This window comes from Microcaecilia unicolor, chromosome 2 (assembly GCF_901765095.1).
Source record: "Microcaecilia unicolor chromosome 2, aMicUni1.1, whole genome shotgun sequence".
Classification (NCBI taxonomy): domain Eukaryota; kingdom Metazoa; phylum Chordata; class Amphibia; order Gymnophiona; family Siphonopidae; genus Microcaecilia; species Microcaecilia unicolor.
In genome coordinates this window covers 254,228,172-254,290,695 of record NC_044032.1, presented here as the reverse complement: position 1 = coordinate 254,290,695, position 62,524 = coordinate 254,228,172, and the positions used below count along the sequence as shown (strand labels likewise).

General features: G+C 43.5%; 1 protein-coding gene across 2 annotated transcripts; it reads left to right on the top strand.

Annotated features, from left to right (window-relative positions):
- The first annotated feature begins 7,667 nt into the window (after nt 1–7,667).
- LOC115462393 (metabotropic glutamate receptor 6-like) lies at nt 7,668–53,559 on the top strand. 2 transcript variants are annotated; one of them, XM_030192401.1, is made up of 9 exons: nt 7,668–7,967; nt 15,668–15,884; nt 20,430–20,565; nt 22,863–23,017; nt 35,107–35,247; nt 41,872–42,072; nt 46,511–46,654; nt 48,771–49,702; nt 53,235–53,559. In XM_030192401.1, the coding sequence occupies exons 1-9, from the start codon at nt 7,683–7,685 to the stop codon at nt 53,481–53,483; spliced, it is 2,460 nt and encodes an 819-aa protein (XP_030048261.1). In that variant the 5' UTR covers nt 7,668–7,682; the 3' UTR covers nt 53,484–53,559. The 2 variants fall into 2 exon arrangements, with proteins under 2 accessions (XP_030048261.1, XP_030048262.1); XM_030192402.1 differs by lacking the exon at nt 7,668–7,967 and adding an exon at nt 8,838–8,900 and having other exon boundaries at nt 46,511–46,650; nt 48,767–49,702.
- Nucleotides 53,560–62,524: the final 8,965 nt, after the last annotated feature.

Here is a 62,524-nt window from a genome sequence, read left to right as displayed (position 1 = left end):
GGGGGGGGGGGGGGGTTGCCAGGTTCTTGAAGCCTGGATTGGCCGCTGTCAGAGACAGGATGCTGGGCTTGATGGACCTTTGGTCTTTTCCCAGTATGGAGGTGCTTATGTGCTTATACAAGAGTTGTATCCAGCTCTGTACCAGTGGTTTGTCTTCCTTTACCCAAGGTTTAACAGTGTTTCTTTTAATTTACTCATTACTGAGGTCAGATTAACCAACCTTTAGTTCCATACTTCTGTTTTTTTTAGTGAGGAACCACATCTACCCATCTCTAGTCCTGATTATAACAAAGCATTGCAAGCCAAAAAGCACAAACAAACCTCCACTAAATTTAGTCACGCAGACAGGTGCTCGGCGTATTCTATAAACCACGTGGGAAAGTAGGCTTATTCTATAAAGTACTCCTAAATTAAGGCGTACTTTATAGGATGCATTTAGACAAATTTTATTTCACTGCCAAATTTGTAGGCATGATATATAGAATCTAGTCCTTAGCGAGTAAATACAAGGGAGTGTTCACAAGGGAGCAGCATGGTTGGATCATGGGTGGGACCAACATTTATGCATATACCTTACAGAATATTGTAATTTATGCACTAAAGTTCCGCATTTAGACGCACAAATAAATCCAATCCTTGATCTATTCTTGATTGCTTAATCTACTCTGTCACTTATGAACTTTAATGCAATACCACTTTGTATTTCTCATTCCGGAATTGGCGATCGCCATTACGGAACAATGTAAGCCATGTTGAGCCTGCAAATAGGTGGGAAAATGTGGGATACAAATAAATAAATAAATATTGACATGACATAAATGGGTGGGCCTAAAAGCATAAGGAGTATGGGTGGACCAATGATCTTCCATTGCAAAAATGAAGAAGCACCAGAGAATAAAATTAGTTATTTATTGATGTACTACTACTACTTGACATTTCTGAAGCGCTACTAGGGTTACGCAGCGCTGTACAATTTAACATAGAAGGACAGTCCCTGCTCAAAGGAGCTTACAATCTAAAGGACAAATGTACAGTCAGTCAAATAGGGGCAGTCTAGATTTCCTGAAAGGTATAAAGGTTAGGTGCCGAAAGCAACATTGAAGAGGTGGGCTTTGAGCAAGGATTTGAAGATGGGTAGGGAGGGGGCTTGGCGTAAGGGCTCAGGAAGTTTATTCCAAGCATAGGGTGAGGCGAGGCAGAATGAGCGGAGCCTGGAGTTGGCGGTGGTGGAGAAGGGTACTGAGAGGAGGGATTTGTCCTGTGAGCAGAGGTTACGGGCGGGAACGTAAGGGGAAATGAGGGTAGAGAGGTAATGAGGGGCTGCAGATTGAGTGCATTTGTAGGTAAGAAGGAGAAGCTTGAACTGTATGCGGTATCTGATTGGAAGCCAGTGAAGTGACCTGAGAAGAGGGGTGATATGAGATTGTAAGCTCACTGAGCAGGGACTGTCTCTCTATGTTAAATTGTACAGCTTTAGAAATGTTAAATAGTAGTAGTAGTATATCGGTTCAGGCAGAATATAAGACATGCAGCAGAGTTCTGAACAGATTGAAGGGGGGATAGATGGCTAAGTGGGAGGCCAGTAAGGAGTAGGTTGCAGTAATCAAGGCGAGAGGTAATGAGAGCGTGGACGAGAGTAAACAAAAGGGTCACTGACAACAACAATCCAAACACTAATCCACTGAGGCGAACAAGTGAACACAGATATAATCAAATAGACTTGACATGGACCCATGTTTTTCAGCAAAGAACACCTGCATCATAGAGATTTCTCCTACTCCATTTCCCCTTCTTTTTTATGCTTAAGTGTAGACACCTAGACGCCAACTTAAAGGCATCTTGGCACCCAGATGTGTTATATAATTGACGCTCAGTGCACTGTATCAAAGCACCTTACTTCTGGTGCCTAGTTATAGAATTGTCTCCCCCCCACCCCCTTTGTATACTACGGAAAGGACCTACTTTATTGCTTTTTGATGATCCAGTGTTTTTTGTTTTCTATGGAAGAAACTTGAAATATGTATATAGGTAAATATTTAGCTATTTCTGAATGAGAATTGCTCTGCTCTTTCAGCATGGAAACTCCTTCCACCAACTCCCCCCCCCGCCCCCCCCCCCCCCCCCCCCCGCCCCCCCCCCCCCCACACACACAGACAGAGTTCTGTCACTGTATTGCCTTGAAACTCCTCCTGCTATTCCAGTACCGAAAACTACCAAACTGCACCATAGAGTTGATACCGAAAGCCATAGGAGAAGGGAAGAAGGATCTACATATGGTTACTGTAGAGGTGAGGAGTCAGGTGGATATGAGAGACATGTGAACACCTCAAAAGGCAGGGCTTTTTTTGAGGGGGTACTTGGGGGTACTGAGTACCGGCACCTTTTTCATTGTCTGCTAAAATTGACCCATGGTCCCCAAGTTTTAATGAAAGAGCTCAGGCTCTACACAACAATTCTGCCTTGTTATAGATTCTGTGACTGGTTGCAGGGGGCCTGACTAGTGTGGGGTGGGTCCCTCAGTGATCACCCCACCCCTGAAGGGCGGCCTAGCATTTGAGTACCGGCACCATTTTTGCTAAAAAAAAAAAAAAAACGCACTGTCAAAAGGACACAGAATGCATGAGACGCTCATGTTTTCTTCAGTGGAAAAGAATTTCTAGATTCTAGAAGAAAGGGTCATGGGATGAGGTTGAAAGAGGGCAGACTGGAGAGTAATGTAAGGATTTGTTAGTCACAGAAAGGCTCATGGGGGCATGGAACAGCTCCCAGGAGAAGTGGTGGCAACATAAAATCAGTTCACTCTACTAAAAATATATATGAAAGGAGATGGAGTTCAAACCAATAATAAATCAAAATGTCAATACCTCACACCAAAATAGAAACGTGTAAGAAGAAACAATTCCATAAACACATGGAGGAAAAGCCTCAGCAAACCCAGACCAGTTTAATATATTGGTTTTTCAAGGGCACTATATTTCAATCATCGGCATAAAAAACCTCCTGTATTTTTTATTATCAGATACTATGTAGAAGCTCTTTTCAAAAATCTTTTAAAGAGAAAGCACAAATACTTAGCTTCAGCCCTTTTACCAAACACCACCGCATCTGTCCGATGGTGGCCAGCATTTCGATAACTGCTTCAGGACTTGTGATGTGCAGTAAACAGGAGCCAAATTATCAAAATATCAGAGGGCTCAGCCTACGCCACCTCTCTCACATATCAGGTTGCAGATTTCAGGAAAGGCTGAGATGAGCACAGAGGATGCCTTGTTTTGGAGGGAAAATTAGAGTTCAGGTAGGCTTTGCAATATTGCACTAGAAGTTGTTTGTTAAATGGTCACAATTCCATGACCTGAGAAGAGGGGTGATATGAGATTGTAAGCTCTCTTGAGCAGGGACTGTCCTTCCCCATGTTTTAACTTGTACAGCGCTGCGTAACCCTAGTAGCGCTATAGAAATGCTAAGTAGTAGTAGTAGGATAACGTACACTGATATGATGTTGTATCTATAAGAAAATTGCTTACTGATTCACTGTAAACTGTTTGTAAATTAGTCCTAATTCCATGAATAACGTATATGGATATGCTGGAGTAACTCTAAGGAAATTGACTGATGTAATGTAAACTGTGGTGAACCCTTTCTGGGAATATAGCGGTATGTAAACAATAAATTGATATTGATATTCATAAAGTAACAAAGACAAGATGAGCCTTGAGGTTTGTGAGTATATCTGTAATCATAGACCTATTTCTATATTAAATCTCATTTTTCTTGCATATAAAAAGTAATACACTGGAACAGCATGGAACAAGCAGTAGCCTGTCACCTTCATTGACTCCTGTAGATGTTTAATTAATATTTATATTTAACTCAAAAATATTTTTGTGTGTCTGGAAGCCAAGTATTAAAACTATTTTTTAAGAATACAAATACATTGTTTTTTTCAAAGTCAAATCTTCCTACATCCTTATAACAGAAAAGAGCCAAGAGTTGGGAGTTTGTTTTAACTCTTTCATCTCCATCCACCACTTCCCTTCCTATAGCTGTCTCTCTCTGTCTCACAGGGGTGGTGAGAGAGAGGAATGGAAGGGCAGGAGGAGCAGTGCCAGGGGCAGGAGTGCACAGACAACTCTGAAATGTATTATCTCTTTTGTACTTATCGCTCCATCCATCTCTGTCTCTCTGTATCTTATTCACTCTTTATCCTCTGCATGTCTGTCTCTTTTTGTCATTTTCTCTTTGTTTCTCACATGCTCTATGTGTCTTTCTCTGCCTCTTTTTTTTTTTCACTAAATCTCTTTTTTTTTCACTAAATCCCTCTTTTCCCCTACAAATCAGAGTGCATTAGTGGCAGGGAGATCTCAGCAGCTTTGAAGCCACTTTCATTTTAACCTGATTCCCCTGTGAGAAGCTCTCAGAGAACCATGCAGCAGGGGAATAGAAGCCAGTGGAACCCAGCAGACCTCACTATACCACCAGCAGACCATCACAGTGCCCCTCCCTGCCTATCTCACCTTCATCCCAGCAGCTGAAAATTTAAAGGCAGATTGGGCTGGCTAATAATACGCAGTCCATGCTCCTAAATTGAGATGGAGGGAACGAGGAGATAGGGGTAAGGTATGCCAGCGTTGGAGACCCTTGCCAAGGGACCGTCTGCTACACAGATCCAAACCTCCGCTATAGCCAAGGGCAACAGAGATGCTGTGGAAACAAAGTGTAAGTTCTCATTTTATTACAGTTTGATTTTTTTATTTTAATTTACGTAATTAGATTTAGTTCTCACCTTTTTCAGTTGTAACTCAAAGTGAGTTACATTCAGAGGAACTATTTCCCTCTCCCTGGAGGGCTTACAATAAGTTTGTACTTGAGGCAATGGAGGGTTAGGTGACTTGCCCAAGATCACGAGGAACAGCAGTGACAGAATTTGAACCAGACTTCCCTAGTTGTCAGCTTAATGCTTTAACCACTAGATTACACCTCTGTTCTGGGACCAATTTTTTTTTACGTGAACATATGTAAACTACAACTTTCTGGTTTTAAAAAAAAATCTGATCAATGGATTTGAATCCTAGATCCTACTCCTTCTTCTTGGGCTGAATGTATCTATAGGGAAGATGGCAGAGTCCCAACTGCTGCTTAGCAGTGACACCTATTGCCAACTCAAGAATGCACAGAAATAACAGCAGCCCGTCTTTCAGCCAAAGGACTGTTACTGCTATAATGGAGCTAGACAGAAAGAGGGGAAAAATCTCAGATGGCTTTGAATGTACACTCATGATGTTGTAGCCCTGTTTGGGTGGCTATGAGAATAGGCTCATGATATAACAACCCTGTTTGGGTAGCTGAGTGTGCACTCATGATGTTACACTGAAAACTGAAAGGAGAAGGACCAAGCTGCCAGGATCTCATATAGCTGGAAGAGATTAATATGCTTGGGATGTGGGGCTGGCACCATAGCTTAAATAAGTACATAAGTACATAAGTAATGCCATACTGAGAAAAGAGCAACTGTCCATCGAGCCCAGCATCCTGTTCCCGACAGCAGCCAATCCAGGTCAAGGGCACCTGGCAAGCTACCTAAACGTACAAACATTTTATACAAGTTATTCCCAAAATTGTGGATTTTTCCCAAGCCCATTTAGTAGCGGTTTATGGACATGTCCTTTAGGAAACCGTCTAACTCCTTTTTAAACTCTGCCAAGCTAACCGCCTTCACTACGTTCTCTGGCAACGAATTCCAGAGTTTAATTACGTGTTGGGTGAAGAAACATTTTCTCCGATTTGTTTTAAATTTACTACACTGTAGTTTCATCGCATGCCCCCTAGTCCTAGTATTTTTGGAAAGCGTGAACAGACGCTTCACATCCACCTGTTCCACTCCACTCCACTCATTATTTTATATAGCACTTGACTTACAGAGTTTAGGGATTTGAGGATTTGGATCCCCGGTTCATTGGGGCTAGTCAGGTCTTGGTGCACTGCTGAGGTGGTGTGTTCAGGTCCAGTGAAGGAGAAAAGACTACTGTCAATTAAAATGTGTTTCTGAAGGTGCATCTTGCACCCCCCAAGTCTTTGCACAAACAAAGGTCCTTTTCATCGCAAAGTCTGTCTTCTGGGGGGGGGGGGGGGAGGTGGAGGGAGTGGAAGAGACTGCTAAGAAAAGAAAAACAGTTGAGATGGGTTTTTTTTTTGTGTGTGAACAACAGAGGACACAAGAAGCAGGATTACTGCCTGGCTAAATGCCCCCCCCCCCCAATGAGATCAAGGAGGTAGTTTTCCCTCTGATATAATGGGTGAGAATGCAGCTGCAAACAAACTTACATTCACTCTGGCTGTGATGATAGTAGCATCATATTACCCTCTTCCCTCCCTTCCTCCTGAGGCTGGTTCCTATTGTATGTACCTCTTCCAGTGACCCTACCAAGAAGAGTCGCCATCCAACAGTTTTCAAGCTAACACTTTGAGGATGTTTGCCTGTCCCATTCACCAGCCACAATACTACCAAAGCCAGTGAGCAGCTTAGCTGTTTTGGTTGAGGGTTAGGCCTGGTGTGTGATGGAAAATCCATTGCCTTGGTTAGGGTGTCTGATTTGCCAGCTGACAAAGACACTGAAGTTTGGTGGCCACCAAACAACATCTTGGTAATAACCATACAAACAGAGAAAAATGAAGGCAGATAAAGAACATATGGCCTATCCAGTCTGCCCATCCATGCCATCTCTTCCTCCTCTAGAGATCCTATGTACCTGTCCCAAGCTGTCTTGAATTTAGCTATAGTTTTTGTCTACACCAGGAGGCCGTTCCACAAATTCACCACTTTTTTGAAGAAGTATTTTCTCAGGTTATTCCTGAATTGACCCCTTTTACCTTTGTCTTATGCCCCCTCATTCCAGAGCTTCCTTTCAATTGAAAGACACTCATCTCCTGTGTATTTATGCCAAGGAGATATTTAAATATCTCTATCATATCTCCCCTCTTTCACCTTTTTTCCAAAGTATACATATTGAGATCTTTAAGTCTGTCCCCATATGCTTTATGACAAAGACCACTGACCATTTTAGTCACTGCCCTCTAGACCGACTCCAACCCTTCTATATCTTTTTGAAGGTGCAGTCTCCAGAATTGTATACAATATTCTAAATATTTTGCAATGTCTGGAGCCTTTCTAATTCAGTCTTTGGAATCCCAGATATGACTGGCACTTTAAATTGTAATCTGCTTTGAACTCAAATTGAGGATACAACAGAATATAAGATGCCACCAAGATAACATAAAAAAGAGGCAGCTGTACAGGCCTTCTGAAGCACTGGATGCAGTTTGCATGAAAGTCAAAGTGTGTGTGTGTGTCATAAAGGTCTATAAAATGCTATTGGAAACACATTATGGAAAAGTTACTCATTCCCTCCATTGATCTCTTGCAGGCCCCTGAGAAGAAGAGGAGGATGGTAGAACGTCCAGAAGTCATGCTTTGGCCCTCATGCACCTTGCAGTGGCTTTTCTTACTGAGGTTAGCCTGGCTTATAGGGGCTTCCCTCGGGCTGGCAAGGAGTCAGCAGACTACGCAGCCCCACTCTATCAAGATTGATGGTGATATCACCCTGGGCGGGCTCTTTCCTGTCCATGCCAAAGGCCCAGCAGGGGTCCCCTGTGGTGAGATAAAAAAGGAGAAGGGCATCCACCGCATGGAGGCCATGCTCTATGCTCTGGACCAGATCAACAGTGACCCTACTTTGCTGCCCAACATCACTCTGGGGGCCCGCATCCTTGACACCTGCTCACGGGATACCTATGCCCTGGAACAGTCCCTCACCTTTGTCCAGGCGCTTATCCAGAAGGGCATTTCAGATGTGCGCTGCTCCAATGGTGAGCCACCCATCCTCAGTAGGCCTGAACATGTGGTGGGTGTCATTGGTGCCTCTGCCAGTTCCGTGTCCATCATGGTTGCTAACGTCTTGCGACTCTTTGCAGTGAGTATGCATACACTTGAAATGGTTTCAGGATATTCCCATAGACAAGCCCAGGTCTAATAATTAGCAAGCCTGAGGCACTATATCACAAAATGTTTTGTATTGTCTTCCTCAGCCTCCTGTCCTGCATCAGTCAGACAGTCATTTTCCCTAGGACTCATTTCTTCCTGGCATTGTATATAGACATATTTAGCATCAACTCTACCACCTCACCTCAGGTTTAAACATAGTAATTTAGTACATTTTGACAGACAAGAACCATTTGACCCACCCAATGCGACTATCTGCCTTCTGTCTATACTACACAAGCCTGGCTACTTATACAATTATAGCTGTAGCCATCACCCTTCTTTGCTCTTAATCCACTACATTAGGAATACTTCCTAGTTGTCAGTTGTGCAGCCCATGCTAAGATTTGATTTGATTTAATTTATGGACTTGATTTGTCTGCCCTTTGCTGTGTATGGGAACATATTGTTATGTGTAAGAAGAGGTTGATTCAACCAAATCCTTTGCTGCACTTGAAAGTCATAAACTAGACAATTCCCAGAATGCACCGTTGTGCTAGACTGTTAAAGATATTGGTGAAGGAAGAGGCTAGTGGCATTCTGTCCTATGGGGATGACAGGATGCCTGCCCTTTTCTGCAGTTCCTGACATGCAGAAACCTTTTGTCTGCTGGTTTCAGCTGTTGGAGATTTCCATTAGATTAGTGTATAATCCATTAACAGCTGTGGATGCCTTCTATCATATGGGCTTCCAGAAAAAAACTGAAGGCAATAGACAGAGAAGCAGATAGTAAGAGAGAGGTAGAGATATATAAAGAGTAGAGAAATGAGAGAGTGAGAGTTGTAGAGGAAGAGAGGAGCACAATAGCAGAACAGAATTGGAAAAGGAGAGTTTCAGGAAAGAGAAAGCAAGAGACAGCACCCAGGTAAACACTGCAAATGAGATGCAGGGGAAAAAACAGCAAAAGAGGGAACATGAGGAAAGCAAAGGAAAGAGAGTGGGAATATAAGACAGTGCAGTAGATGCCAAGTTCATAGAAGGCCCTGTGATCGCTTTCCATCATTTTCTCCCTTGCTGTCTCTTTCCCACTCTCTTTCCTTTGCTTTCCTCATGTTCCGAGTGGGAAAGAGACAGCAAGGGAGAAAATGATGGAAAGAGACACAGGGCCTTCTATGAACTTGGCATCTACTGCACTGTCTTATATACCAATTAGCCGTTTTCAAATCCAGGCTAAAAACCCTACCTCTTTAACGCTGCTTTTGACTCCTAACCACTACTCACTTGCCCTGTACCCTTTTATCCCCACCTCTTTATTCCCTTACCTTAATTGTTCTGTCTGTCTGCCTGTCTTATCTAGATTGTAAGCTCTTTGAGCAGGGACTGTCTTTTTGTGTATGGTGTACAGCGCTGCGTATGCCTTGTAGCGCTATAGAAGTGATAAGTAGTAGTAGTAATTAGAGCCCTGCAATCTTTGAAAGACCACCAGATAGTGATCCTCCACGTTCTAAACCAACAAAACAAGTGGAATAAATCCAGAAAGACCAGACTGAAACCACAGATGGTAAGAGCACCAGAAAGTTTTATTGGGACCCTACACGGTCCATGTTTTGGCCGAAAAGGCCTTCTTCAGGGGTCTTCAAATTGACATATACGGATGTTCCTCCAAAAATTCTCACGAAATGAGACGATCTGGACTGAATAAAAGTGAAAATGAAAACGCTGGTGCTATCCGAACGGAACATAGACATTATGTCCCAATAAAACTTTCTGGTGCTCTTACCATCTGTGGTTTCAGTCTGGTCTTTCTGGATTTCTTCCGCTTGTTTTGTTGGTTTTGTGTTTTTTTTTGCGGGAGATTTTGACTCTCTTTGTTGCTCTCTCCCCCACTTTCTAAGACTTGTTGAGAAAGCATTCGTGAGAGTTCCATTAGTTATGTCATGTACCAAGTCTATGGAATTGATTACTAATACAATTATGGGCAGAAGATCCTATACAAAAGTTTACAATGTTATTTAAAGACTCATTATTTTATCCAAGCCTTTGGCTTACAGGTGTCGGGAAATGTAGAGTTCTTTTGGATCCTATCTGTAAAGAAGTTGTCTAAGAATGTAAACTTTTTTTATTCTTTATTGTCATTGGAATGAGTGAGTAGAACTTTTCTATCTTTAATGCAGCTCCTTTCAGATTTTATGGCTTGGATTGGATTTATTGATTTTTATATACTGCTTTATATCATGGTGTCAAAGCAGTTTACAATTCACAGTTCTCATGAAGTTTACAATTGCAAATACAATTTTACAGATAAACAGTACCAATGAAATAAAATCTACAACAAATCAAATAAAATATTGATGAAACATCCAAGTTTTTAAAAGCTTCGTCAGACAAGGAGTTTCAGAGCAGAGGACTGGCATATGAAAATGCACACTTTCTGGTAGATAAAAGTTTAATAACACCAAGACCCGGAAGTTATAAAAAGATTTTTTTTTGTGAAGTTCCCGTTGAGAGGTGTATTTTGACAATTTGCTACAGAGGTAGACTGGACATCCCAAATGGAATGATTTATAGACCAGACACAGCAGCTTAAAGCTAATGCATGTTGAAATAGGCAGCAAATATAGAGGTCCTTTTACTGAGCCGCGGTAGGCTCTAGGTGCATGCAGCGCACGTCAAAATGAGATTACCACCAGGCCAGCGCGCCCTCCTGGTGGTAATTTCAGATTTTGTGTGTGCCCATTACTCATGGATGAATTATTTATTTATTTCCTCCTACGTGTGCTGGTTCCAGCGGTAATTGGCACTTGGCGCGCAACAACCGGTCACCGCGTGTGTAGAGCATGAGCCTTTACCGCTAGATCAATGGATGGCATTAAGGGCTCAGGCCAGTTTTGGGCGTGCGCTGTTTCATTTTTACCACAGGCCCTTTTCCCATCCCATTTTTATTAAAAAGCCATTTTTTCTAGATGCGGTAAAAACTGTCCCGGCGCACACCCAATACACGTGCCTACACTACCGCAGGCCACTTTTTAGCATGGCTTAGTAAAGGGCCCCATAATCGATAAAGCACTGGAGTAATATGGTCAGATGTCTTAGACCTTGTTTTAAGTATGCAGTTGTATTTTGCACAAGTTATTCCAGAAGCATGAGGTAAACCTCTTCTGCTTTTGCAGGATGTGACAACATTAGGGTTCCATTGTGATGATGCATTAAAATTTAACTTGCATAGGCCATACTATGAAGGCTTAAGTTGACACAGCATTTGAGGATGAAAAAAAACAGGACTTCATAGTATGGCCTATGCAAGTTAAATTTTAATGCATCATCACAATGGAACCCTAATGTTGTCATATCCTGCAAAAGCAGAAGAGGTTTACCTCATGCTTCTGGAATAACCTGTAAATCATTACATTTACATGACAGCCACAATGCTGATGGTTTTTCTGCATTTAAAATTAGATCATACTCACACATCCAGTCTGTTAGAATCTGAAGCTTTTTTTTTTATTAAGCCCAGAATTAACTTCTTCTTGATTATTTTTCATAATGGATTTTGTCAGCAAAAAATGTAAACCACTGTGACCTGTATAGCTTATCAGTATAGCAAGTTTTTTAAAATAAACATAAACTTATGGGAAAGCCTGGAAAGAGTCAGCCACTTTCCACTTGAAAAATTAATTGCTAAAGATGACAGTTATTGAAAAAAAAAATGGTACACATACATACATGTATCAGATGTTAAGAAGGGTTCTGTCCTTGATACCCCCCCCCCCCCCCCCCATTTCTGACAAGTAAATGCTAGAGTTGTTGGTGGTCAGCACACCCACAGCAAAGGGAGCAAGGGACAAGCCTGCCTGCCAGGGCAGGGTGATTTCTTTAAGTGACTGACACAGTGGGAGCAGAATCTACCATGGGATTAAGCAGATTACAGGGAGAGAGAGAGAGAGAGAGAGAGAGAGAGAGCTTGGGGGAATTGCTGGTGCTGAACTGATGGGCATTAGTTATAGAAAAGATCTGCATGATATGGAACTGAGTTCAACTTCAGACACCCCACCAAATGAAAGAGAAATTACAGGTGTAGTGAGAGTGTGATCTATACATATGTGCACACATACAGCTCTTTTGTTTGTTTGCTTTTTAAAAAGCATCTATAATATCTTACAAAGACAAATCTTTGAACAAGAAACAAACAAGCTCAAGAAACATAAACATTCAATACATGGAAAAAGGAAAAATAATTAGGATTATAGTCCATCTGGAAGGAGATAAGACGATCCAAAAAGGTCATAGGAAACTGGCCAGCATGAAGAAAAAAAAAAGGCAAATTACCCTTTAACAATTTCTACAAAAATAAATATGGACTTAAATCCTTAAAATATTAATTATACATCTAGATTTAACAAAGACGAAAAAGGCTTTTTGGACCTAGGTTAAAAAGTTATATCTTTACCTTCTAGGAAAAATCTTAACTGAGATGCTTCATAGAAGACATATTCCCCCAGATTCTATATAGCGTAACCAAAATTGAATGCGCAAATCTGGTTGTACTCTGGATTTGAACACACTATTTAATTACTTAACAAGCCAATCAGCACCAATAATTGCCACTTAAGCAATTATTGACACTAATTGGCTTTAATTACAATTTATTTTTATTTATTTATTTAAAAAAATATATCTTTATTGAGTCATAGGGAGAATACAGTAACCAGCAAAATTGGTTTGGGTTCATAATTCCTCTATATAAACAAGTGAAAAAACAGTGTTGATTACAAAACATGACTAGCACGAACACTGCCAAACAAGTAGATCACCCTTGACTCATTTTTTCCATATGAACAATAAACAGTGATGTTCCCCTCCCCCCCTTACCCTTACACACACAACTTGCTAAGCTTATTCTGCAAAGTGGTAAGTGTAGATTCTAATGCATGCTGCCAAAAGGGGTGTGTGGCCATGGGCATGGAATGGGTGTGTCATGGGCATTCTGAAAAACTACATGAAGGGTTATAGACCATACCTGCTCCGTGCCTAACTTAGGCGCTGGTATTTACACCAAATTTTACTTGGCGTAAATGGATGCGACTAGAGTTAGGCGCAAGGCATATTCTATAAACTCACTAGGCATATTCTGTAGATCACGCCTAAATCTAGGCACGGTTTATAGAATATGCCTAGGCGGAAATTTGTTCGGTGCCAATTTTAAAGGCACCATATATAAAATCTAGTCCATGATTTAAAATTACTTCAGAGACTCCGTTCCTTTTATCTTGCTGCACCATATGCCTGGAATAGACTTCCTGAACTAGTACATCAAGCTCCATCTCTGGCCGTCTTCAAATCTAAGCTAAAAGCCCACCTTTTTGATGATGCTTTTAACTCCTAACCCTTATTCACTTGTTCAGAACCCTTATTTTATCATCCACACTTTAATAGTCCCTTATCTCTTGTTTGTCCTGTTTGTCAGTCCTAATTAGATTGTAAGCTCTGTCGAGCAGGGACTGTCTCTTCATGTTCAAGTGTACAGCGCTGCGTATGTCTAGTAGCGCTATAGAAATGATAAGTAGTAGTAGTAGTAGGGATGGTGGATTAATCAACTACATTCTGTTGAGCCTGATGGATTGAATACCAATATACAATGGTCTGTTTTTTATTAAATAAAACATTTTTATAATCATCAAGAACATGGTTTTAAAGCCACGAGAAATTATTTGTGAATGATTTCTGATTGGTTAATCATAGATACCCTCCCTGATTGGTCAGGCTTGTTGCCATGGACCTTTATATACTGCTTTGCTCACAGTGAGTTTTTTATTAGCTGCCATTTTGAAAGGCTTCCGTCATTGCAGGAATATATGAGCTTGCTACACACGGTAGGTCCGCTATGAATTGTTGATTGAACAATGTGTAGCTTAGTTTGCCCACACTTACACTGTGATTCTTTTGTTCAGCAGCATTTCAGACACATTTGTTTAAAGTTTAGTGAAGTTGTGCAGCAGCAGTGCATATCCCCTGAAGAAGCTGTTGGTGAAACAGAGATCCCCATTGGGAAAGAGTTGAAAGATAAGTGCTGCAAGATTCATGATATAAGACTGATACAAGATTGAATTTTGGTGATGGTGCAATAAGCTCAGTGTTGCAAGTGTGTCGGGCACAAGTTTTTAGTAATAATATACAGAAGAAAAATAATATGAAAATGGGTTTATTGGGAATTTTTTGACCCATGAATTCAAAGGGGCTGTTTTAAACTGACATTTATAAACCTGAGAGCTACTTAAGTCTTTGCTATTGCCATATGGGGTCTTTTCTCCACATAATACCAGAGCAGCTTGAGACAGGATGCTGGCCCGGCCATGATTGGGGCGTCCACGTTTTCCTCCTGTGGATCAGGCAGCTCCTGGGCATCATCCTTCACCTGCTCACCGGATAGTGTGACTCATTATCTGCTCCCTTTTCAGCTCTGCTCCCCGTGCCTCAACCTTTGCCTTCTGGTCGCTCCTCTTCAGTCCTGCTGGCCACCTGACCCTAGGGGCTCAACCCTCAGGGAACAGTGGTCGCTGCGGGTGAAGATCCTCGATCTTGTAGACCACCTTTTCAAACCCAGGGAAATGAAACAGGGGCTCACACACTCCAACGACCTGGGGTCATGACAGAACTGTACGGGACAGGAGCAGAGGAAGACTGATTCTGTCCCATACCACTAGACTACCAGGAGACTACTGGGGTGGGGTGGGGGGGGGGGGGGGGCTGTTGACACAAAACTATTCAAACAGTGCAGGTCCCAGTGTAAAACCTTGAGGTATTCCACTATTGACTTTTGTCTGTTTGGAAAACTAATCATTTAGTCTGAATCTGTTTCTTACCTTTTAGTCTCCTTTCCCATGACCATTTAATTTCCTGAGGAATCTCTCATGAGGAATTTTGTCAAACGGCCTTTGAAAATCCACATATATTATACATGAACTGGCTCATCTGTATCCACATGTTTATTTACACAGGGGTGTCCAATCTCGGCCCTTGCCAGGTTGAGTTTTTAGGATTTCCCCAATGAATATGTATGAGATCTATTTGCATACAATGGAGGCAAGTGCATGCAAATAGATCTCATGCATATTCTTTGGGGAAATCCTGAAACCCCGACGGGATTGTGGCCTTTGAGGACCGAGGTTGGACAACTCTGATTTACACCTTCAAAATTCTAATAAATTGGTAAAGCAACACTTCCCTTTGTGAAATCCATAATGATTTGTTCTCATTAAGCTATATCTATCTACACAGTCAGTAATTTCATTTTATAGAATTGCTTCTAACATTTTGCTTGGCGCCATCAGTTTCATTGTTTTAATGTTTACTGGATATCTCTTGGAGCCCCTTTTTTAACACTGACATAACACTGACCACTCTCCACTCCTCAGGTGCTATGGTTATTGTCTTCTGAGAATGGAGCAATTAACAGGACTGAGATTGGGGGTGGGTGGGAATAAACCACTTTTTGGCAATCTGGGGTAAACTCAAGACTTGGATCAACCCTGTTGAGGGAATCTGGTGTCAGCTGGCAACTCTAGTGCATATCTGTGTGAGGGGAGGATCTCTGTTCTGAAACAACAGGGGTTGCTTCAGAGTAGGACTGAAGAACATTGACTGAGATATATGTGGACAAGTTGTGCACCGATCTCCCCACTTGTGTTTCCACAGATCCCTCAGATCAGTTATGCCTCCACTGCCCCAGAGCTGAGCGACAACAACCGCTATGACTTTTTCTCGCGAGTGGTGCCACCAGATTCGTACCAGGCTCAGGCCATGGTGGACATTGTGAAAGCACTGGGATGGAACTATGTGTCCACACTAGCCTCCGAGGGCAACTATGGCGAGAGCGGTGTGGAAGCTTTTGTCCAGATTTCTCGTGAAGCTGGTGAGAGACCACTTCTGATTTTATTCTGTGTGACACCATTAGTGTCCCTGTATGTGAATGACACAAAGGGATATCACTGAAGTCTAGGAAAGCGAATGACATAAGAAAGGGATTTTATGATGTGTAGTTTGTAACTGGCTATTTCTCTTTATTTCTGACTCACCTTGGAGGGGTTCTTCTTTGATAAGGAGAGAACTCCAAAATGAATGAGGAGGCAGTGATGTTAACATGCATGGTTTGGTTTGCAACAATAATGAAAGCAAAACTGAATGGGTAATTTGCTTTATTTATTGCTTTACAAAACTTATCTGCAGAGATTCACGCTTGCTTTCTGCACGGGTCAAAAAGACAGGCATTACTCTGAACTCCATTTTTTCTCTCAGGGCTGCTTTAACTGCTTAGGGAGCCCTGGAAAACTTCTGAGGGTGACCCCCTATTATTTTTTCCAGATTAACCTCACCACTATGTAAGGAACAGAGGAACTTTGTACTATTATAGTATTTAATTTAAGTAAACGCTTTACATACCTGAATGACTACAAAGATGAATGTCAACACCATTTGTTGATAAGGGAAATAATGTTGTGCACGTGCTTGGTCTGTGAGCATATACATGGGTGAAGTCTCGGTGAAGCACACAAGTAAGGCATAGATTCCTGACAATATTGCCATGAACATTTATATCCATCCTAGGGCAGCTGTACATGTCTGTGCCTGCACTATAGGCATGCATTATGCTACTTAACGATAGTTGTTAGTAAAGAAAAGTAGCACCTAGGTAAGTGCCTTCTTACCATCTTGTTATGGGTGCTCCATTATAAAATTACTTTCATGCTGTTCAGAATGCAAATCTAAGAAAAACATATTTCAGTCACTGAATGGAAGGTAAAACTCTGTTTTGTTCTATTTTGTTGACTGGACATTTTGTATCATTAGCCTGGTCTCTCTTTTTCCACATTTTGCATCAGCCTTCTCCCCCCATCCGATTCTCGGCTCTCTTCCCTCCCCATCCAAAGCCTCTTTTTCCACCTACTGTCTCACTCATAACCCCAGTTCCTGCTTCCCTACCTCCTTCCCCAAATTCCCAGTCAGTCCCCTAGTTCCCACTCAAAACTACCTCCAAAACTAATTACCAAGTCCCTGCTGTCTTTCAAGGCATTTATCTACTTTACTCCCCCAATCCTTGCATTCCTGCTCTCCCATTGAAACTTAAGCCCTGTCCTTGCTCACCCTCACCGAACCCTAAGTCCTTCTTTCCTTTTCCTAGGCCCCTCTTTCTCCCCCAATTTCCTGCTCTGCCCTCCCCACCTTGGCCTTCATGCTCTTATTCTTGCTTTCCCCTCTCCTTTCCCTTTCCCCCTGAATCCCATGTTTCCACTTTCCATGTCAATCCCACACTCCCATTCTCCTTCCTGGCTCCTCCATCACAAACCTCTGCTTTCTCCTCCTCAATGCATCTTTCTCCACCCCCACCCATCACATCTCCCTCTACTTGTTTCCCTCCTTGCCTGAGCCTCCATCAAGTCTTTATATAGAGATACTACCACTCCAACCCTCGTCCCCCCCCCAAAAAAAAAGCAGATGAGCAGAGGGTATGGGAGGTAATAGAATGATCTTAGAAATTCAGGTGATACCACAGTCACAGCAACAGAAATTAATGAGCTTAATTTGGTATCCAGAAAGAGTGCTGTGGTCAAGTCCCAGTGCACACCTCTATCTGGGCCTTCCTTACAATCTCAGGACATGTCCTCTGCCATTATGCACTATCTGACTATTCCCCTGTGTAGCACTACCACCTCCATTGCAGCTTACCTAGATTACTACTCAAATGCCAGAGGTGAGGTGGGGTTTCACTGCCGCATCAATAAACCTCCGTACCCAAGTCACACGTTGTGGCACACAGGTCTCAGTCCACTAGGAAAGTTGTAGTAGGCCTCACATCTTAACTTAATGTCTTCTTACGGCAAAGAAGAGGTCATTGGGAATTGTGCATGAGCTAGTAGAACCCTTTCTAAGGTAGACAGTCAGTTCCATGGAGCTTTAAAATGTCACTAGCATTAAAATTGCCACAGTAACACCTTGCTCATTTGGGCAGGAGGCTGAACAGGACTATTGAGTTGCAGAGCTCATTTTAAATGTCCCCCAGGCCAGTGAGCTCTATAGCACCCTGCTTGTTATTTAGATTATGGGTTGCAGCTTGCAGTAACCCTGACTGATTTCCTGTTTCTTTCCTCCTGCATACAGACAGGTAAGGCGACCACCATGTTGCGTGGTCTCACTTCCACCACATGAGTATTCAGCATGTTCATGCATGTGCATGTCTGTGACCTGTCACTTCAGTCCTGTGACTTGGTGACATATGTGTTGTGCATTTCTGGAGTCTATGGTTGCACTGCCACCACTGTTGTAAGAACATTGCAGCCGTAGTGCAAGAGAGAGAAAGAACACCCAAGCAAACCAACAAAGAGAAAAAGAAAAAAATGGGAGATGACCAATCAAATTCCAACGCAAGGGCAACTTGTTTATTAAAAGCAGAACATTTAAGCACAAATGTACAGTAAACCTGTTAGATTCAATGGACTTGACACAGTCCTCCATTTCGGTGCAAGAAGCGCCTGTCTCAGGAGTCACAAACAATTTGGTCTGGTCCATAACACAATGATATTTATTGATTGGGATCCTTGCATAAGCTGATATCCTTGTGTTACCAACCAGACCGAATTGTCAGTAAAAGCACTGTTTTGTTGAATGGTGTGGAAACCATTTGGGCAATAATCAAAGCCCTGATTTCCACAGCTAAAATGCTATTTTACTGACAGTTATGGTTTTCATTATCACCATTCCTACAAATAAATTAGATCCTTCAATCAATCAGGGCAACCACAATAGTACAATGATTGAATATGCATAATTATACTACAATAAATCATTGAATTACATGATATAAAAGCAATATATCTTTATTAATACATGTTTAGGAAACATATACATTAAAAATTAGCAGAAGAACCCCAAAGCACCTAGCGTGGCTACCAAGAATAGCTAAAATACAAAACATTCTTTGCATACTACTTTGTTTTATACACTACTCCCTGTGTGCATATGCGAAACCAAGTCCATGATGTTAAACATACAGTCCTTGAACAACTCCCAAACTGTTCTCACCACAATAGCTTGTTGCCATCAGAATCAAAGTCAAACTCCCTGAAGACCAGTGCCTTTCACTGTTGTCGAGCAATATCTCGTTGGAATGTAAAATCCTCAAAAACCACAGTGACATAACCACATTCTTCACTTCACGTGGATATGGCAATAGTGCAGTTGACGCCATGTACATATCTGGAAACCTTAATTCTAGGCACTTGTTGTTCACCAATAGTGCTGAATTAGTCTCAACACGGCATCGTGTTTTGCCAAATGGAGCATATTCCGGAGACTAAAACTGACCTGGCAGGAACATGCGTTTCTCCCTCTTGCAAAGAAAAAACAATAGGAACTCCCAAAAGAACAACCCACATATATAACCCCTCTATATAACAAAAGTAAAACAAAATTGAAACCATAATCAAATGGACAATGCCAGTACAGACATTCTTCCAGTGAGGACCTCCCTAACTGGAAACCCCCCAGCGGGGGCTGAAGCTAACAGCGGAAATGACAGAATATATACACACCCCTCTAGAATAGATCATACCAGTACCCAATCAATTTCCTTATTGAGAGCCCATGGTTAAATCGTGTTCCAAACAAATATCTTCCTTTGTTTCTTACTGGTCAATATTGTTGATATATTTCCCCCCCACCTCTTTTCATGTTAATCTGTTGCAAAACTACAAAATGTAAATCTTCCACATTCCCGCCAATGATTAATAAGGGGAACATCATCCCAAATAAGTCTAAGGTTGCTAAGGTGATGTGCAATCCTGTGCTTTACTGGCTTCTTAGTCTGGCCCAGATACCACTAATTGCATGGACATTTGATACTGTAAATAACCTGTTTGGAGGAATAATCAGTCTGCTGTAATAACTTAAATTGCCTAATGGTATTGGGGATAATTACTGAATCAGTTGTGATAGTACATTTGTTGAATTGCACTATTGCCATATTAAGTGGAAACTATCCACGCAAAGTGGAAAACGTGGTTACGTTGCTGTGGTTTTGAGGATTCTACATTCACAGGATATTGCTTGGCAACAGTGAACGGCATTGGTCTTCAGTGAGTTTGACTTTGATTCTGATAGTAATGAGCTATTGTGGTGAGAACAGTTTGGGAGTTGTTCAAGGACTATATGTTTAACATCACGGACACGGCAGCAGTGTATAAACTTTATTTATATTTTCTCTACAGTTGGTAGCCATGCTAGGTACTTTAGGGTTCTGCTAGTTTTTAATGTATTTTTTTCCTAAATGTGTATTAATAAAGATGTATTGTTTTGTCATGGAATTTAATGATTTTTTTTCTAGTATAGTTATACAAATAAATTAGGAGATTATTATTATTATTGTTTCTCTTTTTGGTGATTACTCTATCTGTTTGCCCTTTAGGAGGTGTCTGTATCGCACAGTCCCTCAAAATCCCACGAGATCCCAGGCCTGGGGAGTTTGACAAGGTGATCAAGCACCTGCTAGAGACGTCTAGTGCACGTGCAATCATTATCTTTGCCAACGAAGATGACATCAAGTGAGTACAGGAGACTTGAGATACTGTATATTCAAAATGGCTCCATGCAGTGTGAATTAAGCCATGAGTCTGCAATTATCTGCTTGATTGATGACTGGCTGTAGAGCTTCATCTTTGGATAAGCAGTCAGTCACCAGCGAGGGCAGGTTGAACCTGTAGTCTTGGGGCTCAATATTCAAAATGATTTAAACAGTCAGGAGACGCTTCTGGCTGTTTAAATTGCCTGTCCAGCGCTAACCAGGCATTCTCCAAGGACAAATAGGTGACTGGACAGTGGATTATGTACCTGGGATATAAATAAGGAGAACTAAGTGGAGTGACCGTTGTACGGCACTTATAATGGACCATCTGGGACTAATCATATCCTGGGATAATTTTAAATAATTGAGTTTAGATGATTTGTTGTTTAAGATTTGTATGAAGAGATATGTGAGATTTGATGTGTTTGAGCGAGGATATGATATTCAATAAATATTAAAAGAATAATATAATGTGATATGTTTAGAGTACATATAATTAGTTGGTTTAATGTGTAGTTTATAGAATGGGTGTATAAGTCTGTTATATGCACAACTGCTAAGTAGTGTGAATTAGTGCTTGTAGATGCCAATTATTGGTATTTACCACCAATTATGTTCCAAGTTAGTGCCAATTAGTTAATTATGTTACGTGTATAAGTGTCCCTATGCTAGAAGTTTGGGCGCCATCTGTACAATTTGGGGGAAGGAGAATTTCTATACACTGAGCTCTAATATTTGGGGCACCCATTACACATGCAAACATTTAGACTATTGAACAGAATAGAATACAAAAGAGGCAATAAACAAGATATGAATATAAACATTTACCTCCCCCCAGTATTTAAAACCATTTAACCTCCGGGAACAGCTCCTGGTTAGTTAAATGGCACATGACTGGCTATCCACGAATATTCAGTGGGAGATAGACGGTTATCTCCCGTTGAATATTCCTGGTCAATGCTTATTGGATAACAGGCTATGTTGTGTAATATAACCAGCAATTCACTAATATTCAGCACATCGCCGGCTAAGTTTAGCAGCCAAATTAGGCCGCCGAATAGCAGGCCTGTCTTTGGCTGGTTTCGACTTAATCGGCCAGCGCTGAATATTGACTTGGCCGGTTAAGTTGAAACTGGCCAAAAATAAACCAGATATTCAGTGACGGTCACCGAAAACGGCCCGGCATTGCATATCCGGGTTCGGCACCGACATAAGTACAGAAGTAATGCCACACTGGGAAAAGACCAAGGGTCCATCGAGCCCAGCATCCTGTCCACGACAGCAGCCAATCCAGGCCAAGGGCACCTGGCAAGCTTCCCAAACATACAAACATTCTATACATGTTATTCCTGGAATTGTGGATTTTTCCCAAGTCCATTTAGTAGTGGTTTATGCACTTGTCCTTTAGGAAACCGTCTAACCCCTTTTTAAACTCTGCCAAGCTAACCGCCTTCACCACGTTCTCCGGCAACGAATTCCAGCTAACTCCCATGGTCTGGATATCAGCCCCTTAGAATATCTGCATGTCATATGTCTGCCTAGGTGTGCCACTTAAGCACTATTCTGTAGCTATGCAACTTTCTTACATAGTGTGTATTTGCAAGGAGGGTGTACACATAGGTGGGGCATAGGCAGGGTTCCCCATTTACATGAGTAACTTACAGAAAAATGTGAATTAACACAGTGGCAGCCTTACCATTAGGCCAACTGAGGCGGGGGCCTCAGGCAGCACTCTCCAGGGAGTGGCACTCTCTCCTTCCCTCCTCAACCCTCTTATGCACGTTTACCTTATTTCTTTCTTTTCCAAAAGGCGGCAGTGATTTCCATAGGCTGCTCTGCCCTGACACAGGATGGTGAATACTGTTGATAAGAGACTGTAGTGCATGCTGTGGCCTACAGAAGCAGGATCACAGGAGAACTTTGTTGCATAGGACTAATTTGTGTTAATTCTCCTTTGCCTCTGATGCTAACAGAACCCCTCATACCTGGCACTGTTAATAAAGTTTGTTTTCTGTTCCTCTGAACCCGCTGTGTGGCTCCACTTTGTCTGGGCTCCAGGCCAGGCCCGCCCTCACTGACATTACCACACAGCCCAATAAAAAGTATCACCTGCTTTTTGTTAAGTTTTTGTTTTTTAACAGGTGTATTTGTGCATTCAGGTGCACTAATATGGCACCTAGATTACATTATCCAAACTCTCACTCAGTGTTAACTCTATCTGCCATAGCTCTGCAGTCTCTTGCTAACACCGGAATGATCTTTCTACTTGTTCTCCAGGCGAGTGCTGGAAGCAGCTCATAGAGCCAATGAGACAGGCCACTTCCTATGGGTGGGCTCTGACAGCTGGGGTTCTAAGACCTCCCCCATCTTGAACCAGGAAGAGGTGGCAGAAGGTGCAGTAACCATTCTTCCCAAGCGGGCTTCTATCGAAGGTGAGTAGGTGAGAAGATAACAGAGTAAAGAGGACTAAAGGAGGAATAAAAAGTGGAATGAGAGGACATGAAATGAGATTGAAGGGGGTCAGACTCAAGAAAAATGTCAGGAAGTATTTTTTCACAGAGAGAGTGGTGGATACTTGGAATGCTCTCCCACGCGAGGTGGTGGAGATGAAAAAGGTATCGGAATTCAAACATGCGTGCAGTGGCGTAGCAAGGGCAGGGCGGTGGGGGTGGTCCGCCCCGGGTGTCAGCGGGTGGGGGGTGCTCCGTCGTCTCCTGCCACCACTTTTCCTGTTTAAAAAAAAATCCTCACTGGCGTCGGGCCTTCCCTCGCGATGTCCCGCCCTCTTCTGAGGTAACTTCCTATTTCCTCGAGGGCGGGACATCATGAGGGAAGGCCCGACGCCAGCGAGGCGATTTTCAGCTTTTACAGCACACACAGGGCAGACGTGAAGCGCTGCCTGCATCGCTGCATGGATTTTTTAAAAAACAGGCAGGGTGGTGGCAGGAGAAGAGGGCCCTGTCAGCCTGGACGGAGGGGAGACGACGGGACCGGGTCGGGGGGGGGGGGGAGCTCAGATGGGAGAGGGGGTGCTGAGAGGGGAGAAGGGGATTGGGGAGGGGTGGGGGTGCTGAGAGGGGAGAAGGGGAGTCCAGAGGGGAGAAGGGGATTGGGGAGAGGTGGGGGAGCCCAGAGGCCAGAGCCCAGAGGGGACGGGACCGGGTCGGGGGGGGGGGGCTCAGATGGGAGAGGGGGAGCTGAGAGGGGAGAAGGGGATTGGGGAGGGTTGGGGGAGCCCAGAGGGGAGAAGGGGATTGGGGAGGGGTGGGGGTGCTCAGAGGGGGCTCAGATGGGAGAGGGGGAGCTCAGAGGGGAGAAGGGGATTGGGGAGGGTGGGGGAGCTCAGAGGGGTGCTCAGAGGGGAGAAGGGGATTGGGGAGGGGATGCTCAGAGGGGAGAAGGGTCTGAAGTTGGAACTGGGGTCTGACAAGGGGGCAGGAGGGAAAATGGGTCCATGCCTGAGGCAGGTGGAAGAATGGGTCTGGGGCTGAAAAGGGGGGATGCAAGGCATGTGGTGGATGAAGGGGGCTGGAACTGGGGGCTGAAAAGGAGGGTAGTTGGGATAAGGGGGCTAGTACTGGAACTGGGGGCTGAAAAGGGGCAGGGGCTGAAACTGTGGGGACTGGGGGCTTTAAAGGGGACAGGGAGAACTGGCTGGGGCTGAAGCTCGGGACTGGTGAGAGAAAAGGGCTGGGGTTGAAACTAGGGGCTGAAAAGGGGACAGGGAGAAGTGGTTGGGGGCTGAAGCTCGGGTCTGATGGGAGAAAAGGGCTGGGAACTGGTGGGATAGTGGGGCTGAAAAGGGGGGCAGGTGGGAGATGTGGGCTGGGGCTGGAACTAGGGACAGGTGGAATAAGGGGGCTGAAAAGAGGGGGCAGAGAGAGAGGGGACAGACCCTGGATGGAAGGGGGGAGCGTGAGGGAGGGCAGACCCTGGATGGATGGGAAAGGGAGGGCAGACCCTGGATGGATGGGAGAGGGAGGGCAGACAGATTGAAGGGGCAGAGAGAAAGGGCAGATGGTGGGTGGAAGGGGGAGAGAGAAAGAGGGCAAATGGTGGATAGAAGAGGCAGAGATAGAGGGCAGATGTGGATGGAAGGGAGAGAGAGGGCAGACGGTGGATGGCAGAGAGAGCGAAGACAGATGCTGGATGGAAGGAAGACAGTGAAAAGAAGATGAGGAAAGCAGAAACCAGACAACAAACTGTAAATAAAATATATATATTTATTTTTTTGCTTTAGGATATAGTATTGTAGCTGTGTTAATAAATGTTTATAAACAGAACATGTAAATAAGGTCATCTTTTTATTGGACTAATTTTAATACATTTTGACTTAACTTTCAGAGAACAAAACCCCCTTCCTCAGGTCAGGATAGGATACTGTAACAGTACTATACTGTATTGACCTGAGGAAGGAGATTTTGGCCTCTGGAAGCTAAATGTATTAGTCCAATAAAATGGTATTATTTTATTTTCTGTATTTCTTTTATTTCTATTTGTTAATTTGTAAAGTGGTGATTGGTATTTGTTAGTTTTTTCAAATTTACATCTGCTGTCTTTATATTTTGCACAGTACTAGAGGACATTTTCTGTTTCTGTGGTGTTGCATTGTATGCAGAGTCTGGCATCTTGGGGGGGGGTTCAGTTTAATTTTTGTCTAAATAGAAAGTTTGTGATTACTTATTCTATAGTGGATTAGGGTGTATCTATTTGTGAAAAAGACGTGGCTTTCGGTTGGCATTGACTGTGCAGGATCGACGATCTGTACTAATCTGTCTGTTTTTGTTTTACAATAGGTGAATTGATGTTCTAGTGCTCACTGTAGTGTTTAAGATGCTTTCCTTTTCCTTGTGTGACTCGTACAAATTACTGCTTATGGTATGGTAGAATTGCTCTATAGGTCCTGAGTGTTTTGTATTCTCGGTATGCCTAGTACTGGATTTGGGGGGGGGGGGGTGTTAAAAAATGACCGACCCCGGGTGTCAACTACCCTAGCTACGCCACTGCATGCGTGGGATATAAATAAAGGAATCCTGTGCAGAAGGAATGGATCCTCAGAAGCTTAGCCGAAATTGGGTGGCGGAGCCGGTGGGGGGAGGAAGGGTTGGTGGTTGGGAGGCGGGGCTAGTGCTGGGCAGACTTCTACGGTCTGTGCCCTGAAAATGACAGATACAAATCAAGGTAAGGTATACACAAAAAGTAGCACTTATGAGTTTATCTTGTTGGGCAGACTGGATGGACCATGCAGGTCTTTTTCTGCCGTCATCTACTATGGTAGGTTGCTTACACAGTTCTATGTCAGTATGGAGAAGCTGAACCAGCCTTAATTTCCTGGCTATTTATTGCATGCATGGACCTGTAGCTCCTGTTTTTTTTTTTTTTTAATTGAACTACAAATTCATGCATGCACTGTGAATAACACCAGGATTGGCTCAGTGATGTTGCTAGATGGTAGCTCTAGAGCAGTCATTTTCAAATCTCAGATCAGAACCCACTGCTGGGTCATAATACCGTAGGAACTGATCACATTCACGCGCTATCATCATAAGAACAAAAGAAGTGCCATTCTGGGTTGGACCAAAGGTCCATCAAGCTCAGTATCTTGTTTCTAAGAGTGGCTAATCCAGGTCACAAGAGTAGATAGATTCCATGCCGCCAGCCCTAAAGATAAGCAATGGCTTTCCCCAAGTCTATCTGGTTAAAGAAAAATTATGTTTTTACCTGATAATTTTCTTTCCTTTAATCATACCAGACCAGTCCAGACCAATGGGGTATGTCCATCCACCAGTGGAAGGAGACAGAGAAAATAGTTCCAAGTACTTCGCCTCTTAAGGATATTGTGCAGCTTGGAATGCTTAGTATTTCAAATAGCCAAGCAATGGTGCTCTCAACTGCAACAAACAAGAAATAGGAAAATAGAGCTCACCGGAAATTTAATAACAACCAGGTGGGAGACCCTCCAGGTTCTGTGCAACTAAAGGCGGACAAACTACCCATCGAAGAGGAAGAAGGTGGCACCACTCTGTCTATCTGTTATGCAGATGCACCTCTGAAGCAGAAGAAATGGCTCTTCATTAAAGGATCATCGAGAGCCGTCCAGAGCTGGCATTGTAAAGTGGCATGAAGAGCAAGAGCAAATCCAGTTCTCCTGAGATGGCCCCCGCTTCCAGAATTCTACAATGGACTCAGCCCCCGACACTGAGGAACCGAACCCTAGAAGAATCAACAAGGAACTAAGCCACGAAAGCAGACTGGGTGGGCGTCTGGACTGGTCTGGTATGATTAAAGGAAAGAAAATTATCAGGTAAAAAAATAATTTTTTCTTCCTTTTCATCAATACCAGACCAGTCCAGACCAATGGGATGTAGCAAAGCAATCACAGCATTAGGGTGGGAACGGAGCATCACAAACCAAAGAACTGCAATGCCACAAAAGGACAAAGGAAACGTCAACGAAGACGTGAACAGCATTCTGAGGACCTGCCTCAGGTGTAGACACCCAAAGGCCCCCAAACCGTGGGGAAAAAACAGAGTTCTTATAAAAAGAGAGAGACAGGAACACCTGGGAGGAAGCCAGTGACCAGAGACCCAGAGGAGCTCAAGGATGGAGCCTAAATAGATTTGCCGGTCCAGAACAAAAAGGTGGAACCTCCACAAATGAGTGATGGCAGGCCAAGGAGTCCCAAGTCCACCCATGACACTCCCTACAGAAAGAAAAATCCTTGCACAGGCACAAATTACCTCCCCCGCCATCAACAAAGGCACAGAGGAGAGAGGAAGAAATGTAGCACCCTCCAAGTCAAGACTGTGTCACGCGATTGCCGGAGCCACAGACAGGGAGCCCTGAGACAGAACTGCACGGGTCTGAATGAAGAATCCCCTAAGAGAGGCAACCATGCTGCCACCCAGCGTCCAAGAGCCCGCACTCTCAGAGGAAAACGGAGAAACACTCCCCTCCGACAAAGGAAAGGTGCCATCAGTAAGACAGATCTAACCATAAAACCAAGAGGTACAGCGGCTCCAACCAAAGAAGGAACCCTGACCTCTGTAGAATGGGCAACTGTTCATAGATGAGGAGCTCAGCTGCCTGACAAGGACAATGTTTCAGAAATCAAACAGAAGCAGAGGCCCGCTCCAAAGCAGGAACAGGGGCCGCCCGAGAGCTAGAGATAGAAGTCTGCTACCTGTCCAGAAACAGCACAGACACTACAGCCTAAGATGTGACCACAGCCCACATAGAGGGACTGCCGCTCGCTCCCTGTGGAAAGAGAAGTCAATCTCCCCACCTCCAAGACCAGACACATTCCACCTCCATAGAATAGGAGGCCCGAGAGCTGGTCTCGAAGGGCCCAGTTAAACGAGGGCTGGGCCCGTTTGAGTCGGCTCTGAGGCATGATGGGAGTGAGCACAGGCCATGCCAAGGGGCCTCGAGGCTGGGATTAGTGAGGTTGAAAGAGGCAGCTGTCCTAGCAGGCGGATAAGCTGCCTATTGGTCGAAGGAGGAGTGAGGGGGCGGTGCTGGGCGAGGAGATAAAAGGGGGGGCGGCGACGGATGCCAGGGCGTTGGCGATCCTCAGAGGTGGTTTCCCACCTGCCCACCCTCAAGCGGGGGGGGGGGGGGGGATTTGTTTGGGGGACGATGTTTGTTATTGTGTTGTTCAGGATTGGCAGGAGATGTCACAGCGGCAAAAATAAAGAACACAACAAACCCCGAGCTACAAAAGATATGGCTCATGGGAAGGCTGAGCCAGAGCATGGAAAGCAGGTCGGGTGACCCGGGAGACAGGTGTGGAGGTCCACACGGAGTGGGGCCCTTGCTGACATGGCGATCGGTGGATGGGGGGTGGGGTCCAGGATGACGTCAAGTACGGACCCATGTAGCGTGGGGCGAGGGGGGGCATGCTTGTACAAGTTAATCAATTTGAATTGTTAATAAAGCAAGCTGCGGCCTAGGTTTTCCCAATGTTGGTGTCTAGAGAGTTATTGAAGGGGATGGGGGGAGAGGGGGAAGGGGGAGAACGGGTCCCAGCTCCAAGGTTTAAAAGAGATTCTCCACAAGGTGAAATGGAAAGAAAAAGAGGGAGGTGCAACCTCTAGAGACGGAACCAGGCTTCTCGACCAGAGATGGATCGAGGCTGCCCCGGAGTGACACTCGCCACCCAGAGACCCAGCTCAGCTTGACTAGCAGAGAAGAGCGAGGCCTAACCTCTAGAAAGGGAGCAAGAGTCACTAGCCAGAGATGCAGGAAGGCAGGACATCCACCAAAGGCGCAAGGAGTGATCTCCAGAAAGTAATGAAACCCCAATTGCAGGAAATGAAACAAGGCCCGATACCCCAAAGACGGGGCCAGGCTCAACATCCAGAAAACAGAGCAAAGCTTGACATCCAGAGAGGAAGCGAGGCTTGACCCTCAGAGAAGGTGCAAGGCACAACCCTCAGAGAGGGTGCAAGACTCAACCTTCGGACAGGGAGCAAGGCTCTACCTCAAACCTCAGAGAGGGGGCAAAGCTCAACCCTCAGAGAGGGTGCAAGACCCAACCCTTAGGGAGGGTGCAAGGCCTGACCCTCAGAGGGTGCAAAGCTCAACCCTCAGAATGGGTGCAAGGATCGCCCTCAGAAAGGATGCAATGCTCGACCCCCAACAAGGGAGCGAAGCCTATCCGCCATGAAGGAGCAAGAATGGGCCTTGATGAGGGAGCAAGACTGGACCTCAAGGAGGGAGCACAACTCAACTGTCAACAAGAGAAGGTTCGACCTTTGGAGAGAAAACAAGGCTCACCCTAGGGAGCAAGGCTCGACTTCCGGAGGAGGAGCAAGGCTCGAACTCCGGAGGAGGAGCAAGGCTCGACCTCCAGAGGAGGAGCAAGGCTCGACTCCCGGAGAAGGAGCAAGGCGCGACCTCCAGAGAGAGAGCAAGGCACGACCTCCAGAGACAGGCCAGACATTCAGAGATGGAGCCATTGAGAGATGGGCCACGGAAAAAGCACTAGAGGTGGGGATACTGAGAACCAGCCATGTTCTATAGGTGTCAACGAAAACTACTCTCAACATGCCGCGACTGAGCTATACCTGGCTGCAGTGAGGAAGTCACGCTCCCAAGGCAGAAAAGAAGCAAGGGCATTAGAAGGAAAGTAGCCACGCTGAACACACTGGGAGGAAACCATGCCAGACCTGTGGAAATGGCACAGCTAGGACCACCCGAGCTGTAGCCATGCTCTCTCTCCAAAGGAAGAACCAACACCAATCCAGGGAAATGGAGAGGGGGAGCTGAACACATACAGAGAGGACAAAAAAACCCTCAAATCTGTCATGAGGGAGGAGTCCTGCATGCAGCAGGCTGCATAGGTAGAAAGGTATGTTCCCGCCTGAATCCTCAAAGGGAGAGAAAAAAACTGCACTTCTGCAACAGAACTGGGCAGCACTTTGCCAAAAGAGAGGAAGGCACATTGTACCCACCAAGAGTGTACTGTAACACTCAGGCTGAGAAGAACCATATTCCCTAGGCAGCCCCAAAGCGCTCGTAAGAGACAGTGAGATGCTATGCCCACAATGACAGAGGGCACTGCCAAGTAGGAAATGGGGAGAACCCTGAAGGAGGAAAGGTCTGCGCCCTCCCATCAAAAAGAGGGGGGTCCTCCAGGAAGACGTAGGGACACACCCAGCCCCAGAAAACAAAGGCCCCCCAAAAGGGAGCAGCACCCCTGAAACAACTAAAAAGGGTACACCAAAGTGGCAGAGAAGCGGGGTGTTTTTTTTTTAAGTAATCACAAAAGAGAAAGTCATATTCCTGCTGAAATAGGACTGAGAAAGTTAGCAGCCATCAGAGAAACAGCAATAAGCAGAAAATTGTCATGCTGCCCCAAAATCTGAGGTAGTCAAGTCTGCCAATGCTACAGAAGTTTATGCAACTGGCCAAGAAAAAGGACTTCAGGTGGAAAACCAGCGCTCCAGTGGTAAAACCAAGGCAGCACAGTCGTGACTTCTACACCACCCAATGATGGGCATCGCAGCACTAGGGCCCTGGGAAGGTGGGAGAACCACATGTGGTCGGGCCTAACCTGCTCAACCTGAAGAGACAAGAGAGCAACGCACAAAGAAGAACCCGAACCAGACTTGGGTGGCTCCCGGCCGCTGAAAAAGGTTGTGCAGGAAGAATTGCACCCCCCCCCCCCTCCCCACAGAGAGCAGTTTTACTCCAGCTCTGCCTGCCTGAAGAGAGAGAGAGACAGAGACAACAGAAATGCAGTGGAAACACACAGAGGGCCTGGGAAGCAAAAGAGAAAGAAATATGCTACTAACCAATAGTTCTGCTACCGCAAACGGCGGTAAGGTGAAGGAGTATCCTGCAGTCGCAGACAGGCAAAAAGGCTTGCAACCTAAGAATCTCAAAAGCCCGCCAAAAAGAAGAGGTAGAAAAAAACGCCGCTCAAAACGACCAGGAACACAGACTAAAAGTTCCAGCAGAGCCCCAGGAAAGGATAGTTAGGTTTTTTTTTTATTTTGGAACAGGAGGCAAAGAGAGAAAAAGAACAGCTTACCTTACGGGGGAAAGAGAGCCTGTCACAGCTCACAGTGCAAGCAGACAACAATAAACATACTGTTTCAGCAGAGAAAACACCAGTCTGTACCATGCCACAGCCAAACCCGCTGAGCTACAAGGCCCTAGGCAAAGGAGGGGAGGGACCCGTTCAACTAGGTGTCCCCTAGCTGGAAGGTGAGGGACCCAGTACCGCTGAGTATCACCGTAAAAGCACCCAAGACCAGGTTACCATCACACCCCTTGCTCAACTGTCCCCTAGCAGAGCTGGGGCAGAAGCTTAGCCAGCAAGCAACAAGAGGGGCTTCACATCCGTCCACCATCCGCTAGGAGACAGAGAAAATACTGAGCATTCCAGACTGCATAATATCCTTAAGAGGTGGAACTATTTTTTCTGTCTCCTTCCGCTGGTGGAAGGACATAACCTAATGGTCTGGACTGGTCTGGTATTGATGACAATGAAAAACAGTTTATAGTTTTGCTACGGCTTTTGACTCCTAACCATGACTCTTACTCAACACCCTCACTTACCACCCCTACTACTGCAGTTTCCTCACCCCTAGCTATCTGTTCGTCTGTCCAATTTAGATTGTAAGCTCTGTTGAGCAGGGATTGTCTTTTCATGTTAATTTGTACAGCGCTGCGTAAGTCTAGAAGCGCTATAGAAATGTTTAATAGTAGTAGTAGTAGTTTCTCCTCCAGGAACTTCTCCAAACATTTTTTTAAACTAGCTATGATAACTTCTTTTACCACACCCCCCAGCAGTGAATTCCAGCACTTACTATGTGTTGAATGAAAACATATTCTATCTGTTTTGCCTGTTCAAGTGTTATGCTTGTAAATTATTCATGAAGTTATAAATAAAGTAGAAAAAAAAAAAAGAAAATGCATTACCCTACCTAGTGTGAAATTGCACAGATTAGATGGGCCTAATGATCTTCTCTGTCGTTCTATGACAATGGTAGGACCTAGGTTGGGAGGGGGCCGGGGCAGCACAGAGTACAACCCATCTTTTACTCCCTGAAGACCAAAAACAATAGGAGAGGTTATTAGGGAAAAAAACAAGAGGACAGGGAACAGAAGGTTAACTTAGCAATACTGCAGGCCATGAGGTAGTCAGGTTGGTACCAACAGGTTATAACTACCTAGAAGCCAAACAAGTCAGTACTGACAGGTTGGTGGTGGCTAGATATTATCTAGTAAGTCCATGGGGACCAGGAAGGCTTGATACTAGGACAAAAACCTCACTAGTTCTGGTATTTATTTAGATTAATAAAAATATGGATAAAAAGACTTGGTGGAAGCTTAGTGCTGGATTATGTACGGGAGCTTGTATGCACACCTAGCCAGGATGGTAAAGAAACCCTGGGATTCTGTGAGAGCAAGCAGAATAGCAAGCCCTCAGAGCATGGATGACCTCTCTAACGGACCCTAGAATGGGGAAGCTACACCAGCTTCACTGTGTGTGTCTAAAAGCATATGTGCCCCTTCTCACTTGCCACAGTCACATGGGACCTCCTCAGCCTTCATTTTTCATGGAGATATTCAGATAGTTCACTGAAGCTCCCCATAAAGACTTCAAAGTTTGTTTTTTTGCCCGGTTTTCAGTACTTTCTCTTGAGCTCTGCCATCATCATGCATTTCCAATACCCTGGTAGTGGCATAGATAGGTTTTCAGCTAGTTCTAAGTTTTCCTTTTCTTTTTAAATGTGTCCTTTACAGGCTTCCAGTTGGGTGCTTTTTAAAATCAAGTCACATGATTTCACTGTGGCTTTATTTTTCAGGAACATGTCCCAGAAAACAGTCCCAGTGGCTTTAGAAAGTGTACCCAGAGCAGCAAGACCATATCCATAATGGATACTCATAATTGTGTCTTGTAGTATCTGGGGCCTGACCATAAAGCCCTCTTAATATAATTCAGAGTGGAGGAGTAGCCTAATGGTTAGTGTAGTGGGCTAAGAACCTGGAAAACTGGGTTCAATTACCACTGTAGCTCTTTGGGACTCTGGGCAAAGCGCTTAAACCTCCATTGCCCTAGATTCAATACTTATATTGTGAGCCCAACAGAGAAAGTACCTACATAGAACATATAGATTGCCTTGGTTGTACCACAGCAAGGCAGTATATCAAATCCCATTACCTGTATTCAAAGATATCAAAGGGAGATATTCAGGGTAAAGAGAAGCAGCACAAACCAATTTTTGGCACCTTAATGTCCAGTCATTAACACCTGCATCAGAAGAATTGGTTTCTGTGGATTCTGGAGTTGCATCGGTTGCTGGGGGTGCATTGGCATTGAATTTCTATCAATCACCCTTTACATGGAGTATTAGTAGAGACCATCAGGATTGGAATCTTCTGATCCCTCCCGAAGAAGAAATCAGTCCCCATCATCACTGACATTGAGGACTCATGATGCCATGCATAGGGTGGAAACTGGGGTGCATCGACATTGCGCCTGAGTCACTGTTTCAGTGGCTGTATGAGTTTGGTGAAGAGACATATAAGGAGGACTAGATGTTGGATTAAATATCGGTCTTGTAAGAATCAAAGAGGAAGATAACAGAACAGTGGAAGCGAAGGACACTATGGCAACAGGGTTTGGATGTGCTTGACACAAATATGGAGACCAGTGGCAGGAAAAGGGCTGGGGGTGGGGGAGGGAGCAGGTGTTGGTTTGCTTATGGGAATGTATGTGCTTCTCAACAAAGAAAGAGAGCATCTCAGCTGGGTATAGTGGATGGGTCAATGGATTTTTATCTACCGTGGATTACTGTGCTGTGCAATATGCACATTCCCATCCTATTCTTTGGGATTCATTTTGTTGCACTGTGGTGGGAGGCGGGGCTGGTGGTTGGGAGGCGGGGATAGTGCTGGACAGACTTATACGATCTATGCCCTGAAGAGGACAGGTACAAATCAAAGTAGGGTATACACATAAAGTAGCACATATGAGTTTGTCTTGTTGGGCAGACTGGATGGACCATGCAGGTCTTTTTCTGCCGTTATTTACTATGTTACTGTGTTGCTCAGCCTCACTGAACGGCTTCACAGAGCCAGATTATAAAAGCTCCCTGTGCCCAACTGAAAGCACACATGATCCTCCACAGCACAAAAACATTTACCTAGATTAGTAAGAGGCATTTGTGGAGTGAAGGGGGGGGGGGGGGGCAGGGGAGTTATATAAGTCAGGGAAATGAAACAACACGGGTGCTTGGCATTTTTAAAAGCATTTGCGCTATTTTGCCCCCTTTAGCTACCCACACAAACAACATATGTATGAGGGTGCTTTTATTGCGTGTACTTTACAGTAGCTCAGTGCTTCCCAAACCTGTCTTGGGGGCTCCCCAGCCAGTCAGGATATCCACAATGAATATTTTTGAGAGAAATTTACATGTAGTGGAGGCAGTGCATGCTAATCTCTCTCATGCATATTCATTGCGGATATCCTGAAATCCTGACTGGCTGGGGAGCCCCTAGGACAGGTTTGGGAACCACTGCACTAGCCAATTTTCAAAAAGAATGTGCGAGTCCATTAGAGAGGTGGTGTTAACAAATGGGAATTGGATGAGATAAGATCCTTTCCATTCAGTCTGGCTCTCATCCTTCAAACTAGGATTACTAAAATCTTTCTAATACAGTGTGGAATTTAACATAAACTAAATCTGTTCTCGTATTCATTTCCTTCCACCTCAAGAACACTGTCCCTCCAGAACTCTAAAGAGAAATTTGTACGAGGTGGGTATAGGGTATCATAGAATTATAGAAAGGCGGGGCTGAAAGAAATCTCATATAGGCCATTTAGAATCAAAGTAGACTAGACGGTACTTCAGGATATTCTTCCCCATCCCTCCTCCTTTCTGCTGCCAGGTTTTACTGTACCCAGACCTGCTCTTAAAACACTACCTAGGTAACTGACCTTATGGGCAATAAGATACTTTTCTAACCCCCCCCCCCCCCTCGCCCCATTCACTCTCCTCTCTAGGATTCGACCAGTACTTTACCAGCCGCTCACTGGAGAATAACCGCAGGAACATCTGGTTTGCTGAGTTTTGGGAAGATGATTTTAAATGCAAGCTCATGTGGTCTGGAGCCCAACCAGAAGAGACATCCAGAAAATGTACAGGTAACAGCAAACTCGTGCACTTGTCTCACCCTTTGCAATCCATTCCCTCCAGAGGTTGGTAGGTAAGGGGTACTACCTCACCTTCTCAAGAGTCTATTACAGTGCTTCCTTAACCTCTCCTGCAGGGCCCCAATGCTCAGAAGTAAACGTGGGTGCTAGAGGCATTAGAGCCGGATTAGCGCCCGCATTTACCAGTGCACAATGCTCAGAGGCCCTTATCGTGGGAAACAATGAGCTTGCCGAAGAATGGCACAAATAGTATGCTAATGTATACTATTTCTTATTCCCTCCGATGCTCAGAGAACAGCGCAGTGAACAAGGGCGCCCTTACCGCTGGAAACCTAATGCCAGCTCCGAGGTTATTGAACTTTCCTCTTACTCACTACTTATCCCCAAGAGAATTATTTAAAATGTACCTTGACAATGTACTACAGTTTCCTTAGTTTGAATTTTAACAGTAGTTTATGCATATCATTTACCTAGGGGTTCCAGAATTGTTAATGAAGAAGGAGCCCTTGAAACTATAAGTTCTCCAGATAGCTTAGATGTATCTCAGTTCCTAGAGTCTTCACATGATTTAATTAGCAAATGGCCAACTTTGATGGTTGTCCTGGAATCTGCAACTTTAAAAATGGAACTTTTGAAGGCATATTTTCCTAAAATAGAGGTACCTTTCTGTGGTCAGATTATTAGAATGTTTCTAGATGTTGCTAGAGCAACCCAACTGAAAAGAAGGGGTTTCGTACAATTCAAAACAAAGACATCCTTTTACTAAGGTGCGCTAATGGATTTAGCGCACGTTAATGATTAGCATACACTAAATGTCATGCAGCCCATAGGAATATAATGGGCTGTATGGCATTTAGCACATGCTAATTGTTAGCACACCTTAGTAAAAGCACCCCTAAGGTACTAGCTATAGGTGCTGCTTGAAAATGTCTGGCTTCCTATCAAAATAATCAGTATGTATTTCCAGATGCGGTGCAATTGGAATCTTTTTTATGAGATAAGGCATTGGTTGAAAAAGATAACGTTACTTAGATTCATTTCTCAGGACTGAGATAATAAATAGGGTTATAATTTTAAAACATGTTTTTGAGTCTCTAACTTAATTATAATTTCTTTTTAAATTATTGAAAGGGCTGTTTCCCTATGATGTGAGCTTTATACCTTTGTTTTCCTTGTTTATATTTATATTTTTTGAGACAATTTGCTTATGCATTTTTTCTTGTAGTACTGTTTGGAATACATTAATAAAAATTCTTAAATTAAAAAAATACATGATATTCAGTGGCTCTATCTAATTAGGTGCTGCCATTATTTATTTATTAGGATTTATTAACCGCCATTATGAAGAGATTCACCCAAGTCAGTGTACAGTAGATACAGTTTAACATCAAACTTACAATAGTAAAATGACCAAATATAAACATAAATACCATGAAAGAAGAAAACTTGAAAACAGCAAATTGAAACCTAACAATAGGATTACCATAAAACAGGATAAAAAAATGTACATATTTAATAGCACTGCAGCGGTGTACCAAGGGGGGGGGGGGGGGGGGGAGGTAGGGGCGGTCCACCCCGGGTGCATGCTGCTGGGGGGGGTGCCGCGCGCCTGTCGGCTCTTCGTTTTCATGCTTCCTGTGCCCCGGAACAGGTTACTTCCTGCTCCGGGGCAGAGGGAGCATGGAAACGAAGAGCCGACAGGCGCGCGGCACCTCCTCCCCCAGCGGCGTGTACCCGGGGGGGGGCTTCTTTCACGGGGGGGGGGGGGCGCGCTGCACCCGGGGGGTTATTTCACCGGGGGGGTTGCGCTGTTCCGGGCGGGCACTGCACCTGGGGGGGTGGGGCGCATCGGGTGTCAGCGCCCGTAGGAACGCCACTGTAGCACTGAAATTCAAATAACAGAGATATAATAGCATAATAGTGATGGAATATCTAATAATATCTAATAAGCACACATTAGAATGTTAAATAATAGAGATATGATGCTCATGCTTTTCTACAATACAGCTTACCATATAGCTGAGGGGCCAAGTGTAGATATATAGATGGGGACAAGATGCATGGATAAATAAATAGGCGGCTAAGCTAACAGCAAGTTCATTTCCTGCTTCCTGTCTGACGGGACCCGGCCAATGGAAGCCTGTGGGGCAGGTGCAGTCAGCAATAATGAATCACTGCAGGTGCCGGGGATGCCTGTAAGTTACACCAGGGAGGGACAGGTTTCAACGATGGGTGGGCAGATGCCGGAACGCTGCAGAGGAGGAGAGATGTTGATGTGGAGTAGTTGAAAAAAACCCTATAATTGTTTTTATATCTCCGGGGGTGGAAGTATGGCGTGGCATGGTGAGGCCCATTTAAGTTAACTCTGGGCCCATCCAAAATACTGGGTCTGGCTACGCCACCGACTTGTGTAAGATCACAAGGAGTTACAGTGGGATTCTCAGCCCAATGCTCTAACCACTAGGCTACTCCTCCACTTTGAAAAGAGTAAGACCAAGAGTTATACCACAAGGAATATGAGGAAGATTTATTCTAATTTAAGAGGACAAAAAGGAGCGATCTGATATTTTTACTATTATTTATTTATTTAAAATATTTCTAACCCACACTATCCACTATCCTAGGTGGGTAACAATAAAACATGTACAATTAAAACACACAATTTAACATACAATACAATAACAAAAACAACACGTTCATCACCAGGCACCAGCAAGCTCTATGTAACTCTAAAGGAAACTCAGTACAGCAGTCAATTAAATACCCAACCCTCTATATTATCAGAAGATGCAATAATGACAGGAACTGTTGAAAGGCTTCCTAAATAGTCTTTAATTATTTCCTAAAAGGAGCTAGATTTTTATATTGTGTTTACAACATAATGGTCAACCACCGAGTTGGAGGAACGGAGAACACTATGGACTTGGTAGGAACAATCAAAGGAGTAGTGTAAAAAATATGATGCTTCCAACAACATGAGGGAATCAAAGATATACACAGAGTTTAATCTTGGGTAACAACCTATAGACTCAACACGGTGCCGTATTTTGGCACTGGTTGTTCCTGCTTCAGGAGTCTGAATGGATGAAGGTGCAGGACACTGGAACACTGTGTATGAATTGGGGATGAACAGTCTTGAATTGTTCAATTTTTAAAAAAATGCAATCGATTAAGAAGTCTGCTTCTTCAAAAAAAACAGCTCTGAAGGGATTTTAAACGAGGTGAGGGATGGCTGATGTACATCAATCTTATCAGAAGCTGGAAAAGATACCAAACCAATGGAAAATGCTGGGTCTTCAGTAGGGAAGGTATAATAGATGATCAAATGTCTGCAATCTTTTGCAAAAAATATGTTGTGAACCAATCTGAAGTCAGTTCCTGTGATTGAGACGTGGGGTAAGGAATATTGTAGATGAAAATATTCGAGTTATTCCCCAAGTTTTCCACATCATCACTGTGACCCCTGACGCAGGTGCTAGTCACCGAAACACGGCCCGTGTCGGGTCAAGGCTCATTCATTAAAGAACTTTGTTCCATTTTAAAGGCCCGTGGTGCTGTTTTTTTGTGTGAACCAATCTGAAGTCAGTTCCTGTGATTGAGATTCAGACATAGAATGATAAAAACTTTCAAAAGAATGACCGAGTTAGTCTGCTGCATCAAAAGTGACAGAGGCAGGGAAACCTTATAATCTAACCAGTATATTGAGGCACAAGCTTTCAAGGAGTCCACTTCATCGGATGCACAGAATACTTAGGGCTAGTGAGGTTCTGTACCAGTGCAAAAAGTCTACCTGCGTTGTTATTTTAGTAACACAGAGGCGAATTCTATATATGGTGCCAAAAAATTGATTTGATTTGATTTACTTTATATACCGTCTTACACCAAAAGGCACCAAAGTGGTTTACTGGGAGGGGCATAATCAAACGGGGCCGCCCATCTAAAAGGGCGCCCCTCTCCGGGGACGGCCCCAACCGTATAATCGAACAAGATGGGCGGCCATCTTTTATTTCCATAATACGGTTGGGGCCGGCCAAAGCTCAACATTTAGTCAACCTAAATGTTGAGATCGTCGGACTTAGAGATGGGCGACTTCGGTTTTCTCCGATAATGGAAACCGATGCTGGCCATCTCAAGCCAGCATTTGTAGTGCACTGGTCCCCCTCACATGCCAGGACACGAACCGGGCACCCTAGGGGGCAATGCTGTGGACTTTGTTAATTGCTCCCAGGTACATAGCTCCCTTCCCTTGGGTGCTGAGCCCCCCAAATCCCCCCCAAAACCCAGTCCCCACAATTGTACACCACTACCATAGCCCTTATGGGTGAAGGGGGGGGGCGCCTAGATGTGGGTACAGTGGGTTTTGGCGGGTTTTGGAGGGCTCAACACTTACCACCACAAGTGTAACAGGTAGGGGGGGATGGACCTGGGTCCGCCTGCCTAAAGTGCACTGCACCCACTAAAACTGCTCCAGGGACCTGCATACTGCTGGCATGGAGCTGGGTATGACGTTTCAGGCTGGCATAGAGGCTGGCAAAAAAATGTTTTGTTGGTGACCACTGGGGGAGTACGGGGAGGTCATCCCCGATTCCCTCCGGTGGTTATCTGGTGAGTTGGGGCACTTTTTTGAGGCTTGGTCCTAAAAATAAATGGACCAAGTAAAGTCGGCCAGATGCTCGTCAGGGCCGCCCTTCTTTTTTCCATTATCAGTTGGGGGCGGCCATGTGTTAAGAACGCCCCGTCCCGCCTTCGGTATGCCTCTGACACGCCCCCTTAAACTTTCGCCGGCTCTGCGACGGACTGCAGTTGAGGGTGGCCAAGATCGGCTTTCAATTATGCCGATTTGGCCGGCCCTGAGAGAAGGGCGGCCATCTCCCGATTTGTGTCGGAAGATGGCCGCCCTTCTCCTTCAAAAATAAGCAGGATAGTTACATTAAAACAAACATATAGCAAGAAATTACAATTTTACAAACAGCTTAAAAAATAAAGAAAAATGCAATACATAATTTGAGTGCAATAATATTTAAGAGTGCAGACAAAATGACGAGTATAGAGCCAAGCCTTTAGAATTTTTCGAAACTGTAAATAATTAGTCAAGCTTCATATATCCTCTAGTAACTGATTCCAGAGCAAAGGACCAAAGTAAGGGGTCCTTTCACAAAGGCGTGCTAGTGTTTTTAGTGCACGCTAAATGTCAGAGATGCCCATATATTCCTATTGGCATCTCTAGTGTGTAGCGTGTACTAATCATTAGCGTGCGCTAAAACCACTGCTGTAGCTTTGTAAAAGACCCCCTAAGAAAACACACGACTCCTGGTAGACGTCAGCTTAACAGAAGATAAAGAAGCTTCAACAAGGTCAGTTGGGAAGAACGAAGACTTCTCAATGGTACATACTGGTTAATTAACACTGATAAATACCAAGGAATATCTATCTGAAAAGCCTTAAAAACTAGGAACAAATCAGAGAAAATATTTCTTCATTTAACATGTAATTAAACTCTGGAATTTGTTGCCAGAAAAAATGGTAAAAGCAGTTAACTTAGCAGATTTAAATAGGTTTGGATAATTTCCTAAAATAAAAATCCTTAATACACCATTATTAAGATGGACTTGGGAAATTCCACTGCTTGTTTCTAGGATAAGCAACATAAAATCTGTTTTACTTTTATAGGGGCCCTTGTACTAAACTGCGTAAGTGTCTACGCGCACCCAATGTGCGCCAAAATGGAGTTACCGCACGGCTACCATGTGGATCTTGCAGTAATTTCCTTTTTGTTGCATGTCCGATATGCACGGCCGAAAAATTTTATTTTCCGCCGCACATATTGGATGCGTGCCAAGTGGCATTTGGCGCGTATAGATCATTACCACTCGGTTACCACATAAGACTTTATTGCTAGGTCAATGGCTGGCGGTAAGGTCTCAGACCCAAAATGGACGCGCGGCAATTTTGATTTTGCCACATGTCCATTCTGGAAACAGGATACTGAGCTTGATGGACCTTCAGTCTGCCCCAGTATGGCAACACTTATATTCTTATGTTCTTAAGAAAAGGGTACAGCTTCAGGGTGCTCTCAAAGGAGAACAATAAGGAGCATGCTCCTTTACTACACACCGCAAACGATAGTTAAAATTTCTTTGTTGAAGGCTGTGACATCACCTCCTGGAAGCGGGCAGTGGGTGGAGCTAAATAAAATCTCAGGCAGAGGGGCTGCCCAGCAAAAGGGGAGAGATGCTGGGGAAAGCAGTTAAAACAATTCAAACAATGTATGTGTCACAAAAAATAGTATGACTTAGCAGTAACTAAAAAACATTTTAAAAGATCATTTTTGTCTAAAAACGTGGAACCTCTGCACAAGTATTATGAAAATAAATTTTCCCAGAGATGGTTTGGTAATTTAGAAGTGTTTGTTATATTTGTATTTTTATGTTATTGTTGTACTTTTTAGTGGGTTGTTTTTATAAAAGGCAATACAAATATTAGAATACACAAAAAGAAATAAAGAGATGTTTTTAAAAACAGGTTTCTAGCTAGATTTTACTAGGAAGTCAGTGGCAGAGCAAGGGTTGGAACCAGTGAGTGTCAGGCCTGACCCCAGTCTTCCCATTTTGACAGGAGAGGAGCGGATTGGGAAAGACTCAGCATATGAGCAGGAGGGGAAAGTGCAGTTTGTGATTGATGCTGTATATGCCATGGCCAATGCCCTCCACAACATGCACAGTGAACTGTGCTCTGGTGCTACTGGAGTCTGTGAAAGAATGGATCCCATGAATGGGCGCCTACTCCTGCAGTACATCCATGCTGTCAACTTCAGTGGTAGGTACATGGTACCATTTTGTCCTGTGACTATGGCAAAGATCAAGGACACAAACAAAAAAAAGGGAAAAAAAGATGTAGGAGAATGAAATGAAGAAGCAAGAGATACAAAGAGAAGTGAGAAACAAGACCTGAAAGCGAAACAAAAATGAGAAAGAGAAAAAAAGCAAGAGACAAAGAGAAAAACATAATAGAAGTTACTTACAAAGAAAAGGAAAATGAATTTATGGCAAGAGGTAGGGAGTGATGCAAAAACAAGAGACAAGGGAAAAGTTGAAAAAAGAGAAAGCAAAGAAATAGGAAGAGAACAACATACGGAATAAAGAAGGAAGACAGAAAAGGAAAAAGAAGCAAAAGTGATGAGAGAACAGTTATGAAAGCTTAGAGACATAGGGAGGAAAACAGAATATGACTGGAAGGGGAAAACAATGAGACAAATAGGAAAGGTAAATGGAGAAAGAGATCAGGAAAAAGGATAAAATAAGTTAGAAAAAGAGAACAAAGAAAAGAGAAGGAAGAAGCTCAGGATAAAGAATAAAGACATCAGAGAATGAGAGGGCAAAGAGACATAAGAGAAAAAAGGACAAAAAAGAGAGAGGAGACAAAAAAGATGTTACAAAGACGTAGAAAGGCAAGGTGAAAACAAAGTGATACAAAGGAGAAGAACGATAAGCAATAAGAAAAACTGAGAATGGTCAAGAAAGAAAAGATTGAAAGGACAAGAGAGATATATAAAAAGATTTGTTAGGCAGAATGAAAATGAGATGATGAAAATCAATTAGGGAAAGAAAATAAATTATGGAGAATGAGTTAAAAAGAGATAGAGAACAACTATAAGGAGTGAGAAATGCAGAGTGTAAGAATAGTTTAGCAAGAGAAAGACAGATTAAATAAGAGAGAAAGAAAGAATGAGTTGCAGAGAGAGACTGTGCTCCTCCTTTCTCTATGTTCATATTCATGATAGAGGCAAGGACAGGAATTTTATACAGTAACTGCTGGATTCTATAAAGGTCACCCAAATTTGGACACGGATTTCAGAAGTGCGTGGAAACTAATTAGTCAATTAGGTGCCAACAATCAATTCTTGTAGTTAATTGACACTTATTTATGAGTTACACCTGCATCTGCCTTATGCCACATGGGCACCTAAATTTCATAGTGTGTAAATCAAAAGGGGGCGTGGCCATGGAAGGAGCATGGGTAGGTTGGGGCATTCACAGAAATTAGGCGCCTTGTTAAAGAATACTTGGATTTCCACATCCATCATTTGGGCGCGAGGATTTACACCAGGTTTCAGTAGGCATAAGTCCTCACACCCAAAGTTGGGCAAGGGAATCTACTCTAAGCACTATTCTATAAAGGTTGCTTCACGCTAACCCCCTAATGCTATAAAAGTCACAAAAAATTGTGCATGCAAATTTGGGTATATGCCCAATTTGTATATACTATTTAATTGAATAGTGAGCTAATTAGTGCCAATAATTGGCTTCTTAAGCAATGATTGCCACTAATTAGATTTAATTGGCATTTACACACGTAAATTTAGGCGCGAGTAAAAAAGAAAAGGGGTGCAGAAATGGGAGGATCATGGGCGGAATGGGGGCATTCCTAGCATTTACGCATGCTGCTATAGAATAAAGAGGGATACATGCCCAATTTAAGTGCGTACATTTGCACCGTGTTTCATTTGGTGCAAATGTCTGCACCTAAAGTTAGGTGTGATTCCCGGGCATAAGCGCTGTTCTATAAACCACACCTAACTTTAAACACAGCTTATACAATAGTGCTTTTTTCGGTGCCGATTCTTTCAGCGCCATATATAGAATTCACTCCTAGTGACCTTTACTGAATTGAGCGGCATCTAACTTTGGGTGCCATTTACTGAATCCGGCCCTAAAGGATTGAGAAGAGGAGTGTGGGCACCAGATGGGCTAATAAGGCAGAATTATAGTGCTCTCCAGGGGAGGAAAGCTAATGCTGGGGTGGACAGGAAGTCATGCCTCAGGCTTTCACCGTCTCCACATCCTGTTTTCTGCACATTGTCTCTCACTGCTACAACAACACTACAAACTGGAAAAATGAAGATAAGCCCTCTTAGCCATGCCAGTGCACTGTATTTACAAAGGGAGGTCTTTTACTAAGCCACGGTAGCATCAGGGGCGTAGCTACGGGTGGGCCTGGGTGGACCCAGGCCCTCCCAATTTCAGCTCTGGCCCACCCACCCACTTTTCCTTCAGGCCCGCGCCAGCCCCAGCTCCCATTGCCGGCCACTGCTGCTTTTCCTGATGAGCAGCAGGGCCGGCGCTACAAAAAGAAGAAGCGCTCAGCTGACTGAGCTGAGCGCCAACGCAAACGACGACTCGATGGGAAATTTTTTTAAAAAAAAAAGTGGCAATGCAGGCAGCCTCGAAGCATTGGCTGCTGGCTCTGCAGGTTCCGCCCGTCTCTTACGTCACTGCCCCTGGAGCGAAGCAGGGGCAGTGATGTAAGAGATGGGAGGAGCCTGCAGAGCCAGCAGCCAATGCTTTAAGGCTGCCTGCGTTGCCGCTTTTTTAAAAAACATTTTTTCCCGTCGAGTCGTCGTTTGCGTTGGCGCTCAGCTCAGTCAGCTGAGCGCTTCTGCTTTTTGTAGCGCCGGCCCTGCTGCTCATCAGGAAAAGCAGCAGTGGCCGGCAATGGGAGCTGGGGCTGGTGGGCCTGAATCGGGAGAGGGAAAATGGATGGCAGGATGGGGAGAAAGAGGGAAAATGGAAGGATGGGGAGAGAAAGAGGGAAAACAGATGGGAGGATGGCAGAGAAAGAGGGAAAACAAATGGAAGGATGGGGAGAAAGAGGGAAAACAGATGGGAGGATGGCAGAGAAAGAGGGAAAATGGAAGGATGGGGAGAGAAAGAGGGAAAACGGAAGGATGGGGAGAGAAAGAGGGAAAACGGAAGGATGGGGAGAGAAAGAGGGAAAACGGAAGGATGGGGAGAGAAAGAGGGAAAACAGATGGAAGGATGGCAGAGAAAGAGGGAAAACAGATGGAAGGATGGCAGAGAAAGAGGGGAGATGGATGAAAGGATGCAGAGAAAAAGGGGAGAGACTGGAAGGATGTGGAGAGAGAAGGGACACTGAACAGAAAAGGGTAGAGAGATAGACACTGGTTAGAAGGAGGGAGAGAGACAATAGATGGAAGGATCAGGAAAGAGGGTAGATGGGTAGAAGGATGGGGAGAGAAAGAGAGAAGACGCTGGATGTAAGGGTGACACGATGGAAGGTTGCAGAAAGAAAGAGAGGAGACTATTGGAAGGATGGGGAGAGAGAGGGGAGACACTGGAAGGATGGGGAGAGAAAGAGGAGAGCTGCTGCATGGAAAGGGGGAGTAGTGAAAGATTGGAGAATAAGAGGAAGGGGCATGGGGAGAACAAGGGTGAGAGATGAAAAGCCATAAGTAGATGAAGGAAATTAAAGAATGGATAGTAAGAATGAATTAAATCTGGACAGAGAGAGAGGCAGAAAAATATTGAAGAAAGCAGAGAAAAAGGAGAGAAAAATGACAAATGGCCAGGAAACCCTGGCAGAAGAGTTAAGCAAAAACGAAGGAAAGCAGAATCTAGAGACTGGGAGCAACACAATGAGAAAAAGTAAATGGCCATACAACAAAGGTAAAGAAAATAATTTTATTTTTAATTTAGGATAAAGTAATATGGTGTTAATAAAGTTTCAGAGACCAATACTTCCTTCCTTAGGTCAGGAGAGGATACCGTAACAGCATTATACTGACCTGAGGCAGGAGGTTTTGGCCTCTGAAAGCTCACTGAAAAGGATTAGGCTATTAAATAAATTGTCTGAAATCGGATGCACTGAAAAGCAGCACTTTACCCTGTGTGACAAATGCATCTGAGTGTGACTAAATTTTGCTGGGGGGGGGAGGGTAGAGAGAAAATTTTGTGCCCACCCACTTTGGGTTCAGGCCCACCCAAAATTGGCAGTCTGGCTACGCCACTGGGTAGCATTTTTAGCTCGTGGTAAGAATCAGCTGGCGGTAAACACCAAGATGTCCATTATATTCCTATGGCCATCTTGGCATTTACCACCAGCTGTGAGCTAAAAACACTACTGTGACGTAGTAAAAGACCCCCAAAGATTATTATTACATCTTTTTTTCTTGTCATTATTTGTTTGCTTACTGGTTCCCTGTAGTGTCATCTAGCATAGTCTAAGTTGTCCTGATATTGCTTAGTGATGAACAGTACTATTTTGACATCATTAACTTGTAACAGATGTCTTTCCATTGCTTTAAGTCCATCTTCATTGTGATGTCATTACAGATTGTTAAATCTATCTTGTCATTGGTTAGCAAGAAAATAACACCATTATGATACAGTTGTATATTTGATAAATAGATCTTGCCCTTATGGTATATTCAATGCCTTTTTTATGTCACCTTCCATAGGCAGTGCAGGGACTCCTGTCATGTTCAATGAGAATGGTGATGCCCCAGGGCGATATGACATCTTCCAATACCAGCTGACCAATGCCTCTGCGCCTGGCTACAGGGTGATAGGCCAGTGGACAGAATACCTTCGTCTCAATGTAAGTAGCATTTTCTGTGACAGCTGGATCTGTGCCCCCATTTTTACAATGTGAGCAGTACCAGAATACTGTATCTTACAACTCAATCACATCATTCTAGCATCTGATACTAATACAGTACTTATATTCTGCAGTTATCTCACAGGTTCATTGCGGATTACATAAAAGAAGTCAGATATACCTAAGATATTAATAGTTTAAAATAATATAGCCTAATTTAAATCCTAAGACAAATATTTCTTAAACAACCATGTTTTTAAAACCTTCCTAAATAAAAGATAACGTAAGACGTCCGACACTCATAAATAAATCATTCCACATTTTTATCCCAGAAAAAGTAAATGAAAAGTAAACAAACTTCTTAAACCTAATAGCTTTAACAAAAGCCAAATGTAAAGTCAGAAGATTTTTCAATTTTAATATTCTGTTACAATTAGGAAAATGATTAAAGAAATCATATATGATCTGCCTAATCCCACACCACCTCACATCACGAAAAGTTCAGAAATGAAAAACAATAATATTAAGCTCTCTCACAATATGCTAATATAGCAACCTAAGTGTTTATTGTACTTCTGTATTATGTTCTAAACTTCTACAAATCTAAATTTTGTAACTGCCTTTTTAGCAATATGTAAGCCACATTGAACCTGCCATACAGTGGGAAAATGTGGGATACAAATGCAATAAATAAATAAATAAATAAATATACTAAGGAATTAGTCTATATAATATTTTTAAAACAGTTATACTGTTTTAAAATAAATTCTTCCCTGTACAGGCAACCAATAGGCTTTGATCAGTAATGGGGTTACTCTAATTTCTTTGCTGAAAAAAAAAAACCCAGATGAATTGCCACGTTTTGCAGGGTCTGTAACCTCTTTAAAAGAGTATTAGTACATCCTACAAACAGCAAGTTACAGTAGTCTAGTTGACTTAATAATATTAAAGCCTGGACAATTAATTTAAACTGTACTTTGTGGAAGCAATGTCTAATTCTTCTCAGTCATCTAAGATAAAGAAAAACTTTCCTAGTTAACAAAGAGAGATGTTTTTCAAAATACAACCTAGAATCCAATGTCACACCCAAAATGTTTTATTTCTGTCTTTATTGGAAAATGGGATCCAGTAATAGTTAATTGCTGACATAACACAGATTGAATAGCATCAAAAGACAGAAAGAACTTGGTTTTCTCTAAATTCAGTTTCAATTTATGAGCGACTACCCATTTCTCCACTATGTTAACACAAAATTCAGCTCGAGCATTATTGTCAACTAACACATCTTTTCATTGGTACCAACAATTGGCATCTGCAGTTTGTGTATTTAGGACACCAGATTTGGACAAATCTGATTCACTGAGCATACAAGATAATTTGTGATTGTTGGTTTTATGGCTGCTCCTAGGTGAGTAGGTAGTTCTGGTTGACTGCAGAGGAGGGAAGCAGAATTAAACAATTTAACAAAATAATAATATTAATTTCTATTACCGACCCTCCTCTATCTCACATATACTAGCATGTCAGCTGGGTCCTGCATAGATTCTTGATTCCAGATGTGGCCTCCTCAATTGAGGGTGGAAGGTGTTGTAATGTGGAAGGATTTGTGGAGTTCATTAAACTGCTGGGCTATCCCTCACTCACCTGTTTTTAGTTCCAAGATGAGCCCAAATGAGCCATCAGCTTGGTATTGGCATAAAAATGTCACCTTCACCTAAAGTATACTACACTTTGTTGAATCCAGGTTCTGACATCTTCTGTTTTCTGTTTTCCCCTCTGTTCTCCCTTTCTTTCCCTCTCCTTTTATCTGTCTTTTCCTATCTCTCTCTTGCTGTCATTCCATCACTTGCTCTCAATCTCCACCTTCCATCCTCTTCCCCCATTCCTATCTTTAATTCCTCCACCATATCCCTCATTCCCTCTATTTCATTTCCATTTTTATTCCTGTCTTCATCTCTCCTGTCCCCTCTTTGCTCTCGCTCTCTTCCATTTCATCTATCCCTTCCCTGCCCCTTTCTCCTCTTGCTTTCCATTCCACTTCTCTTCCTTCCTCCATCTCTATTCTCCCATTTTCTCCTCTCTCTATCCTCTTATTTCCCTTACCCCTCTATCATAGATAGAGGAAATGCAGTGGTCAGGTGGGCAGCGAGACATCCCCATCTCAGTTTGCAGCTTGCCCTGTGCCTCTGGTGAACGGAAGAAGATGGTGAAGGGTGTTCCCTGCTGTTGGCACTGTGAGCTTTGTGATGGCTATCAGTACCAGCTTGATGAGTTCACCTGTGAATTGTGCCCCTTTAATGCTCGGCCTTCCCCTAACCGCACTACCTGCCGCCCCATCCCCATTGTCAAGCTGGAGTGGCACTCCCCCTGGGCCATCCTGCCCATCCTTCTGGCTGTGCTGGGCATCCTAGTTATTACTCTCATTGTGGTCACTTTCATTCGTCACAATGATACACCTATTGTCCGGGCCTCAGGCCGTGAACTGAGTTATGTCCTGTTGACTGGTATTTTCTTAATTTACTTCATCACCTTTCTGATGATCGCTGAACCAGGTGTGGCAGTGTGTGCCTGCCGCCGCCTCTTCCTGGGGCTAGGGATGTGCATCAGCTATGCCGCTCTGTTGACCAAAACCAACCGCATCTATCGCATCTTCGAACAGGGCAAGAAGTCAGTAACTCCACCAAAATTCATCAGCCCCACCTCACAGTTAGCCATCACCTTCAGTCTGATTTCTGTGCAGGTGATGGGGACAGTAGTGTGGCTGGGGGTGCTTCCACCTCATAGTGTTATTGATTATGAAGAACAGCGTACACCCAACCCAGAGCAGGCCCAGGGGATTCTGAAGTGTGACATGTCGGACCTGTCCCTGGTATGCTGCCTGGGCTACAGCATCATTCTCATGGCGACCTGCACTGTTTATGCCATCAAGGCCCGGGGAGTTCCAGAGACCTTTAATGAAGCTAAGCCCATTGGCTTCACCATGTATACCACCTGCATCATCTGGCTCGCCTTTGTGCCCATCTTCTTTGGTACTGCTCAGTCCGCGGAGAAGGTAAATTCACACCATTCCCTTCCCTCCTCCTTAAAACATAGGCATAAAGCTAAGTACTGGAATACTTTGCAGTAATGGGAGAGAAATTCCCTGCATGTTTTCAAAAACTTAATAGGGCCTCAAGAATTATTTTGCCCATATCTCACACTACTACAGTTCTATCTTAATTCACAGAAATAAAGGTTGGCAAACAAATATGTCCAGGGTTTTGTTTGTCAATGATAGATAGATTTGGCAACTACAGGTCTCCCCATGATCCAAGGTCCCTGCTTCTAGCCCATTTCTCCCTCCCCCCAGACCTCTGCTGGACCACCAGGAATTCAGGTAGGCTGGGGGGCCTACAGAAGGGGTAGGGGCTGCAGATAAAGTGTGTGTATGTGCATGTGTGTGTGTGTGTGTGTAGGGGGGGTGGGGGTGGTGTCTTTTTGGGCAGGAAGGAGGCCCAAGAAATTTTTGTTTTGTATCATCTCTTGTGACGACAAAGGAGAGTGAACTCCTGAACAAAACATAATTCCCTTAAACGACGCAAGGAACAACACGAAAAAAAAAGCTTTCTGGTTCTTCATCCCTAATGTATATTTGTATGTACATATATGTGTGTGTGTGTATATATTACAAGCACATATACATGCCGTATTTTTAGTACAACTGTGTGTGTGCTTCTGAGTATCACATGATCACTCCTTATACTGATAAATGTCTGTTGCATGAAACAAATCTCTCTGTAACATGTGCTTCGGTTGTGTCCATAGTACATACATAAGAAGAAACATTTCAAAGTGATATTGAATGTCTAAAACTCTGTCTGCTGGTTACTCCCCTCTCTATGCACTCAAATGCTCCTCTCAGTCGGGCTCCCTTGAGATCATCAGACATGATCATGTCAAGCACAGTTGCCAATGGCCTAAATATTTATGGACTGTACATAAAAATGGCTAAAAACAGACTTGCCATCAAACATATAAACGGCAAGTGACCAACTCACCTGCAAATGCGCAGTAGAGTTGGAACGCTGAGAGTGTAGAAGTCCAAGCCCCGCCTCCACCAGCAGTACAGCCCAATAGGGAGGAGGGCTTGGACATGGGCGTGGAAATCGGAGGAGGAGGGAGCAGGGAGGGAAGGAGGGGGCGGAACTGAGGGAAACAGACACTGGTGGGAGGGCAGGGGAGAGAGCAGGGTTGGTGGAGGGGGGAGGCCATAGGAAAACAAAAAAGTAGCCCGTTGTTACGGGCTTAACGGCTAGTAAAGTCAATAAAGGGTGTTGCGCAAGAACCTGGTAAGTCCACTTTAAGGACAAAATGAGACTTTCTTACTGATGTATTCTTTCATAGAGCTGTTCATTATCCACTTACTTACTTTTGCTGAAAAACATGTCAGGTCTTCATATTAGCCACTGCAAAATTTTATTGTGTCTTTGGGTTTGTGCAAAATCCTATTAAGTCCACATGGTGGGCCATTACTAAACTGTAGTATTGTCCTGACAAAATACAAAAAAAAAAAAATGAAAGTCTGATGACAGCAACTGGAAATGAACTGTAACAAAAATGAAACATGCAAAGGGAGAGGAATTTGTGAATGGAAAAGGACAGACAATAGTGCAGTGGTCTACTGACCCTGATTGTTTTTTTTTTAAATTGAGAATTAAACAACTATTACAAAGAAATATAATAGAAATATAATATCAAAGAAAATTTGTAAAACAAAATATATAATGTAACCCACGTCAAGGAGAGAAATACATAAAAAAAACACGGCTACAAAAAGTCCCCCCAAAAGTACAAGAATTTATAGCAGGCACAAAATAAATTTGGGGGTCCTTTTACTAAGGTATGCTAATAATTAGCGTGCGCTAAATGATAAGATGCCCATAGAACATAATAGGTGTCTTATCATTTAGCATGCACTAACCCTGGGATTCTATATATCGTGCCTTGATTTTCGAAGCGTATTCCATAACAATGCACATAACTTAATTAGTTAACAAGCTAATCAGTGCTGGTAATTGGATGATAGCAAGCAACTATCAGCAATAATTGGCATTAATTAGAATTTATGTTTATTACTTGCTAAACGTATTCTGTATCGTAAATTCAAAGTTGCATAGTTGAAATGTGTGCGTGGTTATGGGAGTGGAATGGGTGGGCATTTCTATAATCTATGCGCATTGTTATAGAATACACCCGCTCCGCACCTAATTCAGGCATCGGGATTTATACCAGGTTTTATTTGGCGTAATTGACCGCAACTAAATTTAGTCACATGGAGCAGCACGTGGTGTATTCTATAATGTACACCTAAATTAAAGCGTACTTTATAGATTATGCTTTGATTTCCATACGGAAATTGAGGTGCGATATATAGAATCTAGCCTTAAATCTGTTAATAAGCCTTAGTAAAAGGATCCCATTATCCCTAACACACACACACACACACACACACACACAATGTTATAAATCTGAAAAATTCTTAATAGAAAGAAAATTCTCTAAATGTGCAGGGTCAAAAAACAAATAGGAATAATTCTCATATGTAACCAGGCATTTACAAGGAAATTTTACTGACCCTGATTGTGGTTGCAAAAAAAAAATGTTAAAAGCTTTAGACAGTAGTCTTCACATTATTTTTGTAATTCTGACATTGCTTTGTTACATGTATGCAAAGCAAACAACAATAATATAACCTATGAATGATGGCTTTCACAGGAAAAAGCACTACTTTTGTCAAAAATGTGATATTTGTGACTTACAGGTTTTTGTGCAATGTCCTTCAAATATCTTCAGAAAGTTTACTGGTGGTTGGCAACTCCGGCTGTGACTTTGTTCTAGCTTCTTCCTGGAAAGCTAGAAGTTGCTTAAGCTGTGATTTGATGTGTGTATTGATGGGGGGCCGGGGGGGGGGGGGGGGGGGGGGGGCTGCACTGCAAGCAGGGAAAGGTGTGCTCAAGAGTCTAAGGAGAGATTGTTTGAAGAGACTGAGTGCTCATCCCCATCCCTCAGCCGATCTTCCAGTGAGGACACCAGCTCCTGGCTCCTCTGATGATGCAAGAGGAGCCTCCTTCCCTGCTCAGCCAACTCAAGAGACAGCCGGTAAAAAAAAATAGGTTTGTCCATGAAAAGATCATAACATTATCAGTTTAAAGGTTTCTTGAGAGTTGTGCCCCAATTAGGTGGGAGACCTCAAGGTTGCCATCAGTATCTCATCCATGGCATAAGGTTCCCATGAATTTCCTCACATCATACACATGACACTGCATTTTTTTTTGCATTTGTATCTTAGCTGTGGTTTTAATCCCCTGTGCCCTACTCTGTCAAACAGAAGAGAAACACAATGCTGACATCAGCTAGTGGATATAATCTCAAAGCTGTGCTTTAGCCAAATGAGATGCTCTTATAAAGTGCTACAAACCCTAAGGCACCTCCATTTTAGGCACAGGTGTTAAACTTTCTCCTTATCCCCCCCACCCCACTAACAAAGAAATTAAAAAGCATTGTTGTTCTCAGTTGTGTGATGAACTGTGGCCTGTTCTCTGCAGATCTACATCCAGACAGCTACACTGACGGTATCCATGAGCCTGAGTGCCTCAGTTTCGCTGGGCATGCTGTACGTCCCCAAGGCCTATGTCATCCTTTTCCATCCGGAGCAGAATGTCCAGAAACGCAAACGTAGCTTCAAGGCAGTGGCTGCTGCTGCTGCCACCACCGCACGTCTCTCCCAGAAGCAAGACAATGACAGACAGAATGGCCAGAGCAAGGGCAAGGCAAGGCCAGCGAGTGGACATTGATCGAGGGGTACCAACTGGCCTCGTCTTGATCTCTTGAACTTCTTGTGTATGGTGATTCCTCTCTGCCTAATCTGTCTTTTTGTCTCATTCATTCTCTCTCTCTCTGATTCAAGAAATTCTATTATTATGACAATTTATAGATATGCTGGAAAAGTAATAAAAAAATGTCTTGATTCATTAAAGACTGTACCCATATAGACAGAGAAGGAATCTGACAAAGGAGTAAATGGAAATAAGTACACAGGAAATTACAAATATAGTTTGTCTTTTACTAAGCTGCACTAGTATTTTTAGCTCACGGTAGAAATTATATCCCTATGGGCATCTTGGTGTTTACCACAAGCTAAAAACACTACAGCGGCATAGTAAAGGACCCCCATAGTTCTTGGATTGTGGTGAAGGTCAATATTGTCTCTGGTCACATTGCATTTCTTATTTATGAAATTATTTCAATAACAAACCAAGCAATAATGCTTCTACAGAAAAGCTGAGACAAAAGGATAAAACAAACTTTCAAGTAAATTATACAAAACACAACCATATCATTTTACCTAGTTGTAGTCCACTAGTTGGGGGAGCCAATCACACACACACACACACACACACGCACATGCACTTGCACTTCTGACTAAAAAAGAAAATGATACCTGCATATTAAAAACTGACTGGCTGCAGGAGGTAAATTTCTGCAAAGCCTGTTTCCATCCAGAAAAAGCCTTACTAAGGTGCCCTTTTACTAAGCTATGGTAAAAGGAGCCCTGTGTTAGCGGCAGCGGCCACTTTTGCTATGTGCCTACTTTAAGGACACTTAGGGGACCTTTCACGAAGTGGTGGTAAGTCCAACGCAGGCTGACCGCTTGCTAAAAGGGAAGTACCGCCGGGCTACCGCAACAGCACGGCAGTAGTTCCCCTCCCTCCCCCCCCCCCCCCCCCCCCCCCCCCCCCCCCCCCCGTAATGCCATTTCTGGTGCTGAAAAAATATGAACATTTTTGTAGCACAGGTTTGTACCCGGCGGTAATCGGGCAGTACCATGTGCTCCCAGTTACCGCCAGGTTAGAATGGGAGCCCTTAAGTGCCCCCCCCCCGAAATGGGCACATGGCAAGTGCTTCATTTGCTGAATGGCCATTTCTTGAAAAAAACAAAGACCTGCCTTTTACCCGCTGCGGTAAAAGGGGGCCTCGATGCCAGCGCGGGCCCCCTTTTGCCGCAGCTTCGTAAAAGTACTCCGTAGGTTCTAATATCATCTCTGTAAACTAAATACTTTTGGACTTCTCACCAAGGCATCTTGTTATAAAATCAGGTTCACAAAGACCAGCTCAATGAGTTCCAAATAGGGATCATATTTTATGCAAATGTGTGCAGTATTGATGAGCACCATCACATTCCAGGTGATTGGTTTTATTTTTGATGCATATCAATAGAAATCAAACAAAATAAAACATGGAAAAGAAAATAAGATGATACCTTTTTTATTGGACATAACTTAATACATTTCTTGATTAGCTTTCGAAGGTTGCCCTTCTTCGTGAGATCGGAAATAAGCAAAAGAAATAAGATTTTGCTTATTTCCGATCTGACGAAGAAGGGCAACCTTCGAAAGCTAATCAAGAAATGTATTAAGTTATGTCCAATAAAAAAGGTATCATCTTATTTTCTTTTCCATATTTTATTTTGTTTGATTTCTATTGATAACCTTAAGAGTGGACTAACACGGCTACCACACTCCTCTATTTTTGATGCATAAATCACTTCTTATTTAAATATTTATTAGGTTTTATAATATACATCAAGAGAACAATCCTGAATAATCATTTTCCATCATTATTAGAAAAATCAGAAAAAGGAAAATAATAATTATGGCAATTATACTAGTACCCTATAACATATGAGAATTTCAGACCACATTGGGAGGGATCCAAAGAATAGAAACTAAAAGGCAAACCTCAGCGTAAAGGGCTTGCACTCAATACCCGTCCAGGACAGAGTCCCTGACTCAATCTCCTGGCTCCTCAGTGTGGATTTTCCACTGAGAAGAAGGATTAACCTTCAATGACAAAGGTGCAGCTTGTGTGCCAATAATCAGTCAATACCCCATACTGGTGTTCCAACGTATAACTTTGCTGGAGAGATCAGTGAATGTATGATATCCTATGGTATTTCCTCAAACAGAGTGAAGAAAGCAGCTCATTTCTGTTCAAGGATCTCAATCTTATTTGTCTTCAAATAGAATGTTAAATTCTCTGTATAAGAATCCCGGACCTTGGGCTGAATGTGAACCACAGTGGCCACAGCTGCAGGTAAAAATGTTGCTTTGATTTCTAAGCAAGGCTTTTGCCCTGTGAGTGCTGGACTCGCTGATGGAGAACTACACACTCTTGCTGCCCCTCTTATTGTGATGATCCCACCATCATCAGGCTAAGAGGTGTGGAGCTACATTCTTTTATAAACCTTTACTAGCCGTTAAGCCTGTAAAACGGGCACGTATTAGTGCAGACCAATTTGATGGGGCCCCATCTTAGCCCCGCACCACCCTAGCTACTCCCACCGAGCTCCTTCTGAGCTTCAGGGCCGGCCACCCCTACCTCCGAGTTCCAGGGCCATCCCCTCCGAGCTCAAGGACCATCCCCTCCGAGCTCCAGGACCATCCCCCCTCCCGAGCTCCAATGCCCCCCTCCCTCCCCCTCTCTCCTAGCTCCAAGGCCCCCCTCCCTCTTTCCCAGCTCCATCCCTCTCTCCCAGCTCCAAGGCCCCCCTCCCTCCCTCCTCCAAGGCCCCCTCCCTCCCCCCTCCTTCTGAGCTCCAGTCCCCCTCCCTCCATATTGTAAATGTCATCTTACCTCGTTGGGTTACAGCAGCAGGCAGCAGCAGTGAAACGCATGCGAGCTGTGCGCTTCAGGAGCCTTCCTTTCTCTCTCTCTGCTCTGGTCCCGCCCTCATTTCCTGTTTCCAGGAGGGCGGGACCACAGCTGAGAGAGGGAAGGGAAGGCTCCTGAAAAGCCGAGCAGCTCGCACGCTTTTCACTGCCTTCACCTGCTGCCATAACCCCGACGACGTAATTTTGATGACGTTACAATTCTGAGGGAGAGGGAATGGAACTCGACGGGTGGTCGGGGCAGAGTCGCCCCGCCTCTGTACGACGTAACAACGTGTAAACTTCAGAGGGAGGGGGAGTGGAGCTCGACAGGTGTTTGGGGCGGAGTCACCCCGCCTCTAGACTGTTGCTCTTTCAACGTTCGGACTCTACTGCGCATTTGCAGGTGAGTCGGTCACATCTCATTTATATGTTTGATTCTCTACACCAGTGCCCAGAGTGACAGCTGCACATCCTACAATGTAAGAAAGTAAGGTACACCTAATAAGAAGATCTAGCATAGAATCTGAACATTTCACACTAAGGGGCCCTTTTACTAAGCCGCGTAGGTGCCTACATGCACCCAACACGTGCTTAGCTGGAACTACCATCCTGCTACCACGTGGCCTGGGCGGTAATTTTGTTTTTAATATACATCCAGTACGTGTGCTGGAAAATTTCCGGTGTGTGGCACTAACCGGGCAGTAATTCGCAGTGTACACATGCTGACGAGTACCACCCAGTTAATGTGTGAGAACTTACCGCTAAGTCGATTGGTGGCGGTAAGGTCTTAGGCTCAAAATGGATGTGCGCCAATTTTATGTTGCCGCACATCAATTTTGGATATACAAACACAAAAGCAGACTAAAATAAAAACAAAAACAAAATAAAGAATGAATCTTTATTGAAAACAATACTCGATGTGCTCACGTTTCGCCCTCAGGCTGCGTCAGGGGTAAAGATCTAAATTCAAACCACAAAATGTGAAATCAGCATATTATGAAACATGCATATGATAAAATTATAATCACAATTTAAAACACAAAATATGAAATCAGCATATTGTAAAGGCTTGACACATACTAGGACTAGGGGGCATGCGATGAAACTACAGTGTAGTAAATTCAAAACAAATCAGAGAAAAGTTTTCTTCACCCAACGAGTAATTAAACTCTGGAATTCGTTGCCAGAGAAAGTGGTGAAGGTGGTTAGCTTAGCAGAGTTTAAAAAGGGGTTGGACGGTTTCCTAAAGGACAAGTCCATAAACCGCTACTAAATGGACTTGGGAAAAATCCACAATTCCAGGAATAACATGTATAGAATGTTTGTACGTTTGGGAAGCTTGCCAGGTGCCCTTGGCTTGGATTGGCCGCTGTCGTGGACAGGATGCTGGGCTCGATGGACCCTTGGTCTTTTCCCAGTATGGCATTACTTATGTACTTATATATAATCATGAAATAAAACATCCAATCAATGTAGTAAATATTATTTAATTTGTTTGCAATTTATATGTGTTTTAATGTTCTGATTAAAAGTTTACTTTTAGACAATTTTCAATTACTAATAATTGTTTTTTAGTATCATTTGTGTATATTAATATGTTTTAAGACAGTATGTTAAGATCTATATATTTGTAATGATTATAGGAATTTATTTCATTTAAATATGTTATCTATTTTATATTTATATATATGTTAATGTATTTACTATATTGATTTGATGTTTTATTTCATGATTATATATGTGCCCTGCCTTTACAATATGCTGATTTCATATTTTGTGTTTTAAATTGTGATTATAATTTTATCATATACATGTTTCATAATATTCTGATTTCACGTTTTGTGTTTTGAATTTAGACCTTTACCCCTGACGCAGCCTGAGGGCGAAACGTGGGCACGTTGAGTATTGTTTTCAATAAAGAGTCATTCTTTATTTTGTTTTTGTTTTTATTTTAGTCTGCTTTTGTATTTGTATATCTGACATAAGTAAGCAGCCTTTTTATTTTTCTTTGCACAACAATTTTGGTCCAACAAAAAGGCCTTTTTTGCAGATGTGCTGAAAAATGGACCTGTGCGCATCCATTTCACGCGTCTGCATCAGCGCAGGCCATTTTTCAGCGCACCTTAGTAAAAGGACTCCTATAGCCCGTAGAACAAGGTTGTTGATGTTTGACTCTTGGTTTGCTACATGAGTGCCAAGTGTGTGGGAGGAGGGGGTTGTGCAGTTTTGTGATACTTCACAAAACGTCCAGTTGTGGAAGAAGTTTGTGCCCCTGTTACTGAAATGATACCAGAACCTGAAAACTCTTTGCTATGTGGTGGGCAGTGAAAAGAAATATCCTAGTTCTGCTCTGCACTGCTTTCGAGCCTGTTCCCTTCAATGATTCATTCCCTCTCTACCTGCCTTAAGAATAGTACATCACACAGATATGATGGTGCCATAAGTGGTCCGAGTCATTTGTTCCTGATGACCTTAAACTGTATGGTGACCTGTCTTAATCAGCCTGGTCATCTCAGTATTAGTGGAGTGTCCCCTTGGCCAGAGGACTAGCTTCTTTGGGAGACCTGGACCCTCATAATGTTCTGCTGACAAGTCACAGGTCTAGGGTAGGAGCAGTGATCTCTGTCTTCCATAGCATTCCCTAGCTCTTGTTTACTCCAGAAATATTGGAGGGGGGGGGGTCTAGAACTGAGAACCCCACCCCACTCCTACCACCACCAATAGTGTATTGTCTCTGACTCTGGACTAGACTTGTGATTCTGTCTGAAATACACCATGTCCCTGTAACTAAGCCCCTCTCTCACAGGATAAATATATAAGTACCCCTCCCGCTCCCCATAATAACAGCCCCCAGGGCACTCTACCACATCTCTCATCTTGTGAAACAGATGGAGAATGTGACTAGAGACTGTAGTCCATGCCTATGCGAGCTATGCTCACTGGGATGAGATTGAAGAGAAGAGAGAATGACAGGAAGCAATTAGTGAAGGTAAAAAAGAGAAATGGTCAAAGGAAATCATAAAGATAAAAGCAAGAAGGAGAGACAAAGAGAGATTAAAACAAGAGGGGCCAGAGAGAGCTATGCAATGCAGTGAAGTGGCAGAATAGAGAAGGTCAGGAGGGGAAAACTAGGAGGTGAAGTATGAGAAGGAGAATTATCTTTTTAAAATGTATGTTGGTTTTTATTGTAGTTGTTATTAAGTAAGTCATTGCAATGCCTGATGTGGTATTATTGTAATTATATATATATAGTCTTCAAATCTAAGCTAAAAGCCCACCTTTTTGATGCTGCTTTTAACTCCTAACCCTTGTTCACTTGTTCAGAGCCCTTATTTTATCATCCTCACTTTAATATTCCCTTATCTCTTGTTTGTCCTGTTTGTCCTAATTAGATTGTAAGCTCTGTCGAGCAGGGACTGTCTCTTCATGTTCAAGTGTACAGCGCTGCGTACGTCTAGTAGCGCTTTAGAAATGAAAAGTAGTAGTAGCAATGTAAATGACGGCAGATAAAGACCTGTATGGTCCATCCAGTCTGCCCAACAAGATAAACTCATTTTACATGGTATGTGATACTTTATATATATTTACTAAACAAATTAGGACAATACCACTGTTTTTGAAACAAATGAAATTTTACCAACTGTAGTGGCTCAATCAATAAACATTTGCTCATACAACTTGTTGTTTAAACTGTGTTTAACTGTTTATAACTTTTTTCGAAGGAAAAAGCCTCTGTATTCCCGTTATCAGTGCATATAAATGCCTGTTTACTGGGATAAAATCTTCATTGGCTCAAAAAACCTTCTATAATTTTTAATCAACACACTGAAACATTATGGCAACACTTATCTTTTAGTGTTGTCTTTGCCGTTGCAATTTAGCTTCACTTTAAATATGCCGACGGGGTCCCGTTTCGCCGTGCAGGCTTTCTCAAGGGAAACATCTGTACTACGATGTCAATCTATTATTCAGCCCTGCCGTGCTCACTTTATATATATACCCGAGTTTGATTTGTCCTTGCCTTTCTCAGGGCACAGACCGTAGAAGTCTGCCCAGTACTGTTCTTGTACTAAGTTCTGAAGCTAACATCGAAGCCCCTTAAAATTTACACTCCAGCCCATCCCTATCTATTCAGTCACGATCAGGGTGTAGACCGTAGAAGTCTGCCCAGCTCCCGGTTTGTTTCCAATTACTGGTGTCGCCACCCAATCTCCGCTAAGATTCCACGGAACCTTCCTTCTTTTTTTAATGTTAATTTTTATTGTCGCCAATACAGTACACAAACACTTTCCACAGTATCAAGAATGCATTCAAATACAACCAATACACATCCTTATTAACATTGTTGTGAAAACCTGGGTGTCCCATGGCATAAACAGTTCATCCCCGTATTTTTGTGTCTGCATTGGCTTTTCATATATCCCACCTCTGTTCAACTCATCCATAACAATCATTTCCACACCTTCTCACACCATGCATAACCCATACATTCCCTTTCCTCCCTTCCTCTTCTCGGAACCATCCCCCCCCCCCCTCCCATCTTCCCCTAATTTAACCTCTGTAAGCAGTCTGTCCACACCTTTGAATATTGCTTGTTTACTGGCTTTAAGGACTTAGCATAGATCCTGTTCTCATGCTTGCCAACTTCACTCATCTTTGCCTTCCATACTCCACTTGGTATACTCTCGGAGGAGGTCCAGAATTTTAAAATAGTTCTTTTTTACTACCAGAAAGGTCATATATATGAATCTCCTACACGGTTTCAGTATTCCCTGTGCTTTCAACAAAGTTTGATCCCCTAGGAGCAGTGTAGCATAATCCCATTCCATCTGTTTGTGAGTAATCTGCTCTATTAATTGAAAAGCTTCATTCCATAGTGAGAGACTTGGGCATTCGAGGAAAGAGTGGAGAAAGGTACCCCCTCCCCTTTGGCATCTGAGACACTGACCATCCCCCCATAATCCCATAATTGCCCCTTTGGCTTTAGTAATATATGCTCTGTGCAAAATCTTGTATTGTGTTTCCTGTAAGTCTGCTGCCTTAACCATTTCATATAGTATAGGGAAGAGCTTATTAAACGTTTGAAGTGTGTAGTTTGTACCTAGTTCTGCATTCCAGTGTCCTACCAACCTCTCCATACCCCCCTCTGGGCAATGCATTTGTAAGATCTTGTACCATGTAGAGAGACTATTTACTTTATAGGGAGTCCGGAGCAGCACCTTGTCCAATAGGCCCCACAGCCATTTGTCCCCATATGTCCCCTTTAGAGAAGAGTAATAGTGCATCACCTGGATATATTGCAACATGTTCTTGTTAGGGACACCCCACCTCTCTTTTATTTGATCAAAGGATTCCATATCCCCCCTCCTTCTACTAAAAGATGGCCCAGAATCCTACACCCATCCCGCTGCCATTTGGTGAACACCGAGTACCCCATACCTGCTGGAAACTCCGCATTACCCACCATACCCAAAAAGGGGGACGCGTCAGGTGACTTTTGTTGGTACTCTCTCCACCAAATCCAAGCCCTCCTCAAAGGTCTCACAAAGGCCAGCTTATCCCTCATCTGAGGATCGGAGCCAGTTCGCGTGTGTAATAAATTTATGAAAGACCATGGTTGACTCCAGTCCTCCAACCCCCCCGCGGGTAAAAACTTATAATGATCTGCCAAGCCCTCGAAAATAAAGTACATAAGTGCTGCAACATTATACGTACATAGGTCTGGTAGACCCAGGCCTCCCGCCCCCTTATTATGGGCGAGTTTCTGATGCCCAATTCGTGCCCCCTTTCCGCACCATATAAATGAACGAATAACAGAGCGGAACAAACGCTTCTCTCTCCATAGAACCCAGATAGGTGCTACCTGTATGGGGTAAAGAATTTTAGGCAGTAAGATCATTTTTACAAGAGCTATTCTCCCCATTAGAGAAAGCGGCAGGTCCCTCCATCGTGCACACAGCTGCCTCATTTGTTCCATTGGCTCCAGCACATTCTTCCTATAAAACGTCCCCTTACTGGTACTGAGGAAAATACCCAAATACCGCATTGCCCCCTTGGCATATGGGATCGGCAGTTCCGCTGTTCCGGGGTCTCCTCCATGCCCCGACAAAGGGAGCACTTCTGATTTAGAACAGTTTACTCCTTCTAAACAGGATTCCTTTGTGTTTATCCCATGCATGTTTGAA

What these genes read in the sequence shown, in the direction of transcription:
- LOC115462393 (XM_030192401.1), top strand. Translation starts at nt 7,683, where the DNA reads ATGGAGGCCATGCTCTATGCTCTGGACCAGATCAACAGTGACCCTACT. An exon ending in CCATGCTGTCAACTTCAGTG is followed by an intron (nt 42,073 to 46,510) that starts GTAGGTACATGG and finishes CACCTTCCATAG; the next exon opens with GCAGTGCAGGGACTCCTGTC. An exon ending in CTGCTCAGTCCGCGGAGAAG is followed by an intron (nt 49,703 to 53,234) that starts GTAAATTCACAC and finishes TGTTCTCTGCAG; the next exon opens with ATCTACATCCAGACAGCTAC.